The sequence below is a fragment of the Gadus morhua genome, chromosome 20, assembly GCF_902167405.1.
Source record: "Gadus morhua chromosome 20, gadMor3.0, whole genome shotgun sequence".
In the NCBI taxonomy this organism is placed as follows: domain Eukaryota; kingdom Metazoa; phylum Chordata; class Actinopteri; order Gadiformes; family Gadidae; genus Gadus; species Gadus morhua.
The window spans coordinates 8,142,965-8,215,053 of NC_044067.1; the positions used below are offsets into that span (position 1 = coordinate 8,142,965).

Genomic DNA, 72,089 nt, shown 5'->3' on the forward strand with positions numbered 1-72,089 from the left:
AGCGACACTTTGTTTCTATGGTAGAGCGGGCCATCAGCGGCTGGTAACTTCACTACACTGTCAGGTCCTCAGTCCAGCTCTCATCTTCTTTGGACTGAGTCCCAGTCTTGATTAACGCAATAATTTGGATTACGATAATCAACGGATTAGAGCGCCGGAAATATAACCCTCTGAAATGGTAGGCAACGCATAATCTGCTGTGAGAGATTTTCTGTCTACCATGAGGCCTTGGCTTCTGAAACACAGGGCTGAGATAGATTTTTATTATAAGCCGAGCAACTTTGTTTTGACGGTGCCATTTTTGTTTTCACAGTAATTGTGTTTTTATTTGTGGGTCAATGGTCAATATTTGTTGACACTGGGGGTAAAAGTGATGGATTACAGCCGTAAACAGGTGAGAATAAAGTGGGTAAAATTATAAACCCGAATCCCATTGGCTGCAATCTTCACACATGCAGTTTGTTTGTACTGGTTTGTAATGAAACCTGAAGAGCTTTTGGTCTTCAGCAGGGTTAATTTCTTATTTCTCAATACACGTCACTTCTAAAGTGGCATGTGTTATTTTTTTTTTAACAGCTCCTCTTCAGTCAACATTTTTTAAAGGGTGTTTTTAACAGTTATATCCTTGTTAGTACTTCACAACAAATCTCTATAACATGTTCTGTAAGTGGGGTGTCTAATTTAATTGACTCGGCATTCTTCATTCTCAGACTAGTTTATGCATTTCAACACTGAAGTTGTACTAGGTTATATGTAGAGCAGCCAATCATCATCATCCCTGCTCATTTAGCTCAAGCTTCATCAAAGATTAATTCCCTATTATATATTCCACAATCAGAGTGTAGGCGAGATGTACCCAGGGAAGTTCTATTTTTGCAATGCCAAGAGAGTAAATTACTTGATAAGTTGTTGTGTTTATTTCCTTTCATATGACCTGACACATCCGCACCAGATACAGACATACACAAGTGCTTCCAGGAAGGTGCATTGTATACACTTGCAGAACAAAGAGTCTCTATGTGAATGTCTCATACCGAGCAATACTTTGTGTGACCCCGGTTTGCCAACGCAAGCTACATGCTAGTCCTTTGGGAAGGACGCGCATTGCACGTATTTGAGACTCCAATGTCTTGTATTCCACATGAACTGGGTGAAAGCGGTTCAGTTAGGCGACAGTGGCGTCAGCTGGCTTGTTGACACCGCATTGTACACTACAAAGCTTAGTTTCTGATTTTGAAGTAGCTGAAATATTTACAAAGTTACCAAAGTTCAACCACTGCTTTTTCTGTTCTGTATCTAAGCAATGCGTTTTTCGATTCCAGTGCTTACAGGGACTAATTCAAAGAATAGATGGCTTTTCTCCCCCTGCATCGTGACATAGCGGTTGAATAGATTATTGTGAGATGGGATCAGTCCTGTACTGTTTTTTAAGTAATAGCTAGGTACATGTCCATTCTGACAGGGAGCCAATTACACAGCTGTCATCCGAAAATAATATGAAAAAATGTTTCTACTCAATTCTTGATAATTCTGGCAGGCAAGTAATATGCTTTTATTCAGAGACATCCAGAGTGGGAAAATTCATATTCAACATCCTATTCAAGCTGCTAGTTTATTCATGCAACTTTATACCAACTGTGTTACTTTTATACAGACATAATAACATTTGTTTACCTGTATCCACATTCCTCTTTGGTAATTGTCATTTTCACTGTGGGGGTGATTCAGGTAGAGGTAGCTGACTTGTCTACACGCAGTGTACACCACAGCGCACAATCTGGGCTGCTTTTTGTCTGATTTCAAGTAGCCAAAATATTGGCAAAAGACCAAAATAATAATATTACTTGCTTACTTTTATACAGACATAATAACATTTGTTTACCTGTATCCACATTCCTCTATGGTAATTGTCATTTTCACTATGGGGGTGATTCAGGTAGAGGTAGCTGACTTGTCTACACGTAGTGTACACCACAGCGCACACCACAGCGCACAATCTGGGCTGCTTTTTGTCTGATTTCAAGTAGCCAAAATATTGGCAAAAGACCAAAGTTAAACTGCATCTTTTGTTAACCACCTTTTCTGTCCAGTATCTATGGGATGCGTTTTCTGTTTTTGTTTTGTTTTTCCCAGTGCTTACAGGGATTGGTTCGAGGGATAGCTGGCTTTTCTCTCCCTGCATCGTGACATAGCAGTTTCAAACAAACTCATTGAAATCAAATCATTTTCAGACATCATGCTTTTATCCTCTCCTAAGTGGCTCACATCTGCAATGTTGCTCTTTAGTGTGAGAGGGAAACGGAGGAGATGGATAACGCATTACCAGCTGGCTGTGTATTTGATCTCCTCGTGGGCTTCCCCCGAGTCTATGGTATTATCATGGGTCCCTAGACCAGTGTTTCTCTTTAACCTTCCCAAAATCAGAGCACGGGAACATGTGATTCTCACGGTGCTCATCTGCTTTGCTTCCTGGTGCTATGGTTTCCTCCCACTCGTCTAAACATGCAGGTTAAAACTCCTGGCCTGCCCACTCCTGGCCTGCCCATAATCAAAGCCAGCCCACTGAATCTGGAGTTGGTTCCCGGGCACTGAGACCTCAACGCTGCTGGCTCGTAGGATGGGTTAAATGCAGGGAATGAATTTCTCCATGGGAGTAATAAAGTATATAATGTTTTGCTTGTAACCCTTTAACTGATTGGTGCTTTGAGAGTGTTCGGAAATCAACCCGGTGTGAAAGATGTCTTAATGAGATGGGCGGGGGAGGGGAGGAGGTCGGAGGCAATACACTGAAGGAGGTCAGCGGGGATAGGGCTGATGGGGAAGGGGGCTTGGTGGTGGGAGATGACCACGGATAGCACCTCATTGGGAGAACGCGGTGAGAAGGAAATGAGAGCAGCAGGAGGAGGCTGTAGGAACGGTGGTGTCAGCAGAGTGGGGGGAATGAGGAGCGTATATCATCGATCTTTTTTTTTTCCAAAATACCAATCAGCAATCCTGCTGTTAGGCGACAGGACAGAGAGGGTCCAAAGTGGAGCACAAAGTAGAGGATCTGTCTCGGTACTCACTCCACCACCTCCTCCTTAATAACCTGTCTGTGTTTTTACTGTCGAACCACCTACTCCTTAATTATCCAATCTCTGTATAAACTGTCTTACTCCTACCTGCTCCTTAATGGCCCGTCAGTCTTCCCGTCAGTGTGAGTCGTTCTGCTAATGGCATTTGAGATATGCTTAAATAAGCTGGTGTATCAGACAAAAAACAAAGCAAATTCTCTCTTGGTCATCACGTGCGTGGGCTTCTGCTTCATTAATGGCTTTTCGTGACAACAGTGCCATTTCTGAATTAATCAAAATAATTGGCAGACCTCAAGGGAGCAAATCCTCCATGTCAACACCTCCAGGCTAGAGGACTGCTTCTTAATCTACTCCAAAAGTTCATGAACCTCCCAAATGTTTGAGAGGAAGATTTGGGGAAGATTTGGGGAACTTGATGCAGGGGTGCGATGGCTTTTAAGCTTTCGTTTCTTTTTCCGATAACAACTTTGCTTGTAAACACACCGAGTGAGGACATGCTTTGACATGCATTCACAATTGATTAGCCCTCGTTATGGCTTACGCCGAGGCGAGGGCATTGTAAGCCATGAGCTAGTTGAAATGTGACACATTGACACGCAGTTAAAATATTTTGGCTATTTTTTATATAAGGAAGAGCCATAAGCAGATATTTACATAAATAAATAACTCAACAATTAGCATTTCAATCCGTAACATTTCAACTAGCTCTTAGTTTAAAATGGCATAGCTGCTGATTGAAAGCGACTGCAATATTGTTATCAATAAATCACATCCTATAACTATAGAATATAGAAAGATATATTCTACAAATAGAAACTGCTGGCTTTCCATGCCTCTTTGTTTACAAGAATCTTACTATCCACACTCCCAAAACCAACCAGCCAGCAGAAGATACATTAGTTGCGTCGAAAAGTTGGACAGCCAGATAAAGTGGACAGAACACTGTTTCTCTGAAAGTCTCCTACCTACTAACCGGGAGGAACTTGATCGTACACATATTGCATCTTTAATTGTATATTATTGCAATCTCCAAATGCACACACACACACACACACACACACACACACACACACACACACACACACACACACACACACACACACACACACACACACACACACAATCTCTTGCATTAAAATGCTAAAGCTTGATATTTCATTTCAGCAATCATCTAGTGTAACTCGTACCACCGTTAAGCCATTCTTAACAGCTTGTCTCGCAGTCAGATGCTGCTCCCAGGGAATGCTGATTTCCAGCTATGTGCCAATGCTAGTGTAGGGAAGAACAAGATTGAGCTTTCAGCGACCTGCATGGTAAACATACAGGCTGGGAGAGCATCCTCAAAATCAATCATTTTAGGGTTGCAGATCTGAGTGTGTGAAATATACAACACAATTGTTTGGCTATACGGAGCAGTATTGCTATTATAACTGTGCTCCTGCGAAGTTGCAGGGTTGGTGCCATTCACAAGGCAATAAGTTATTTACTGGAATGTATGTTAGATATACAAAAGAAATTATACAGCTTGACATGATGTTTAACAACATCACAACTTGACCACAACTTGACAACAGAGTGCTCTCGCTCTCTTTCTCACTCTCGCTTTTTCTCTCTATCTGCCATTTTCACCCCCTATAGAAATGTATCTATCCACTCTCGTTGATGCGATCACCTCTGGGTTGACAGAGGTTAAGCAGACGTGCGGGAGAGAAATGTATTCGAGGCCAAGCCTGATGCTGTTCTCCTACGAGACTTAGCACTAGTGCCTCTCAGGGGAAAATGAGTTTGCTATAGGAACCTTCTATAGGGAAGGGAATTGTCTTGAACCAGCAGTCCCTTCTGAAGGGACAAAGCCACTAATAGGGGCCGAAGAAAAATATATAAGAGAGAGAGAAGAATATAGTCCTCAGGATGGGAGGAGAATAGGCAGCGTGGGGACATTTCAATTGTATTTAGTTGCATGTGGTCGTACTTATTTCTTCAAAGCGTAAAAAAATAAAAAGGTAAATTCTAGACTTACAATTTCCGAAAATAGTTTGGTACCTTTATAAGTTATGTTCTTGACGGCCTATCGTAAACCTCATTCTGGGTTACCCGAAACGATGGGATGTCAGAATATTATTAATAAATTAAATGATAGAGACCTTTTTATTTCGTAGGCTTGTTTTTAAGCTTCCCTATCTCTATTTCGGGATATTTTGACTGCAGATTTTTCCAGCTATGTGACTGTTGGCAAGATGCTTCACAATAATAATTATGTGTCCTGAATTCATTAAATCTTTTCAGACCGTATTTCATAAAATTATCTTAATTATTTCCTGTCTTTCTATGTAATTATCAGTCTCTGAAATGGGGTTGGGCGTGAATAACATAGTGCCGGATAACAAGATGACCATTCACCTTTTTATACTGGCCAGATAACCCCTACCAGTTCACTTGTACTAGCTGATTAGCCCCAACCAGTTCCCCCCATACTGGCCCAATAACCCAGACTAGTTAACTTATACTGGCCCAATAACCAGCTGGTTCACCTTATACTGACCCACTAACCTCAACTCCTTTTTATATCGGCCAAATAACCCCAACCATTTCACCTTATACTGTCAACTATTAACCTTGTGTCTTAGGCCCAATCCAATTTATACCCCTTACCCCTTCCCCTTACCCCTCCCCCTTTGTTTTGAAGGGGTAAGGGGAAGGGGTAAGGGGTAGAAATGGGATTGGGCCTTAGTATTGTGGCTCCATCAGCCTCAAAACTAACTCTGTGGCTGCAGCAAGGCAGCCCCCACAGGGCTAACGTAGGAGTGTGGCCTGACGGGTGGTGACTAGTGGAGGGCAGCTCCAACACATTCCCTCATGTTAGCCACAGTCCTGATCGAGTGATTTGGGGACCGCGACGAAACCAGTACCTTTCGGCTGGCACTGGCTCTCAAAAAGCCCTAACGACCACACACTACTCTGCCCCACTGTTATTTATACGTCTCATAATAACATCGTACATCTCCTGCAACACATATAGAGAGCAGTTACGTTAGCAAAGACTCATTCGGACAAACATGAGCGCGGTTTGCCGCCACAAACGGGTGGCGCCAGATTCCTTCTCAGCGGCAGCGGTACCGGTAACGAAGCGTAGTGGCTTTTCCTGCCCCACCCACAGCAGGTTCTCTGGCCATCATAAGGTCGCTTGGTCCATCCCCGTTTTCCTCCTAGCTAGGTGTCGAGCTGAGCCAGACCCCTGATCCCTAATGGAGACTGATGAACTGGCTGGCGGACGGTTGCCTTGCATGGTTGACACCGCTGGTTGTGGTATGAATTTGCATACGCATTGGTGAATATGAGGCGGTAATTGTAGAGCGTGATGATTGTGCACTGGTCTGAAGTGCTGTATAAATTGAGTGAGTGCACTAACCATTTACCCTCACAGTTCAGCCACTTTGAGGTCTGCATATTAATCCTATGCTTTAAAAGGGCTCCACTTGCTGTTGAATGGGATGCCAGAGCAGCTTTGCCGTTGGGGTAGACAATTATTCTGTAATAATACACTTTTCCCTCCCCTTTGTCTCTGCAGGTGCTGGGAACAGAGTGCCGGCAACATTAAATGGATATATGAGGTCCCCATCTTGACAGCTATCGGGGTAAAATATTTGTTTGTTTGTGTGTGTGTGTGTGTGTGTGTCTGTGTGTGTGTGTGTCGGGGGGGGGGTGGGGGAGAACTGGCTACCTTCATCCAAAAGGGTGGACAATTTCTTGTGTAGGGCGATCATAACAAACTCTGGCCGCTTGTTGTTTTTGAATGGTTATTATTTCTCCTTGTTCAGGATGTGGATGGTTGTGGAGGATATGTCCTGCTTTGATCCACTGCAGATGGAGCCTGTGTGTTTTAGATCCTCTCATCATCTTCGTTAACACACCTTAACCACTGATTTTGTAGGCTGTGTGTTTGTATGTGTGTGTGTGTGTGTGTGTGTGTGTGTGTGTGTGTGTGTGTGTGTGTGTGTGTGTGTGGTTTTTTGAGAGATCATTAAAATGTAGTTGCAAGTATTATTTTTCCATGGGCGGTCACCATTGGAACCGTAAGCATCACAGGTGTTTTAAGCCTCCAAGAGAACCCATTGGACCGGTGTCATGTAACTAGCGGGTTTTGATGAAAGCCATAGAAATTGAAGAAAAACAAGACTTTCTCACAAAAGCACATTGAAAATAAGACATGATGTACTTTCTTTATCCCAGATGGGAGGGGGTGCCTTTGTAAAGCAGTCTTAGTGATCTTTGATGGGTACTCCTGCCCTGCCTTACCTTTTGATCTAGGTTGTGAACAAATTATATCTCTATCAAAGAGGAAAGGTGATTCTTCTGTGGCCCTTTTGAGAAGAATAAGACGTGTACCTTGCTAAGATGTGTGCTCTTAATATTAGTAGTTAGTAATTTTTGGACACTTTTTTCCAATTGTACTTTTATGTAATTGAATGGATGGTCAAACTCAAGGTTTTGAGCGTCTTGCTCAAGGACGCCTACATGTAGGTAGGCTGTGGACATTTGGGGATCGAAACCAGTAGCTTTGGGCAGCCTGGCCCAAACCACACCACACTTTGCTGCTCCCCTTAAGGGTGTCTTATCGAATATATTTGTTTAACTTTTCTGACATTTTGGTGGATGGATCTTTGGAGGGCAGCATATATCGATTCCTTCTCCGTGGCAGCTTTGTGGTTTGTGTGTGAGGGCACTTCCAACCATGTGGTTGATATCAATTGGACTAGACCAACTGAAACTGAAAATACATTTAAAAGGCAGTTTTCGGTTAAAGCAGCTTGTCTTAAGTTGTTAACGTTTTGCGCATAATTGTAGGGGCAGAAAAAGGAGCGAGGCAGTTTAAGTGTCCTAATCTCTATTCAATTATATGTGCAGAGCAAAAGCTCCCCACGTTGATTTAGCAGTGTTTGTGGTGGCTGGTTTCTTTGCTATGAGTACTTGAAGATGCAAAATATATAGTTGCAGTTTAATCTCAATTGGCCGGCTTTTGCATATATTAATAATTGTATTAATGAATACGATTATAATGTATTATACAATTATTATACGGTAATCAGATGACGGTCTATAGAAATAATACGATGCATGGCGTAGAGTCGGTGTGGGGAACTAGTAATTGGACCACCCCCCCTGTGAACAGGGACGTGGTTCGTCCTAGTGCTTTGGGTCGGCACCATCGGGGAACCCTTCACCCAACCGCCCTCTGTTGTCTTTCAGCTGAACTTCCTGCTGTTTGTGAACATTGTGCGCGTGCTGGCCACCAAGATCCGGGAAACCAACGCTGGAAGGTATGACACCAGGAAACAGTATAGGTAAGCAGGACTTACTCGGTCAGGTCTACTCGCATCACGCCTGTGTATCATTTGAAACTAGCCCTTTGGTTGATTTATTAGTACATAAAGAAGCTGAATTAATTTTCCCCTGAGTTGTATCTGAGCAGGAATGAGCGCCAAATCAGTTTCCACTGGTAGGTGAAGGCTGTGTGCCTCGGTGCTCGGACGCTTATAACCAAAGGTACTCATTTTTCAGAAGAAAGAGAAACAACCATGTATATTGCTGTCGGTACAGTAAGGATGTTCATAGAACAAGTGCCAAGCACTTGCTAGGTTGACCTATTCACCGTATTTAAAAAAGATGGGTACGGTAAGATGCCACACGATGCTAAGTACTATTTTAAGCGCCAGCACAAACAAACATACAATACGGAAAAAAAAAAAGAGGGAGGTTTTCCGGAGATTAAGGGAGGATGGGGGTATGAGTTTGCAGAGTCGAGGTGAACTAATATATGATAAAACCTATATATTTTCTGTCCAAAGGGAGTATAATTGAAGTCACTTTATCACTAAACACTCAAGACTTTCTGCCAATTTCCTGTTGGGTTGGATGCCAAGACAGAAAAAGATAAGGACCCTAACTGCTAACTATTAGCGGAGGCGAGCTATAATGTTTGAGTCATGTTCCGAACAAGAGAGGAAAACTATAGCCTCCCTGAGGGCAAGATAGCTTTTTGCTCCAGAGAAGAAACATTTTAGATACAAGACTCAATTTCCTGCACTGGTGAATTTTTCTGCATGTGAATCACAAACTAATGACCAAAACTCAGAGCCAACAACTGCCTATTAAAATGTGCCACTGCTTTTATTTTTACAGGGGCTGTAATGGAAATGAGTGCTGTGACTGTTTTTTGACTTCTTTGATGCTCTTTTAATGCTGCATATACATTGGTGAAGCAACCATGTAATGTTCAAATAAATAAACTAAACTAGACAAAAAAATAAACTGTATACATTACACAACTGTACTGCATTAGTGGGCATCGCTCATTATTTCTCACTGCTACTGTGGCACTAGCAATCCTGCCTCATTCACATTCAAAAAGATGGAAGCAAGAGTACACAATAGTTTTCAATACACAGTGATCCACCCTCTCCACCTATTCGAAGAATAGAGCCAGAGCACAAGACCTGATATGGTTACTGATACACTACCAATAAAAAGTTAAAAAGCCCCTAACAAACACCCACATTAAATAACATGGACTTTCAACAATATTGTGATCACAGTAGCAATAATGTGACACCTGTATCACCAAATCACAAAGAAGATTAAATTATTCATATTGTGAATGGTGAAAAACACTAGAAGTGCCTGAAAGGTTATGCCGGTAATTTACAGAGAAATAGTAAATAGAAAGTTGGACATTTCAAGCAGAGGGGGCAGTTTGTTATTTATGATTCAGTACTTAATGGTGCTGTACCTTTTCATTTGCGTTTAACCCGTTTGAACACCAAGGCAATCTCCATCTTCGGAGAATCCATCTTGGCTGTCAATCCCATTAGTGCACACGGGGCTTCGTCCCCGGCAGTATTACAGACGTTATCATGGAGAGGAGGCGGACCAAGAGCCAAGGGAGTTTTTTTTTGGTTGTTAATAGGGGTCTAACGACTTTGATTGTAATTCAGAAATCAATCAAAAATGATCAGGTGGGATCATGCCCCTAGCCAGCCAGGGTTTTTCAATCCCTGGCCAAAGCCCTGTTAGCGATATGAACTGCAGAATTCTAAAGGAGTTCTTGACTCTGCACGTCATTGATGGTGGCCAGCTGTTGCCACCTCCTCCACACCCATGCGTCTACATATCGTTTACGGTTGAATCTAGAGCATTATGTAATGCTGCTTAATTCTTCTGATGCACGATCAATACTCAAACACAAGGAAATACATGGAATTGTGCACTCACGCTCGACCTCGGGGGTACAGCAATGATTCAATCTTCCTTGGCGAACCTTTCCCAAAGGGATGTGACGTGAGCCCCCACTCCGTTCAGCATTTAACGTGGCTGTCACTCCATTCTGTGACTGATTCTTCACATTAATATAATATAATTGCCCTCTTTCTTATTTTTCTGTCGTAAAGGCAGCGTCAGCGTCTCTGCTATAGACCTCTGAAGAATAAGTCCTGCATCCGAGGCTCTGGCACTATCAGTCAAATGTCGATGGGAAATAACATGGGGTTTTTGAATGCTCGTACTTAACGAACTCTGTGGGTGGCGAAGAATTAAAAGTTCAAAATGTGAGCAGCTTTTACTTCTTCGCCTCCTACAGAGTTTGTTATGTACGATCATTCAGAAAAACCCATATTCTTTCCCATAGACATTTGACCGATGGAACCAGGAGACCTCGAAGGCCGGACTTATTCTTCAGAGGTCTATTAATGTTACATGGTCGATCCTTTGTCAATCACAGTTGTAGAAGAAACATTTAAGCTTGCCTTTTATAACATAAACAATTCGCAGACAATTTTGGCAGGGTAAATTCAAAGTATTTCTGGGTTGTTATTGTGTCTTTCTGTTTGAACCATTTGCATGCAAAAGGAATAATTGGACGATAATGGTGAATCACAGAACAAGAATAACAGTTGTTGCTGTATTGATTGACGACAGCTTGGGTTAAGGAATGAATCTTTTTAAATGTGCATGCATGTATATTTATGTTGCAACCGCGTCATTATCCTATAAAGTTAAAGGTCAAATAAACAAACTAATTTAAACAAAATAAGACCTTTGGAGCAAGGCACTGATATATTTTTTTCTTTGCCAACCTCTTCCAAAAGGAACGTGAGATTTGAATCTGTTCAGTGAGTTAACAACTCTGAACGATTCACTCTGTGAACGACTCACTCTTTGAACGACTCACTCTGTGAACGAATCTTCACATTAATCGAATCCAATCTAATGTAAGCAATCAGCTGCTTAGGCACCTCTGCTACTGATGTCACTTAGTTGAATCCCATCCTTTGTCACGCTTCAAGAAAAATACACCTACAAGCAATTAGTCTTGCTGGGCCTGAGTCCACCGAAAGCCTTTGGTGTCTTTCCACTGATGTGTTCTATGGATAGACTGTCAATTGATCTTCAGAAAGACTTTTGTTGGTGTGTGGAAGGATTTAAACTATCCAGTCTTCTGGTCTAGTCAATTGCATCCAGCCAAAAGTCAATATTAGCTTTTGGCTTTAGAACAACTCTAAAGCTTAAAATGTGATTGTTTTAAATATTGGAAATGTATTAAACAAATGTTATAGCAAGGGCCAACGGTTCTTTTATAATATTGTGTTGAATAACATATTTTATAACAGAGTGGATATTACCGGTATTTGTGATTGATTGTTTCTGTTAATGAGCTGCCCCAGCTGGTCTTTGAGAAAGTAAAAGTGAGTTTTCTGCTGTTGTTACTTTGTGTTTGCCTCTATTCTAAGTTCCCTGGCATTTTACTATTCACACACAAATATAGCCCTTAATCACAGTTACCGTCTCAAAGGGCTTCACCCACATACACACAAAAACATGCAGGCCTACACTCAAACACAGGCAGACATGCGCACGTGCATACACATACGTGGACACAGGGCCGTAGCACCAAATCCTGGGCCCCTATACTATCGGTACTGATGGACCCCCTGCGCCAGATTGTTGACGGGGGGGGGGGGGGGGGGGGGGTCCGGAACGATTGTTGACGGGGGGGGGGGGGGGGGGGGGGGGGGGGGGAAGATAATTTTTTTTTTTTTTTTGGTCATGGGCCCCCCCTCGGCCTTGGGGCCCCCCCACAACTGTCCCCTTTGTCCCCGCAGTCCGACGGCCCTGCGTGGACATACACAAACACACACGCACGCCCACAAGCACACGTGTTTCATGGTCTGTCTTTCTCCCTCGCTGTTTAATCCAAAAGAAGATGGCTGTGATCATGATGCTTTACAATGACCCGCTGCTGCTCGGAAAAACATTGGCGTTGGCACATATGACAACAGCAGGTTGGCGGTCAGTGTCTAACTCAATTTATCTTATCAACCATTTTTGTAAATTTGTTGAAATGCTCATGACGTACACACATTTGGTGTATGCGACTGTCAGATTACAGGCTGTCCGCCTGTAATAAGTCTGCCCAATCGTTCCATTTGGCCCAAAGGACATGATTGGACAGCCTACCTGCCCGGCTACCTGTGTGCACTCTGCCTCTGCCTTCGTTGCGCGTTAGTGTTTCACAGGTTAGGCTGACCCAGTGCTAAAGAGGCGGTCACTCTCTTTTGGGGCAGGGCCTATGGAGAGTGGCTTTTGGTTGGGATTTTTTCGTTTGGATACTTTCAATATCAAGCTATCCTCGGCTGGTTTCCCCAGATTACCTTCCCTACTTTAAATATGTCACCATTTCACCCCGCCGATTTGTAGACAGTATACCACTCAGGCGCTTGGTGACAGGTGGCAGCCCAGACGTAGCCGACCCATTTGGGTGTAAGGTTTGCCATTTTATTAAAAAAAAAACAGCCATTAGGTGTATTTTATTGAAGAAATGGTTGAAGGCAATTTCTGCACAACATGGTTTCAGCAATTTTGTGTGTCTGAGGCAAGCGCTCGACGCTCTTGGAGGTGAGTTTTTCTGCTCCACACATGAAAGCAGCCCCAGGGCCCCCTGAGATTGAGGAGGCAGAGGTAGAGATGAAGGCTGGTGAGCCACGGGTCATGGCAGAGCCATTGAAGAGACTATGAAACACAAAATAGCCTCCAGTTACATTTACATATTGATCGTTTATTTCACCTGCATGCATGTGGCATTAAGCTTCAATGAACAGGTGCAAGTTGGTACTCTACGCTTCAATTGATGCATTGAAATAGCCCAAGTTTGACTTTTATTTTTATTGTTTTTTTACATAAGCCCTAAGGTGCAGACATGTTTATTTAAAGAGATGGTGTCTGTGAAGTAATGGTGAATCTGTAATATTGTTTGAAGAGCAATGGCAGACATTTGTTATTGTTATGAAGGCAAATCTACAACCTGTGTGGGATGGTGAATAATGGTGTCCCGGATCCTCTGATTCTAGCAGCCTGTCTCAAAAATAGAATTGGTTTTTAGATTCCTTCAGAAATGTTGTGTCTCAATTCCTGCCCTCTCATCGATCCTACCAGAGACCTAACCTTAAGCCCTTTGTCAAGTTACCTCCTGCGGTATTTAGAAGCTACAGGCATTTTTTGTACAGTTTACTGAACATTTCCAATAGTATGGAAATCTATGGCATCTATTAGGAATAGGAAATAATAAAAAAGATTCAGCCAGAACACCTAGGAAAAAAACACTGACCATCATTGCCCCTGATCTGATGTTATGAATGTTTTTAAAAATTCATTGGGTTTTTGAAAGTGAAGTTTGAGATAAGATGAGCCAAGAGAGTGCATAGATATGAGAAATGTGTGAACCGTGAGAATGAGAAAAATATTCATTCTGAGATCATGTCAAGCCAGCACAAAGGGTTAAAGTTAATTATTCATTGTTGATATAAGAAATAATCCTGCCTGGGTGTAGTATTTGGATGCTTTGTAAATACATACAAATTACATTGGCAGTGGAAAAGTCAGTTGCAATTGGACAATGAGTCTTGAGCCCTGTGTGAGACAGAGTGTCGAAGAGGAATGTGTGCTTACATTCCTGACAGGAGCAGGAGAGTGTGTAAACCTCCCAATATTACTCTGTATTTTCATCTTTCTGTCCTGCCAATAGCTCAACGGAGATACATCACTAACCAATTCATTAGCCCACAAAAGCATCTGCTCATTATCCAGCATAATCTATTCTTGATTGATCATTTATTTATTCATGATTATGTTTCTCTGTGTGTGTGTGTGTGTGTGTGTGTGTGTGTGTGTGTGTGTGTGTGTGATTAAATAGTAAATGAACTGCATATGTATAGCGCTTTACTAACCAGTGTCCAATTAAAGCGCTTTACAATTAAGGGCTAACATTCATCCGTTCATGGTGTCAGCCCTGCAAGGCAACAGCCAGCTCGTCGGGAGCAGCTGGGTTTTGGTGTCTTGCTCAGGGACAGGACACCTCTTAACTTTTTTCCGAAGGGGCTCGAACTAGCCAGTCCACCCGCTTACCCGACCTGAGCCACTGCCGCCCTGTCTGTGTGTGGCGCACACAGTTTATTCAAATGTTTTCCGAGGTGCTCATCTAACCGTTATGTTCATGATTGGAAGACGTTCAAAAGTGAGATGAAAGCTTCTCTCATAGTGACGTGCGTTGGGACCGTGGGATATTGGAAATGCTCGACCCATGGGGAAAGGGTGATTGCCAAATACGGCCACAGCGCCTATGAAGTTATAGTTGGAAAGCAATATTAGAATAGAATCTTTATTTGTCATTGGGTTAAATACAGTGTATTTACAAAACGAAATTAAGGTGCAGATCTTGTTGAGTGCTTTTTTTTTTAAATTTAAAAGAATAAATAGAATACAGTACGAAATATTAATAAATGTATAACAACAATAACCCCAATAACCCCTCCCCCTGCCTTCCACTTAAGGCACAATTAAGTGTGCGACACCCTCCCCTCCCTCCCAGACAACAACCCTCCCGCCAACATATGTCTGAATAGCAGCACGTCCAGGAAGGTAAGCATAATGAGGAATGTCCAGAGGTAGTGCTGATCGTTCATTTAGTTATTTATGTATTGCACAGGGGTTATTGTTTGTTTAGTTTACTTATGGCCCCGGGGAAGAAGCTGTTGGTTAGTCTGGTGGTGCGTGATTTCATTGACCTGTATCGCCTGCCAGAGGGAAGCAGATCGAACAGGTGGTGAGCAGGGTGCGCAGCGTCTTTTAGAATGGATCTGGTCCTGTTTCGGCAGCGGGAGCTGGCCAGCTCTTCCAGGGAGGGCAGTGGGCAGCCTGTGATCTTCTGAGCTGTGCCTATGACCCTCTGAAGTGCCGTCCTGTTTGCCGCCGAACTCCCAGCATACCATGCAGTGATGCAGTAAGTGAGCACACTTTCAATGGTTGAGCGGTAGAAGGTCAACCACCAGCAGCTTTGTTCAAGATGGTTTTTTATGAGAATTCTCAGAAAGTGTAGTCGCTGCTGGGCCTTCTTCTTTATTGCTGTTGTGTTTGTAGACCAAGAAAGCTCCTGAGAGATGTATGTTCCCAGGAACTTGCAGGATGGAACCACGCAGTCCCCGTTGATGTGCAGGGGGGCATGGGCTGGGCTGTGTCGTCTGGAGTCTAGGATGATTTCCTTAGTTTTGGATGTGTTTAGTTGGAGGTTACGTGCTGAACCCCATGCTGACAGCTGCTGGACCTCATCTCTATATGCCATCTCGTCACCCCCAGAGATGAGTCCGACCACAGTGGTGTCGTCAGCAAATTTTATAATGAGGCGGGAGGGGGAGCAGTCAGATGTGTATAGAGTATACAGAAGTGGGCTCAGCACGCAGCCTTGGGAGGAGCCAGTGTTGAGTGTGAGGGGGGAGGAGAGATGGGGGCCGAGTCTCACTTGTTATGGTCTGTTGGAAAGGAAGTCCTTTATCCAAGCGCAGGTGGAGGCAGGGAGGTGTAGGCCCAGTAGTTTATTTATCAGGATGTCCGGGATTATTGTATTGAAGGCTGAGCTGTAATCTATGAAGAGCAGTCTTGCATAGGTGCCTGGGTGTTCGAGGCGGCTCAGCGTAGAGTGGAGGGTGATGGCGATGGCGTCCTTAGTAGAGCGGTTAGCCCTATAAGCAAACTGGTGGGGATCAAATGATGCTGGGAGGCAGGCTGGCCTTGATGTGCTTGGCAACCAGCCTCTCCAGGCATTTCATCACCACCGACGTGAGTGCAATGTGCCTGAGGTCATTTTCGCTTTTGCCAGACCGTTCTAGCATATGGCATACTTTCTGTGTCGATGACTCAAAAACTTCATTGGGGAAATGGGCTAGAACAATAATAAGGCCAAAAGAATATTTCAGATCGTATGATCTTGCCCTGCTGCAATCACACACAATAATACTTGTGCTGTCCACGGCCAAATGTTCTCTGGGGGAATGGGAGTTTGGTGGTGTTCCAGCAGATCCTTCAGCTAGAAAGTAACCTGTGTAACAATGCCAGCACCCAGTCTGCAAAGTCAAGCACAAAGCCTTTGTACCACGGAAACCACAACATTAGCATCACTTTGTATGATTTACACACTGTCGTATCGAAAAACAGTGATTGCGAGCAAGATTATCAGTTTGTTGTAAAAGCCTGATGTCGGCTGGCTATGCGTGAATAAAGAATACAAACAAAGATGTTTCTAGAAAATACGGCATTTGTCCCATAAGGCATGCCCTAGAACAGGGGTCACCAACCTTTTTTGAACCTGAGAGCTACTTCATGGGTACTGAGTCATACGAAGGGCACCCAGTTTGATACACTCTTCTGAAATAACACATTTGCTCAGTTTGCCTTTAGTTATATATTATTATTAATGACACTCATCTATGTGAAGACGCTGATCATGTTAATGATTTCTCACAATAATTATCAACAATGACTTAAAAAAGTTGGGAAAGAGTTGTTCAAGAATGAGTTGTGCTATTTTTAGAACAGGCCTGCGGGCGCCTCATATGGTCCTTGCGGGCGCACAGGTGCCCTATGTTATAGCACTGTTATAGCACTGTTATAGCACTGTTATAGCACTGTTATAGCACTGTTATAGCACACATAGCACTATGTTGGTGAACCCCTTTCCTAGAAAATAATAATTGCAGGTTAGGTTTGGTGCTAACATTATTTTATTTCGACTGCATAATCAATTTCACAGTATTTGCCTCCAATTTCTGAGCTTGGATTTACTTTTGCATTTGTTATTTTATGCATGAAGATGCAGAGAGAGTTAGACATGCAGCAAGTGCGGCAGGAATCAAACCCGCGTCACTGCAGTGCCGTAAGGACTGATCTTTAAAGCTACGACCCACTGGGGTGCCCCGAGATGGGTTTTCAAACAGACACTATTAAAGTTTATTAGGCAGGCAATTAGGGCAGGGTGAAAGGGCAGTAATTATGTAATGTTATCGCGTAGCTCTGCTGTTTTTAACCTTTTGCATGCGATCCAAAGGAATAGTCAGATGATAACACTGAATCACACAACGAGCAGAAAGTTGTTGTGACGCCTTGTGGATTAGTGGGCTCTTCAGCGACCAATCCTAATTAATTCCTTTTATGTTGGAACCCAGACAGGGTGCTGAACTAACATAATTCATAATGCATCAGTTGATCCAAGACGCTGTCAGCCGTGTCATCGTTTTGTTGAACTTCCAGTCGGGTTTTTGGTATTTGTTTTTAGCTTGACGTGGTTGGTTGTGCAAGTGCTCCTGGGAGCGATGGAATTGTTAGCCTCTCCTGTTCCACCATTTACCGGGCCCGATTGGCTAAAGTGTGAAGGTAATACCAGAAGACTATGTGTTTACTGCCTGGGAGATCCATGATACTGAACAAACCCTCTGTCAGTGATGGCTGTCAGACTATAGAGCTATTCAAAACTTGTTCAAACAAATTTAAATGTTGCTTCCAGCACCTTTTAATGATGGTGTGTGTCTTGTGTGTGTCGTTGTGTATGTGCCTTGTGTATGTATCTGGTGTGCGCATGTGTGTTTATGTCTGGGTGTTTGTCTTGTTGAAAGGGCGTCATATTGTGTTTGTGTGTGTGTCTTGTTTTTTGGTCTTGTTGGGCGTTTGTCTTGTTGGTGTGTGTGTGTGTGTGTGTGTGTGTGTGTGTGTGTGTGTGTGTGTGTGTGTGTGTGTGTGTGTGTGTGTGTGTGTGTGTGTGTGTGTGTCCACAGGAAACTGGCCAAGTCCACTCTGGTGCTGGTGTTGGTGTTCGGGGTCCACTACATCATCTTCGTGGGATTACCGCAGACGACTAAAGGGCCAAGCTGGGAGGTCCGCATGTACTTTGAGCTCTTCTTCAACTCCTTCCAGGTACACTCACACCAGGCAATAGGACAGGTCCATTAACCTATTACTTTTACCATAATGAAGGTATTCTTGCAGTTCTTAAGGCCCTTGAACACAAGTATCCCCTTAATAATGGGGCATAGTGGGCAGGGCTGTCGTGTAGTGAAGGGTGTGCGTCGTGTACTGAAGTGTGATGGGGGTGTTTTATGTACTAAAGTGCGTATGACGTGTACTAAAGTGTGTATCGTGCAGTGAAGGGGGTGTGTCATGTAGCCTGTGAGTCCTCAGATAGACCCTTGTTGAACGTTGGTTCGTACTGCGTGCAACGGTAAGGTATGTGGTGGTAACAAGTACAAAATCGAGCCACACTTGGTGTGGGACAGGGGCCTAATTCCCACCCTGGTTAGGATACCTCATTACATTCAAGCCGGACAGTATGCTCGGCTTTCCTATGCTCAAATTAAATTGTACAGGGAATAGCATACATAATGATTTTAATGTGATGGGATCAAGTCCACTTAATATACCAGACAACCTAGTACGTGCACACACACACACACACACACACACACACACACACACACACACACACACACACACACACACACACACACACATCCCCCCCCCCCCCCCCTTGATGGCAGCCATGGGTTATCTCTGAGTATAATTGTAATATCCAATTGCAGGTGCAGTGAGGAGTGCTGGGGACTGATCACGATAAATTTAGCTCTGCCTTTGTCTCCTATAGTCTAGCCCTCCAGACCGATCATTAAGGAGCTTCTTCAAAATCAATTTAGAGTGAATTTAGACTGGTGTGGTTGAAGGTTAACATTGATAATGAAAACAAACAAAGCTGGACCGCCGACCCAAGAGACTTCCCCTTTTGGGCGGGTCATGGGGGGCACGTCATTTCTAATAGGCCTCTGACAGGGGTCTTTTCCTCTAGACACACATACAGACACACACACACACACACACACAGACATACCCAGACACACAGAGAAACTCACGCAGACAGAGACACACGCACACAATGACATACACACACACACACACACACACACACACACACACACACACACACACACACACACACACACACACACACACACACACACACACACACACACACAGTTTAATACTTTTAATTGGATCATAACAAGTGGGGAGGTACAAATGATCTAAACATTAATGGAAGCATTGCTGGACTAAGCAGGTCTGATCAAACAGAGAATGCCTTATGCTCAACAACTATTTTCATCATGGATAGACAATGCATCTTCTTATCCAGGTTGCTAAACTGCCTATTGTGGCAAAGATGGAGCAGTACTGTGCAAGTCTTTTTGCATTTGTTATGGTCAGTCCACAGAATTGTAGCCCACGTAAAACAAGCTTGTGGACATGGCCTAGATTTCCAAAAATAAGAATAATTAATGTGCAATTAAAACCTAGATTTGTGATACTGTTAGCCAGTGGTTGATGTTTTAAAAGCTTTGTGTTGAAGCAAAGGTCCATATACAAATCAAAACAACATGCTAATTCCACAATAGTCACATTCTTATTGGAGACATCTACAACGGTGATGTCAGGGGTATTTGGTATATTACTTAAAGTTGTACTGTTATTTTGCGCACAATTGAACCAGTCCATTTTAACTGCAGAGTGTTTGTATATCTTTGTTGTTTGCAATTGTACTTCTTTAACGCTGTTTGATATTAGGTCCACCAGCCTATCATGCCTTGCGATGCACAGACCTTTGTAAAAGTTGCATCCATTCAGGACGTGTGCGATGGTTTCGTTGTCATGGGTGGTAGAATGGAGAATGCAGTGTGGTTCGTGGCTGGAGGGATACCAAGTGGACAAGTTAGATTTTGTCGGGAGTGAGGCGAGCTCTGATGGTAAAGATGAGAATATCCTCGCCGATCGACACGTTTGAGTAGATGGTGTGAGAGAGGGATTGATCTGCGAATGATAAGCATGCCAGTTTTCCTTGAAGTCTGAGGCCTTTCCAGTGTTGCGCGCTTTGTGCGCGCTTCATGGAGAGGATGACAGCTCTTGCCGTTGTTAATGGCAACTCGCGACGCTCGTCGCTGAGCTCATAGGTTGCACACACACACACACACACACACACACACACACACACACACACACACACACACACACACACACACACACACACACACACACACACACACACACACACACACACACACGTTTATGTGGCATCCCGCCCCATAAACCTCGGCCCGGGCGGGTCCGAGGTGAGGTGGTGGACCGCATATACCGCCGCCACCCAACGACCGGCGACGGAGAGCACCACTTCTCTCTCCTTAATCAGCGTGATTGGGGGACACCTGCTGGATGGTACCGGAGCCATGTTAAAAGGGCCATGAGGACAGACAGAAGGGACCGGGAACCATGGAGAGCTAGGAAGCCCATGCGACGACGGCGACGAAATAGAGGCTCACGGAGACCCTAAGTCGATCGTAAATGGACCCTGTAAACCCAGGGTTACTTATATAAACGCAGGGTACGGCTTGTACCCCGACTATTCGACTAATTTGTTCCTGGAACCCGGCAACAACGAGTACCGGGTTGCCACAACACACACACACACACACACACACACACACACACACACACACACACACACACACACACACACACACACACACACACACACACACACACACACACACACACACACACACACACACACACACACACACACACACACACACACACAACCACACACACACACACACACAACCACACACAAACACACAGAATGATATGGTAGCAAAATTTCTAAACTTTTTACCAGTCCACCGCTGAGATATGGGCTTTTTGATTGTTCGTTTCTATGAATAAATACTTAGAATCTCGCCACTGACAATTACCCAATATTAAAAGAAATACAAAAATGAGCACTGAAACTAATACAAACGACAATAAAACTAAGCATTTTCAAAATAAAGAAAATAACTCGACTAGTAAACCAGCTTTAAAAACAATTTACAATGAAACTGAATTAAACAAAACAAATGCTAGACCGTGAAAAACAACCATGTCTGTGTGCACGCGCATGTAATAATTATAAATGTTTTTCCCTACTGATTAATTGCATAGACTAGCTCTGTTTTCTCATTCGTCATTCCTCCGCTCAACAGATGAGCAGAGGAATGCTAAGAATGTTGTCCAGTGCGTGAGTACTGGGAGTTGGATGGTAGATTACCCCCTACTCCGTCAAATATAGCGCCACCATCTGCTGCTCAAACGGCCGGGGCCCGGCGGGGCCCCCAGCCTTCAGCCAGGGCCCCACCTGGGGGCCAGATCAAAAGCCTCAGCCAGCTCTACAGCTGGTCCAGTGGAGCAGGGGCCCGTCGGCCCATAGCCCGCATTGGAGATACGCCATTAACGAGTGCCCAGTCACAAACTGTTAACAAAAGACATTTGTGAAATTGAAACAAACAAGCTTTTTGTGGGGACCGCGTAGTGAATGTTCAAACACACTAGCATCGACAGAGGTGGACGTGGCATTGAAACATTTTGAAAATACTTACAATTCTGGAGCTTAAAAACAGGCTACTTTCACAAAACCCGGATGAAAAGAATGATCTAGCTCTTAGTTAAACTCCGAACCATCAAACCTGTAATGCCCTGATTATTATGGACTGCCTTTGGCCTGGATACACACATGGACGAGGATAACATTTATTGATGGCAGTGGAATGTCATTCGTTCGTGCTGCTTTGATTACTGAAACACAATTTTCTCCTTCTTCCTTCTTCCCTCTAGCACATACACCAACTAGAAATCCATACATTTACACCATGCACAAAATGTAAGATGCTCACGGAAAAAAAAACCTCTAACATGCAACTCGACTTTCAGGGACGTATCTGACTGGCACATGTTCTCTCCTTCTCTCTCACACTCCGGCACACTCAACCTCAGTCAACTCTCAGCCTGTGGAGAGCCATTAGCTCGCACTGCTTTCATCTTCCCATTCATTTGTGCAGATTGAAAAGTCAGAAGCGTTATCTCTTGCCCCCCCCCCCCCCCCCCCCCCCCGCTATCTATTGAGGCCAGATTGAGCAGGAGGAACGGCTTCACTTTGGGGACCTAAATGAAATATTTCCCTATATATAATAACACAATACTATCATTCATATGCTTTTTAATTGGCAAAGCTCCTTTTCACAACATATTCCTACGTGAAGGTTGTTCAGTAACGTTGGTTCTGTTTTTCTGCTGGTTTTCTCCCAGGGCTTTTTTGTATCCATAATATACTGCTACTGCAACGGAGAGGTAAGTGCAGAATCGACCAATGAAATATATACAGCGTATTTCAAGGTTAACGTTTCACATTAAACCCTACAAACCTAGGCTTGTCAATGTTCACCGCCGATCCCGCTTCTGTTCAAATGTATTCATTGGCTCGCCCTTTTTTTCATCAGTGTTCATCTGCTTTATACTTTTTATACCTTATATCAAGTATCAAACATACTTTTAAGCTAAAATCATACGACATAGCATAGAATTCCCTTCGGCAATTCCCTTGCAACGATGTGGACATCCCCCCCATACAATCCTTTTTCGACCAATCAGACGCTCCCTTACCCCCCCCCGCTCCCCCTGCCGCCAGGTGCAGACGGAGGTGCGGAAGACGTGGACGCGCTGGAACCTGGCGCTGGACTGGAAGGTGCCGGTGGCGTGCGGGCCCTGCCGCTACGGCTCGGTGCTGACGGGCCTCAACAACAACAACCACAGCACCAGCAGCCAGTCGCACCTGGCGCTGGGCCACCACGCCGCCACGCGCTCCACCACGCTGGTGTCCAGCCGCGTGTACCGCAGCTCGGCGCCGCCCGCCCCCAGCGTCGTGCACGCCGCGCTGCCCGGCTACGTGGCGAGCGGCTCGGACGCCGACAGCCCCCAGCCGTCGGTGCGCGACGACGCCGAGGCGGAGGCTGAGGCGGGAGACGGAGACAGCGGGCCCAAGCGTCTGGAGGACATCTCGCTGAAGGAGGCGCTGCCCGTGCTGGACAGCAGCGCCACTGCCGAGGACGAGGAGGAGGAGACCCTGTGAGTGAGACCGCCTGGAGGGGGGGGGGAGGGGGGGCGTGAGGGGGCTCAGGCCTCCACTCGCCACTGCATGTCAACAGGGTGCTCCGAGGGAGGTCCGCTGACCAAGCGTTTACCCGCTTTGTACATCCGAACAATGCATGGCCAAGGAGTGATTGCATCGTTTATGAGTGAGAGTGGTGAGTCGCCCCGCGGGTTGCAGCTCTGCAGGGGGGTCGTTTATTTGAAAGTTACTGGACGGAGCCACAGGCCGCGTGGCCGCAGCAGTGGGGCCCCTTCGATGGCGCACTTAAGGCGCTGTTTAGCAGCCCCGGTGCGAGAGGGACGACGACAGAGTTTTTTGTCAAACGAAACGCTTGATGGTGTAGGACTCGGGTAGGAAACTCATGAAACCCAAGGTGTTGGAGTACGGACATGTCACGTCAACGGTAATTTCAAAGGCCAGTTGGTCGCCGGATAAGAATAGAATGGTCTGGAAAAGATCCCAAGAAATGGGAACTGCCTCATCCATGTGTCCACTCATTTATTGAATCACTGTGATATAGGTGTATATTTGTATATATGTATGTAACGCATGCAAGCTCCTTGTCCTGTCTTGCTGTATGCTTGGTGATGTGTTCGGTGCTGAATGTGTGCACGTGCTGCACACATCATTCTTTTAATAATTTAAAAAAATGGATGCTTGATTGTTTTTTCAATTGTTATTTTATTGACAAATTGTGCTTTCATCCCTTTCCTCACTTGATGTATGTTGTTTACATCGGCAGTATTTGTGGCTCAAAGTGTTGAAAAAAATTGCTATTTTTGTATAATGACATGTTTACAATGCAGCAGTATAATGACATGTTTACAATGCAGCAACTGGAAACTGTGAAAAATGTACATAAATGGCGCTTCAAAACATGTACTGTGAGGTTTAAAGCACACTCAAACGCACACACACAAACACCACATCACACCACAACACACGCGCGCGCACAAACACAAACACCAAACCAGAATGGAGGAGTGTACACAAACCAACATACTTGGATGTTATCGCTTGTACCACTTTTGACAATCACTGATTGACCCGATGTCTTTAATCCACAGGGCTTAGGCCCAGTATTTTAGTTCGGGCTCTGTGGGCATGTTCATCAGAGGGTCCAGATGCACAACGCAGCTCACTGAATAAAGGGGTTAACAAGATATCCAACTATTTGTGTCACATCAGCTTTTTCTACAGGTTATCGGCTCGATCGAGAGATCGAGCCAATCATTTTGTTCCTGAATCGTCATCAATCCCCCTCTTCTTAGCTCTAAAATATCGATTCCTCTTCATCACACTTAGTGTCACTCTCTCTTTATTTATTATTGACTTGATTATACTAAATAAAGACATCTGTCACCCTCACTTTCGCTTGTTTCCCCTTTGCTCCTTTATCTGTTCCTCTCTCTCAAATAATAAGAAATTGAAACCCAAAGCCTTTAACAGTCCCTCTCTCTCTCTCTCTCTCTCTCTCGCTCTCACAACACGTTCAGGGTTTCACATTGCTGAATCTGTAATAAAACTCTTGTGTATCTACAAAATGTTCAATGCTGTACATAAAACTACCCGCCACATATGACCTTTACAGGCACTTACAAGCCTCAGCCTTTGCTCTTGCTCTGAAGAGGCTGAATATGCATCATGATCTTTGCAAGGAAAGGGACATATATATATATATATATTTATATATATATATATATATATATATATATATATATATATATATATATAATATCGATGAGTATCTGTGGGAGATATTTTTAGGAGCCTAAAGGATAGCATCATAATGTCGGAAACGGATATCTTTGTTATCAATAATTTATAGCTGAATGTATTGATGTATCGTTGCCATGGTGCGTGGCCTGGCATTGTCAACGGTAACCGGTAGGGGCGTACGTCAAGGAAGACCCCTCGTTCCACTGACTTTCTCACACTTGTTTTTCTTGTTTGCAAATAAAAAAAAACGAAACCATATTTTAGGTCCTGTATTTGTTTTTTGTGCTCAAATATTTTGAATTATGAATGATTTTAGTCAATACTCCCACATGTGGCTGAAAGCATGTAGTGACTAATGCTACTGATGTATTTTGGGTTTAATACAAAAACATTTTGCATGGTATTATCTCTACATAGGTACAAAGCATTTTAATTCACACAGCTCCATCTCAGAACTTGTGGAAGGCTAATATTTGTATCCATCCTCCCTCACGCATGCCCACCCATCCACTTATATCTCTCTCTCTCTCTCTCTCTCTCTCTCTCTCTCTCTCTCTCTCTCTCTCTCTCTCTCTCTCTCTCTCTCTCTCTCTCTCTCTCTCTCTCTCTCATGAGTGAGCGCAGGCAGAGTTGTCGTCCCTCAGCAGGAGATCGTTGAGGGACGATTTGTTATACTCAAACTACAACAAATGTTCTCCAAGAGTCGTCTCTTGGTGGGTTCTTGATATGATCACCACTCGCTCTGGATCTCTGTGGTCCGTTCGCTCCTGGTTTCCTTCTAACTACAACACAAAGCAGGCACATAAGTACAAACACTCCCTGATTGGCCTGAGTGCTGACACCTGCTCGCAATCAGGTCCAATCCCCCCAGCCAATCCGGTGCGCTCTCATCCTGCCCATACTCCCCCTGCAGGCCAGACGTCGCACGTCCCCCCACACCCTCCATCTCGTTCGTGCTCTCACCTCTCTCTCTCTCTCTCTCTCTCTCTCTCTCTCTCTCTCTCTCTCTCTCTCTCTCTCTCTCTCTCTCTCTCTCTCTCTCTCTCTCTCTCTCTCTCTCTCTCTCTCTCTCTCTCTCTCTCTCTCTCTCTCTCTCTCTCTCTCTCTCTCTCTCTCCATACAACGCCACACCAACGCTGCTGAGACTTAGCCCAGGGATCCATCTCGGCCCACTGTGTAGCATGATTATGAACCTCTTCCTCCAGAAGTCGGGGTTTTAACGGCTGGAAAGAGGCCACTTTTGGTTGTTTTGAGCTTGATTAATGAATAATGTTGGCAGAGGATAACTGGTGGCACAGTTCCCCGTCACTCTAGTCTCTACCCAGGATGTCATTAGTTAAAGCTCCACTATGTTCCTTTCAGTTTCAGCCTTTAATCAAAATGTAGGGGAATTACTAAATGTCAGGAGAATTAAAGCAACTCCCCGTCTCATCACCCTACGGGTTCAAGCTCTCTCATTGCCAACCGCTGGCGGGAAATAACAGAGAGAAGACGTGGCATCTAAAACAAATGCCTTCAAATTATTTAGTAGAGTGCAAAACAAATTTTGTTTCATTAGTAACAATGGTAACACTTTACAATTAGAATAAATTAACTTTCCTTTTATTGCCATAGAAGGCATTCACTTAAAGTTAATTAACAGCTAACTAATAGTCTAGTACTGATTTACTCATTCTTGTTTCGAAACTGTGTTTATGTGAACTAAGGTAATCATGTTCATGTGATCTAATGTATTCATTTATAGATATTATTATGTATACACTATCCCTAACCAAACCCCTATGCTAATGCTATACAATAATACTTAATACTGAATTAACCTGTGTTAATGAATGGTTATTAATGAATAGACACTGCTCCGCCCGAGGCTCTTTGAGACATAACTCAGGTAGCAGTTTGTGTTTGTATGCTTTTCCCCAGTTGGAGATGGTGCTTGAGATGTTTACTTGCTGCCAGTCTAGATTGGGTACAAATTGTGTTACTGTTGAACCTTGTTTGTGACAGGAAAGTTTGCGAATCAAAACACACATCCTAGTTGAAGATAGAATAGTGGTTAATTTTTTCTATTCACAGGCGCTACCTGTGAATAGAAATATACCACTCACACCTGGTGGTATATTATGCTACGTTTAAATAGCATTCTATTTCGAATTTCTTAGAATCACTATTTCAAATTTCAACAGAAAATGGTTCAGTTCATTTATGCAAATGAAATAATCTAAAACTGGAAAGTTTAAAAAAGTTTTTCTCAATCAATGATATTATTATTCATGTGCTATCGCCATTTCTGGATGTGCTAATGAGGCTCTATCTCCCCTCCACCTCGCAGCCTTATTTCATTGGCTTCCCTGTTCATTCTCTTCCTCTGCTATTAAAGGCACATCTTCTGCCTTACGTTTCTTCCTAATATCCTTTCCATATTCATCAGTGGTAATGAATGCGGTTTGGCAGGAAAACATTATTGAATATTAAAAAATATTTTCAGAAGATGATTCTGATTTGTTTTTAAACACACACAGCAATGCACACAAACACACGCACACGCACACTCACACACGCACACACACGCACACACACACACACACACACGCACGCACGCACGCACGCACGCACGCACGCACGCACGCACGCACGCACACACACACACACACACACACACACACACACACACACACACACACACACACACACACACAATAGTATAGTTATATGGTATCAGTTGAGAACTTCTACTTTGAGAGACAATAATTGTGGTATTTCAGCATCACTGCATGGTCAAATAACAGGCTACATTTTAGATATCTGAAAGTGGAATTCTATCCAACGGTTTAACAACATGCCGGCACGGCTTTTAATACTGCATCACGATGATCAGTAGGCTTACTTTACCTCAAGCATGGCTGGGGAAAAAAATGGCTGATAACACTGATAGAAAATTCACCCTCTCTTCACATACACGTTGGGAGATTCATGTGAAGGTTTCCATGTAAAAGTTGAGACTGTGATTCAACTAATTATTCGCCAGAGATTGCACCAGCAACTGTCAAAGCTTGATTTTGCCCTGAGGTTTGTGTTGTTAGTTCTAGTATTGTGAAGATGATGGTGTGCGTGTTAAAGGAAATCATCTTGAATTGGATTGGCTAGAAACAAATGGAACCTTGGTGGCTTTCAAATCTCAAAAAGCACGTTCAAACAACATGAGGGGAAGATAATTCCCTTCGTGTTGGACACGTCAAAGATGATGTTACAATTGTGTGCGGTTGCTGCATCTAAAGACAATAGAGTCTGTATAGATGCTGGGACTTTTTGGGTAATTGGGTATTTGTCAGCAACAGACAATTGATAGCTAAATAGATGACAATTTAACAGCGGAGGAGTTTGTAGTGGCAGGCAGAAAAACACACACACACACACACACACACACACACACACACACACACACACACACACACACACACACACACACACACACGCACGAACACATAACCCACACCGACCAGATCGTCTCTGTACACATCGCCATTAGAGGCTGAGTGCTAATGAAAATATATTGATTTTTATATTAATTCAAGACTATAAGCGAGGCTCAGGAGGAATCATGAGGAAAGCAAGTTTCTTTTAATTAACCCCCAATTTTGCAGACTAATCTTTTAACGAAAACACTTAAACACACAGGGTAGGTTAACTGCTGAAATACAAACCAGTATATTAGAATACTTAATATGGAGTCAACCGTATTTGAGGGTGTTCTCAGCAAACAACACAACTGAGAAATGAAGGAATAAAGCTGGATTCACAGCTTGTGTCATGTTTTATTTCAGAGAGCAACATCAGAAAGTGGTCATGAAATTCAATCGCAGAACACCTGACCATTCCTCATTGTTTGACCCTGTTTCACAGTTTGGCTGTGACGGCCATTCATGATTCTTCAGTTACAATCCAGACAATGAATAGGCTACCGGAGTACCGAAGATGGTACGCTACCAAAGTCAGAGATACCTAAAATAAATAAGCTATCGAAGCTAAGGCTGGCTCTGATCATTTGAATATTCCTATAGGTTATCATTATGAATAACTTAACTACACACACCTCACACTATGCTTGATGTGTGAGTTACGTTACTAAAATAAATAAAACATTGAACAATTTATATTTTTTATTCATTCTTTCATTGCTTCATGTTTTTACTTTGTCATACTCACTCTTGTTTCAGATATGTCACTTCCTGTCCTCTTTTCCAACCTGTCCACCCTTGCCCTGATTGGGTTCACCTGTCCCTCTTCATGATCCCCTTCCCAGTGTATTTCGTAGACATCCTCACAGACGGAGCATCGAACGCTACTGCCCCCTGGCGCTGATGAGACGCGGGCCGCCATCTTGGATTTGTTATCCGCTCCACTCAGTGTAATCCAATGAACTGTCAGTGCATTTGATTAATCATACCTCACTGACTACCACTGATTTTCACGCGTTTTTTTTGTCATACGTGTAGCTATGATAAAGGACACATGGTTGGGCGTGTTTTATTATTCATAGTTGGCTTGACAGTAGGCCTAATAGAACATTATTATATGCTATAAGTGACCAGACGTCCGAGATCAAAACTGGGAACATAATCCACGGGAAGAGGAAAAAAAACGGTCTGCTATTTTTAAGTTGAAGATTCAATACATGATTAGGCTATACATATATATCCTACATAAACAATGTATGAATACATTAGATATCTATATATCTTACCTTAGCTGTATCTCTGACTGTTGCTGCAGCAGCAGTTTATTCAGTCTTGACACTTTGTAGGTTGATATTTTGTTTTTACTTTTATTAACAACATTCTTTCCTTAAATAATTATGTTTACAGTGATTGTTTTATATGTATTTTTCATGTATGTCGCTTTGGAATAAAGCGTCTGCCAAATACTTAAACAACATATATAAACACCTATACTTCCTTCGTCAGCTGAGGAAATTTGGGATTAGTCAGGCAGGCATGACCCATTTTTATCGTGCAGCCATCGAAAGCGTGCTCACCTTCTCCATCCTGGTCTGGGTAGTGCCACCAGCCAGGACAAACAACAGCTTGAGAGGGTACGCAGGGCCTCTAAAATCATTGGCTGTAGTCTGCCTACCATATACTCGCACTATGACACCAGAATTTCCAGGAAAGCTAGAAAGATCTTCTCTGACCCCTCTCATCCAGCACACCACTTATTCACACTCTTACCATAAGGGAAGAGGTACAGAAGCATCACAAGTAAAACATCACGCTTTAGGGATAGTATATCTACAAGCTATACGCCACTTGAACATGCACTAAGCACTTTACAGTCTTTATGGTCCACCTCTCTTTGCACTTTTTTCACTACTGTACTGTACTTTATTGCTGCAATTCTTTGCGAACCATGCATTGTGTGTTTTTTATGTGTGGTAAATGTTCTACTCCTTGTTATTTATGCACCTTTTTTTTTTTTTTGTCTTGTTATGTTTGGTTGTTATTGTTGCTGTGTGATACATGTGACCATACCAAAAGACTAAAGGATTCAGAATAAAACGAAATTCTGTCCTACCGAACAATGTTAGTATTTGAATATTGTTACTGGAATGACTCCATTTATATCATGGTTACAATTATACTGTTAAGAAAGTATTGTCTTACACTTTGCCTAAAATGAGAAGGCGTCATGATACAAATCTGCTGATGGAATGTTTATTTGTGGATGGATGGATAGAATGGACTGGAGTTTGCAGGTGGGAATTGATACAGGAAAATGATCAGACCAGAACGAGTGAAATTCAAAATACAATAAAAAGCAGCCAGGGTAAATGCAGACTGACCATTTACAGTGTTTCAAAAATAAGAGAATAAAATACAAAAGAATTACCATGGAAAATAAATCTATCGCATTAGGCCTGATTATCATGAATTAGGAGTGAAATTCAAAATACAAATCTGTGTGGGATTAAAACCCTGAAAGAGGACTGTTTGGCATAGCTTATTTTTCCTGCTTCCTTTCTGAAGTTCAAATGAGGCGAGTTTGGCAATGTGGTGCAGCCTTATCTTATGAAACACAGACACAACCAATGATAACAAGTCCGAATGGTGGTTGTCGATGCCAATCTCCAATTTTTCCCCATCCTCACTTTCCAAGCTGTAGAATATATTTTGGTTACAGTTGGGAACCAACTTCTGGCTCCGAACCAAACATTTGATTGAAACGCACCGTGCCGTTGAAAATAAGGTGAGCAAACTGGGGAGAAACCAGTTACGTTTTGGTGGACGAGGGCTATGAGCAGAATCTTCCCTGTATAACGTTTGGCTGGACATTTGTTTAAGCTTTAAGCAACAAAACAAATCAATCCACACAACAAAATACATTAAGCTACACTTTGTAGCTTTCTGGAGCCGTACATCTCATTAAAACATATCTGAACCAGCAAGTTTCTCTCAAGGATGTGTGGTCGATGGCCAGTCCAATCAGTCAGGTGAGGCTGATGAGCCGTCAATCAAACACACCTGCCCAATAATGAGGCAATCTATCCCAGGAAGGCTTCCCTATGAATTATTTTATTCATCTCCGCTTTAGAGATTCTCTGAGGACCGGGGAGGGCTGGGGTTTCACCATGGGGTCCAAAAGGGTCTTCTTCCATGCAATCAGAACTGATGATGGGCTGAGGGAGGGGGAAAGATTAAGAAAAAAGCAAAGATGATGAAAAAAGATGAAGGAATAATTCAAAAAGCTTTTTGTACGAGAGCACACAGTTCTATATGCAACCTTGTGTTACTAGGATTTAAAAGCATTGGCCGGCTTCTTCTGCCTTCTCTGGTTGATCGCAGCTCAGCCAGAACTGTCCTTGTTCTTGTAATCATGTCCCACACACACACACACACACACACACACACACACACACACACACACACACACACACACACACACACACACACACACACACACACACACACACACTCTGTGTCTCTCTCTGTCGGTCTGTCTCGCCCACTCATGGTGTGCGTGTTTGTATGTGTTTGTGTGTGTGTCTCTCTCTCTTTGTGTCTCTCTTTTTCACATGTCTCTTTCTCTCGTTCTACCTTTATCTTGTCACTCAAAGGTACTTTGCACTTCTCTCGCTTCTCCATTCAATTCAAAGGTCTTCATGTGTATTTACAATGCCAAAGCACTTTCCCTCTGACTCTCCTACACACACAGGTTCAATTTGTATGTTTTTAAAAGTTACAACAAATCATACGCAGAACAGCTGGTTCAGGGATGATCAGTGAGCTATGTTTGTAGTCCATAGGATATAGGATATATGTTTTCTTTGTTCTCATTCATATTAAAATCATGTAGGCCTTGTCCTCATGAACACTGTTGTGTGTTCATGGAGAAATAAATCGTCACTGTAGTGCATGATAGGATGTCGGCACTCGGCAGTGCCCAACAGCCCCTGATTGAAAGGCCAAATGCAGCGCGAGAATTGATTAAATACCCAAAAATTGACAATAGTCTTGTGAGCACCCTTGGGGTCAGAACCAGATAGAGCTGATGCAACTCTGAATAAGCTTCTCCGCAGCTCTTCCAAATGAATCCTTATTCTTCTTCTGAAAGCAACTTACTTACTGCTGCGAAGGGCTGCTGATAAAGTGAACCTTGCAGCAGGCAGTAACAAAGAGTGTGAGAGGGATTTGAGATTGTGAAATAAGATCCTGTTATTGGCTCACTCAGAGGAAGTTGACAGTGTGCAAGGTGGGAGAATTGGGGGTCATCTGAACAGCAACCCTGAGAACAGGCATGGGAATGCAATCCGAAAAACTATTCATGCACAGTTGCTGGAGAGAAACATAAGAAAGCAAAAGAACCAGCATCATTTGGTGCATTGGTTCAAGAGACCTTCATATAATCGAGGATAGGGTGTTTCCCCCAGCCTAAAGGTTCTTGGTTCAATACCTGACAAAAAGGTGCAACCCACTTACCGCCCCGCCCTCTCATTGGTTGAACATCAACTGATACCTGGGTGAGAAAGGCACTCAGACCTGTCCATCTGAGGTGTGTCTATCGTTTATCTGGAACCAACCCCTAAATTGCTTCCAGAGATGACTGTGTGTGTCCAGTTGATTCCTAGAGCTACTGTGTGTGTGTGTGTGTGTGTGTGTGTGTGTGTGTGTGTGTGTGTGTGTGTGTGTGTGTGTGTGTGTGTGTGTGTGTGTGTGTGTGTGTGTGTGTGTGTGTGTGTGTGTGTGTGTGTGTGTGTGTGTGTGTGTTCCCTTAAGTGTTCAGAATAACTTTTCTGCTGTTTTGCTGCACAGCCAACCATGGTATGACCATTGATCTAAACCAATTTTGAATTTGCTCAGGGCTATTATAAGTATTGTAATGGCATAAAGTATAGTATATTTGCAACGTTATATGTTAATGGTTTGCCCTAAGTATATTATATAGTGTTCCCTGCTGTGTCCATTGTTGAATCTGTTCACACAATCACACTCGCTTGTTCTTGTCACACTAATTGTTTAATAAAAAAAATAAACTATTTCATTCATCCAAGCGTAATGAGTTATTCTTTAATATTATTTTATTACTTATTCTTTTTTTATATTTGATACTTTGTGTGGCTCATATCTTAAAATGATCATGGTTAAACATCTTGATTACTTTGATTTCAATACAGATGTAGGGTAAAAGTTAAGGTTAAGCCAGTATGCTAACACGAACGTGAAGCTTTCCCTCAAACTTAAAAACGTATCTAAGTAATACTCAAGAGATAGCTTTCAGTTGTCCCCCAACCACTGAATGTAAAACTGACATTTACAAATATGCAATAATGCCATAACAGTCAGACAAATACTTGTATGTGTTTTTTTCATTCATATTTACCATTCAATATTGAAATCTCTGCTGTCGTCCCATAGAATAACATTGACTGCGCGGCGTGTTTGGAACTATTGAGGCTTACATGAACCACGTGACAACCACGTGACCACCCTGTCGGCGAGATCATAGCGTGTCGCAACTCTCTCTATAGCTCTGGGCAGGGGTGCTTGGGCTTAAGAGGGCGACAAACGGTCGTGAAAGAAAAGGAAGTCAAGGGGAGCAGGCTACCACAAGCCTGAGTTACGCCCCGTGCCCGCTACATGCGTCCGTCGCCTGATCCCCATTGACTTTGAATGGGGACGGACGCGCAATGCATTGTGGATCCGTCCGTTCCGTTGGAGCCGTCGGCTCAGTCATGGCTCAGTCAAAAAGTTGAAAAATTTTCAACTTTTTTTGCAGCGACGGATCCGTCATCCAATCAGATCGCGTATGCAAATTTAAGCACTGTGACGCGACTCGGGCTCTGACGATACTGGAAAGCGGGAAAGCGGGTCATCTTGCATCGCAACAAGCAGGAAGTAGCGGGAAGAACCCGGCGAAGTGATTTGATTGGCTGACGGATGCATCTGCAAAGACTACTCCCCCATCAGTCAGCCACGCCTTCCCACATCAGTCGACGGACGCATGTAGTGGGCATGTAGGGTTAGGCTAGGGCTAGGAGAGCAGGCAGGATACGGCCAAGAGGGTAACCCTACATGCCCACTACCTCCGTCAGTCAACGGACGCGGGAAGGCGTGGCTGACTGATGGGGGAGTAGTCTTTGCAGAGGCATCCGTCAGCCAATCAAATCGCTTCGCCGGGTTCTTCCCGCTTCTTCCTGCTTGTTGCGAGGCAAGATTACCCGATTTCCCGCTTTCCAGTATCGTCAGAGCCCGAGTCGCAGTGCTTAAATTTGCATACGTGATCTGATTGGATGACAGATCCGTTGCTGCCGAAAAAGTTGAACATTTTTCAACTTCTTGACGGAGCTGAAGGCTCCAACGGAACGGACGGATCCACAATGCATTGCGCGTCCGTCCCCATTCAAAGTCAATGGGGATCAGTCAACGGACGGAGATAGTGGGCACGGGGCGTAAGAGTGGAACTTTGGCGATTGCTTGTGTACCGACCGGTTTGTATGAGGACCCTCCCGGCGACGAGTACTTTGGATTACCCTTTGTTTCACTCTGGTGATAATTAGTTTCCCTGTAAATAAACCCTCCATTTGAACTGCTCTCTTGTGTGTTGTGTCGGTTTGTCTACTCAACTTGGTAGCGTGGAAACCCCACACCCACTGGCCCGCTACAACATGTTACGGTATTTCAAGCTTAAACATCAATTGTTTTGTTGCTTGTTATTGTCAAGCCTCCCACGTGGTCGTCAGACAAACAAGAGTCTTGTTTAATTGCTATAGTTGAAACACTGCGTTTAATGTACTTAACTCAAAAAAAAAAAAATGCCATGCAAAAAATTATATATTTTGTTCACTACCTATTATGTTAATATTTTTTAGAACAAACCAGTCACTTCAAAATATTGCCTCATTGCTGTTTAATCTAGAAGTGAAGCAAAACGCTATTAAAATAACATTGTATTCCCGTAGGTCCAACCAAATATTTTTGGGCTAAAGTAGGAAAAAAATCCATAGAAGGATTTATGGGATAATTTGTCACACTTTATTTCTCATTAATATTAGTAAAATGAATATATGAATATAAATTAATACATTTCTATCTCTGTCTTGGATGAGCTAACTGAGGCACTGGTCTTTGGCGGTGTTTGTCACTTGTGGGGTTGAGAGTCGGGGGCTTTGTTGGCCCCACTGGGTGGTCCTGTGGTGGCCCCACTGGGTGGTCCTGTGTAGGCCCCACTGGGGGGTCCTGAAGATCTGATACCCAGCAGACTGAATAGCTTTAGCACCATCAGGTCCACAATCTCCTCCTCCTCGGATGGCTGGAGAGAGAGAGCGAGAGTGAGGGTGAGAGGGCGAGAGAGTTGTTAGAGATTACTCGCTCAATATGGAAAGACATGTTCATTAAACATATATTTGGCTTATTGATGATACATTTTAATTTCCTTTCCGATGCTGATATAAAAGGTAAATGGTATAGTATTCACTACCACTATCGAGGCAAGTAGTATAATTCCTCTAATCGAGTTTTTCTCGATTGTATACAAACAAAAAATGGAACTATGCACACAATTCTGAAAACTTGAAGCTCATGTTTCAAATACAAGACTCCAGACTGCTAAACTCTAAGCACAATTCCACTGTTTTCACATTTTTGCTAAACTCTAAGCACAAATCTATTTAGCACACTTAGTTTACCTGGATCACACTGGCCTTCAAAAACAACTAATTACCAATAAGTCAGGTGAAGGTGAGAAGTGAGTTAGTGAGAAGACTTCTCACCTGTTCAAACTCAACTGGCAAAACACTTCAATTATGTGTCAGAGCATAAAAGAGGACTCGGTGAGCTCTGCTGTGTTGTAGATATGGTCATTTGGCCTGATCAGGATTGGAGGTGGGATACATACTGATTTACATGTAGATCTGTTTCACCTCATTTATATTCTTTTTTTTATTTTTTGTTGACCTACGAAAAGCTTTTTATGCAGTCAGTTCAGTACTGTATTACATAAATATATATAATTGTTTATTACCTTTATGTACTTGTAATTGCACTGATTTCATCATTACATCCCCGAAAGACAGTCTTAACATTTTCTTACTGTAGTGTTTTTCATTTTACTTATCAGTGCAATTACTGTACTGTAATCTACCAAAATAGGTAACAGTGGTGTTGCAGCACCAACTATAGGTGTACAGTATGACTCTGGGAAAGTGAGTTTAGCCCATAGGAGCTCATTGGATAGACAAATATGCATTGTATCGTATTCTGATACAATTGTGTCAATGCAATATTTATGATATATTCACAGTATTGTATTACAATATGGCAAAAGTTTTTATACTATATGTACCACCTAATTGCAACTTTAAAAAAATAAGGCTATTTCTAAACAATTTTATACATTGGAATATGTATCATGGCCTCATAAAGCCAAAACATATGTAATTAGTATTTTGATGTTTTTTTAATTTTTTGGAATTGATCACACCAGTGTTTAATTTATGCTCTCTAAGAGATTCATTTGATAGCTGTGTTTACTGTTTGGTGGAAAAAAAATCAGTTTTGGGAAGAATTTCTGTCGTTTTGACAAAACGATTAACTCTTCTCAGGTTTGTGTTTAGAGTTTTGAGAAATTGAGCTATAGTTTCAGAAAACGTGTTTAAAAAATTGAGAAAAACTGTAATCTTGTTTTTATGCATCTTCCGACTTAGTAATTAGTATGATTTATATTCTACGAAGAGCTCCTGAGGGTCTGAGTAGGCCACCTTGTGATGCTCTCTCTCATAGCTGAAGGCCATCAGGATGACTGAGATGAAGAGGTTCAGGACCATGTAGGTCATGAACACGGTAGAGGTCCCGATGAACAGAGAGCCCAGACAGGGACTGTGGTCCAACACCTTGGAGAAAAGTGCAGCACACAGTTACACCAAAAACATCTACAATCCATTATATTAATAACACGCTTGTTGACAAATGCGTTTGTATTTTGTGTTAATAATAAATTATGAACAATCAAGCTTACTCAACATTAGATATAAAATTATACTAGCAGTAGTACTAATGTAGGAAAATATGAATAAGATGTAAACAAACCAACCTCTTTGTAGTTAAAGATGCCCAGCTGCAAACTGATCAAGGTTGACACGCTGTCCCACAGAGTCATATAAGAGGAAAGCTGCCAGCCAAACAACAGGTTGCCCTGGAAACCACATCAAGACAAATTAGAGAGAGCGACAGCGACAGCGCGAGAGAGAGAGAGAGAGAAAAACAAATGTCTGTGAGGTTAGGTAGTGGTAGCAGTTCTAATTTAGTGCTAAGGACAGTAAGGTATTCTTAATGACTGTAAGTAAGTGCTAATGTCTGTAAGAAAGTGTAGATTACTGTTAGGTAGAGTTACTGACTGTAAAGCAGTGGTAGTGTCTGTAAGGTAGCGTTAAAGACTGAAAGGTAGCGGTGAAGACTGTAACGTAGCGGTAATGACTCACGCAGACGGAGTAGGCGACGATCATGATGGTCATGACGATCAGGAAGCCGGAGATGTCGCCCCAGGCGCGGTGCAGCGTGGCCGCGATCATGTGCAGCTTGGGGTTGAGACGCAGCAGGTGCCACAGCTTGATGGTGGCCAGCAGCACCACGAAGGCTATCAGGTAGCCCAGGGCTGCGTCCGCCGTGGCTGTCTCGCGGAAGTTGGCGAAGCTATTCACACAGTGATTACGCCGCAGTGGTGACCCCACGGCATAGGAGAACATGGGATGTGGGTTAACAATATGATGGATGCTTCTCGTTCACTTCTCTACTCATTTTCTCTATAGCGCCTGACAGTAAGTTCGGATACATGTGATTAAGGAGCAGGGAGGGGCTAGGTGTATTGCTACAGGAGGCCTACAGATATTCAACGGACATTGGGGGTTTGAAACAAGCTTTTTGGCTGAGAGTAAAATACCCTAACCTAGATTGTGCTTTAACAAGCTGTTAAAGAACAAATACGTCAGATTCGAAAGAATGTATGGAAAAACGGAATTGAACACGATGTTCCATGATTTCTTATATTTTTTACGGTGCTTTGCTCCGTTGCTGAGTCATTTTCCAACTCAGTAAGGCTGAGGATAATTGGTAACTCAAGCACAGACAGTCTAAATGAACGATTATGCAATTTGCACAGAGACTTGGAAGCTAAGGTCCACCTCATTGCAGTGGAGAGATCTTTAAAAAAAAGAAAAAAAAAGAAACTTAATTCCTAATCACCAGTGAGCTAATTGTCAGTTAGGTCTCTATGATGTGTGACTTCTGTCACACTGTTCCGGCGCTGTCCCTCTGAATTAAAAGTCCAATTGTCGACCCTTGAAACACCCCCACATCATGGGCCCCGCAAAGTGCCTTGGTCCCTGTCAGACCCTAGCCACCTGGCTTACTGTCTTCCGTTTAGTAAGGTCCTCCTTTGCTATCCCATCCTATCTTATAATAAATGAGTCATTGCATGATTTTTGGTCTGTATCGATGCTAGCTCAGCTAGACTAGCATCGTCCACACAGTCCACTTAAGAAACACAATCTCAAACTTCCTTAGAGAACTCTGGTGACATTAGAAGCAAAATGCTGTGAAAGGCCAAACGGCAGCTTAGATATCAGATAGTGTAGTTACGGACACTATACCATGTATACAGTTTATGTAGAACAAGGCATGAATCTTGTAGCAGCAATAAAACCCCCAATAAAACCTTCAAAGGGAAGAAATAACGCATGTTTTTCATTCCTTGACGCTTCATATCCGCAAAGGTAGGTCTCTTTGTTCTGTGCTCTTGCTTAAGCCACACAAGGTACGCTGTCAGGAGCCAAACAATTTGGCGTCTGATTTGTTTGGAGGTGTCAGCAACAATAACTCAATATATTCAATCTCATATCCCAAGCGTTTTCTTTCACGGTTCGAATAGGGAGGAACAATGGGACGAAAAGTCGACTTGACCTTGGCATCGCAGTTGATAAACAGGACCATTACATGACTGTTTTCCTTTTGCCTTTGTCAGCACTTTTTTGTGCTCAGGTTAATAAAAAGGCTCTTAGGGTGATTTCGCTTCCCCGCAGCTATAAAAATCGTAAACTACCCTATTTTGTGAGAAATATTAGGTTGCTACAATAACCCTAATCATTTCCACTCTGTTAAGTTGAACCGTGAACCAAACTGACACAGAACATTCTGTGGGGCAAACTTTTTACTTTTAAACTTTATCCTTATCCCCTAGTTTGTTAAACTACATGTTTGTGGTCTTTTCGGATTACAAAGCTCGAGCCATCTCCAGCTTTCACACTACACAGTTAGTACAATGCAGAGTGCACAGAAGCAGAAGTGAGCCTCACAGCTGCTTGTGGTGGTGGTAGTAGTCCATGTCGCGGTTCCCCACCAGCGTCCTGAAGATGAACATGGAGAGGGCGGCCCAGCTCAGCAGGATGATACAGAGCTCCAGCAGGTTCCACTTGCACAGGAAGTACGCTCCTCTCTGCGCCTTCATCCTCTTACCCTGCCAGGGGTGCCAGGAAGGAGAGAGGGAGTAGAGGTTGAAGGGAAATGAGGACCACAGGAGAGAGGGGGGGGGGGGGTGAGGGGAGAGGAGGAGGAGATGAAGGGGAGGAGGAGGAGATGAAGGGAAGAAGAGGATGAGGAGGAGGAGAAAATGACAGGAGAGGGGGAAGAGATGAGGGGAGAGGAGGAGAAGAAGGGAAAGGAGGAGGAGATGAAGGTAAGACGACGATGAGGAGGAGTAGGAGATGGAAGCAGAAGTTGTTAAAATTGTTATCGTGGCTACTTATCCTTTTGAGACCATCCAGATTATAAAGTGGCCTTTAGCAGTGAATATGAGTCTGGCCTTGGTTGAACATCACTTTATCTCTAATGTGTCCAGACTTTATAAAACTCAAATAAAAAGCTAAAGAAAACCGACAATTAGAGGGACGCCCTTGCTTGCTACGTTCTTGAAGAATCTTTCTGGAAGTAAGGCAAAAGCACATTCTCCGGAGGCCCTTTGATGTCATGACGAAGGTACGCCGACGCTGTGAAGGAACGCTAATGCCACGGAGTGTGTGGATGTAAGGAGCTCTGTCAGGGAAGCGAGTTTTGTTGCTGGCTGCGTCAGAGATTGGGTGCAGCTTCTTGGACACTGGGAATAATGCAACAAAGTTTGTCGCACTTCAAATTCATGTCACTCATCACACATCATACTCAAATATGGACTTGTTACATTTTCAATGTTGTTGTGAGAATTTGAGGGGATCAGGGGGTTCACATAAACATCAAGATGGCAGGAAGGAAGGAAGTAGAGGACTACTCTAGCTTACCTGTAGGTACATGTAGTAGAAGATGAACAGGAAGTAGAAGACTTCAATGGTCATGATGAAGAACTGAAGGCCCCCGGGGGATTGGTACAGGCGGAGGTTCTGCAGATCACTGCGGAACTCAAACACCCCTAGAGGAAGAAAACAACAGCTGGTCACAGGCTTATTTAAATGAGAACCAAACCTTTTGTTCCTGACAAACCCAGTCAACAGATGTCAAGCGTTTGCTCTGGTGTTTAGTTAAAGAAGTCTATTATGCATAGAACTCAAAAAAAACAACCCGAGGCCTGACTCTCTGGTCTCACCTATCGCTGCGGTCTCCAGGATTAGAGTGACGATGCAGAAGAGGTTCACATTGGCGTTGTACACGGTAAACTCCACGAACACCGCCCTTGTGTACGTGTCCATCCAGGTGTTGCTGTACAGGTACTCAAGAACCCTGTTGACAAACACCAAAAGTGAAGTACATTTTATTTATTCATCACGGCTAAAGTCTCAAGGGGCTTCAAAGCCACATCTCGCAACCTCTTCATAACCCTAATGATGAAATGAAGGGAAATACCAATTCGTGGTTGCTGTTTTTGCTTCCAGTTTCCGGCTAATTAATGAGCAACTACTTTGGCCCCGCACATCATTTAATTTTGAAACATGGAAAGAAACACGTGTCAGAAGCAACCTTCAGTTATTTTTCAAAGGACCCTGTAGAGAGAAAGCTTTGAGTTTGTTGAAACAGAACATCACTACGCATTCCTTTCCTTTCCTTTCCCCCCCACCTATAAGCAGTGTTCTATCTTCGTGAGCAGGCAGGGAGCCTTCTTCATGCGACACCCCGTTAAATCTTCTAGTCTACGGTAGTTAGGATCTTATCCCACTGGCCAGTGTACCTGCTGGCATTGATTCGGTCTGGTCCAAGGTCCGCCGCGAAGCCCCCTGCCCGATAAAAGGCAGATTTTCCCCAGATAGTGTTGCTCCGGAGTTGCTCCTGGTTCTGGTATGTCCAGGCAGTGGCCTGGGTGTAAGGGGAAATGACCCACCAGTTAGATAGACCTGCTACACAAAGGGCTGGCAGGCAGTTGGTGTGTGAGTGTGCGTGCAGAACAAGATTGGAGGGCATGATAATGCAGTGGTGATGATGTTTGACTCCCAACCTGGAAGTTACTTGGTTCAATCTCCATTGCCCTCATCACAAACCAACTAGATAATGCAGAACGTGTGATCTTGCTCCTTGTTCTCTTATCTCATTCAGGGGTTTGTTGGCAAATGTGCATTCAGTGAGCCCCCCCCCCCCCCCCCCACACCTGGCCGTCAGTCACGTTGTCCCCCGCCGCCCTCTCCCTCCAGCCGGGGTGGTAGGAGCCCATGGCCTCCGCGTCCCAGGAGTACGGAGCGTGGCAGTCCCTCACCAGCCGGTCCATGGGCCGCGCCGCGTGGCAGGCGCTCTGGCTGACACGCACCTGCCGGATCCGAGCGGAGCCCACCAGCTTGGAGTTGCCGTCGGTGATGAAGCCTGGGACACGAGGAGCGCGGAGACAATGCATTCAAAGAAGATTAGTCACAATAGCGGTGGAGTCGAGAGTCCAGCCCCGCTGCTCCGCCAAGTTTTTTCTCGTCTTATTCTTCGTTTATAATGATGATCGCTTTCCAATATATGCATATCTTTTTTAACATGGTTAGTTATAGTTTTTTTTTTCTATTAACCTCGTATTACTCTACTTGTGGCTCACTGGTACTCGTTTGTACTGTTTAGGAAGCCTGAAATTCAAGCATTTCATTGGTCGCTGTTTGATTCATGCAGTTATGAATACATTTTACTAACATACTATCCAAAGTTTTTTTGTGACTTTTTACCAGAGTGGCGTCCGAAGAGGTTGTTGAGGAGGGTTCCACTGGCCCAGGAGAAGACCTTGCTGTAGTTCATGCTGCTAGAGGTGTCTTTGCTGAAGCTCCTGCGGATGTGCTTACTGAGGTAGAACGCGTTGGGGTCTCTCTGACTGTACACCACCAGCAGCAACATCCACATGAAGCCCACGTAGGCTGGGGGATCAAAAACACTAACAGTACTGCACCTAGCTAGTAATTATGCCATTGCATACACACATGGCTTGTCAAAACCCCCCATGCTTCACATATTGTGTGTGTGTATGTGTGGGTCTCGGTGTGTGTGTGTGTGTGTGTGTGTGTGTGTGTGTGTGTGTGTGTGTGTGTGTGTGTGTGTGTGTGTGTGTGTGTGTGTGTGTGTGTGTGTGTGTGTCTGGGCGTGTGTGTGCGTGTGTGTGTGAGTCACATATCTAATGAGGCAGCGTTACAAGGAGCAATTCATCTAGCAGGCCCAGTTCCTGCTTTCATAAATACAAAAGAATCCAAGAAAATATTGATGGAACTTTACCATAGGACCAAGGGCTTTTCCTTTCATCAATACCTTTCAATACTATTCCTATTCCGGCCACCATAGATCCCGCTGTGCATTGTGAAACAGATGAAGGACCCACGCATAAATGTTTTACGATCCACATACTGAGGATCTCCTTGATGAGAGCGAAAGCCTTCTGCTCCTTGACTCGGTTCCTCCTCATCTGCTCCATGTCCACCGGGGGAGGGGGCCGGTAGAGCCGGCTGTCCCTGCAGACGGGCTGCCCGAGCTGGGCTTCTACCGACCGAGAGACCCCGGGGTGTCCGGAACGTGGGTGTTTGTTGGTTCATTATGATGTAGATGTTAAGAGAAGGGGAGATGGGAAGAGGGGAAATGAAAGGGATGGAGAGAGAATGATATTGAATTGTGAGCAAGAGGGAGCGATAATAACAATGCATATATGTTTACTCTTCATGCAAACAGAGAGAGAGAGCGAGAGAGCGAGAGCGAGAGAGAGAGAGAGAGGAGAAATAATTTGATATATTGTCTATCATGAAAAACGTGATTATTCACACCAATGAGAAACAAGACTACCCACATTCAAACTAAATGGAAATACTTACTTTGGTTTGACCATTCATTCAATCAGAAGAAGCTTTTAACCAAAGTGTTGTGGGCCTGAATCCCCCTTGAAATCCTTAACAACTTTATGAAGTCCTTGTCATCAATGGGACCCATGCGTTTCGCTCGCTGCTTTTGCATTGCTGAGTGATAAATATAATTGCCCACTTGCCTCTGAGGCTTAGAGCTACAGATTGTATGGTTTCTTTGCAACCACTTTAGGTTGCAACGCACTGCCTACTGCTAGGTCTCAATAAAAGGGCAGTGCAGTGCTTCTCCCATTTGACATCCTGCTGAAGAACTCTTTGTGATCTACACCATGCATAATAATAATAATAAATAAAATGTATATAGCGCTTAATATGGTACTCTAAGACGCTTCAACATTTTAAGATGCATAGTGGTCAACAGTAGTCAGTAATGAGCAGGGAGCTGTGTGTGTGTGTGTGTGTGTGTGTGTGTGTGTGTGTGTGTGTGTGTGTGTGTGTGTGTGTGTGTGTGTGTGTGTGTGTGTGTGTGTGTGTGTGTGTGTGTGGGTGTTTGCATGCAAGCTTGTGCATCGGTCAACATTTATGATAATCACTTCTTTCATAAACTAATTTATTATTCCACTATGTATTGATGGAAATGTACCTGAATTGGTTGGTTTGTGAAACTGCACGTTTTTGTGGTCTTCCTCGTCCAACTTCTTAAATACGAGTGCAAAGAAGATGGCAAGCCCCAGCACCTGTCATCAGACACACAACATATATGAGAGAGAGAGAGAGAGAGAGAGAGAGAGAGAGAGAGAGAGAGAGAGAGAGAGAGAGAGAGAGAGAGGGTGTCTTGTTAGAGATCTATCTGTAAAGAGAGACAGGGGTCCATGGAGGGAAAGAGCGTGGGATAACAATAGGATATCTGCCTTTCGTTGCCTGAAGGGAAACTTTTCTTATTTACACACATCCTCTCAACCCTATGTGTGGATGTACTGTGAGGTAGACAATCCTTTGGAACACAGCCCCTATTTTCTGCATAATGAAAGGCTTTATGAAACATAATTGTACCAAATTGTACAAAACCTCATGAATCGTGCATCCATCCATATATCGATCCATACAGCCATACAAACAAAAACAAGCAAGGATGTGCATGTGCTTCTGAGATAGAATAACTGGATGTTGTTTTTCTATAGGGACATGTTTACTTTACTTATTGTTTCTTTTTCACGTCCTTTGTGTATGGTGTCCTTGAGTGCAGAGAAAGGCGCCTTCGAAATAAATGTATTATCATTGTTTCTATTATTATTCCCCCCCCCCCCTCCCCCGCATCACCTTGAGCGGCTGGATGACGAGGAGGCTCTCGAAGAAGGACACGGCCATGGAGATGAGCCAGCTGATGGACAGCTGCTTGCCGAACTTCAGGCCGTACAGCATGGTGAAGAAGCCCGCCACCACGCTGGTGGCCAGCACCAGGAGCCAGCCCAGGAACACAAACCACCACGGGAGACCACCTCCTCGGCCACCGCCGCAGCAGCTCCTCTTCCCCTTCCCCTCCCCCACCTCGGGGCGGAGGGGGTCGGGCCTGCGAGGTGGTAAGAGTGGATCACTTTAGGCTTCTTTCCTCTGGTGGGGGTCCACAGAGGGACAGTCAGACTGGAGGACGTTGGACACTTTTCAATGGCATTCCCATATCTACATTTAAAGTGAGAGTAGGCGATTTGGAGGAGCCGGCAAGTGTAAGCACAGTTTTGAGGGTGTCCACCTGTAAAACGCCTACCCCTTCCTTTAGGCCACCCTCCGAAGCCCCTCCCCCAAAACACGTGACGGTTGCCGATTGGACGACCTTGGTAGACAGGTTGTCCAATCAATTCATTAGGGCCGAATGAAATGATTGGACGACTTATTACAGGTCTGCGACAGCCCCAGATAACTCTTAACTCTTAAACATAACTCTTAAACAAATGTTGAAGTGGTCTGCTTTAAACGGGGCTGTCCACGTGAGCCAACGGTCCCCACCTCTGGGTCAACTTGTCCAGGTTTCCGTCCTGGACCTTGGCCATCTGGTCTCGTAGGAGTTCTTTAATGGTGTGGATGTGCTCTAGGGCCCGACGGTGGGCGTTCTGCTCGGGGTAGTGGGACGGGGCCAGCTGCCCCAGCCTCTGCTCCATGTAGCCTATCTGTCTGTGCAGGTGCAGGGTCTTAGCCCGGTGGATCTGCGCGCTCTCGTTGGTAATGGTCTGTGGTGGTACGCCATCGCCGCTGCCGCTCGCTGGGGAAGAATTTATTTTTCACTTATTTTTTTTTACTTCATTGATATTTGTGTGTCAGTATATATATTTATATATATGTATTTCTATCCATCGACCCATCTATCTCTATAGGTCCCTTCATTCCGCCATCCGTTCTTCAGTCTATCCAACCATATCTTTCTATCCATCCATACCCATCTATCTATCCATCCATCCATCTCTCTATCTATTTACCCTTCTCTATCTATCTACCCATTTCTATCTATCGATGTATCTATCGATGTATCTATCGATGTATCTATCTATCTATCTATCTATCTATCTGTCTGTCTGTCTGTCTGTCTGTCTGTCTGTCTGTCTGTCTGTCTGTCTGTCTGTCTGTCTGTCTGTCTGTCTGTCTGTCTGTCTGTCTGTCTGTCTACCCATCTCTATCTATCCATCGATCTACCCATCTCTAGCTATCTATCCATATATCTATCCATATCTATTCGTCCATCCATCTATCTATCCACATCTATCTAGCTATCTAGACGTATCATTATATCTCCCTGTTTATATATATCTATCGGACATCTCTATGCTACCAGGCAAGGCCGGTTGGTGGATTGTGTTCAGGCAACAAAGGGACGCCCCACCTTGTATGGGCGGATCTATTTCAAGGTGCTGAGAGTCTTTGGTGCCATTCCTGTCTGCACCCTTTTCCAAATGCTCTCGGACGATGGCCTCCACCACAGAGAGTACGGCATTGACATCCTCTCTCCCTGCCGACTCGAGCTCCTTCTCTGACACAGGGGAACTGCTCTTCAGGGTCTTGGATAACGAACATGCTGTCTTTTTGATGTCCTGTGGAGGCAGATGGGTGTTATCACACTATGTGTAAAGATATAAGATACGAACACACTTTAAGGTTCCCACAAGGGAAATCAAGGTGCCACATTTTTAGGGAGAACGGACAGAAGTGAATTAAAAAAGGATAGTGAATTTGAAAATAATAGAGAAATACAATGAGCTTTCATAGATAGATTCTGAGATTCATCCTTGGATTCTTTCTGGAGATGCTTTCAGTAATAGAAACATAATTGCCTTTCATTGTCGGAAATCGGACATCATCCTCTACGATCACTCACCAGGAAGTGAAACACTTTCAAACTCTAATAAGGCCAACCCCAAAAGGGTTTGTAAAGTATGCAGCCACCCTGAGGCGGAGCTCTAACTCTACCTTGACAGCAGCCTCCAATTTGCGATCACAGGCTTCAGCCGGTTGAGGCCGTGAGGTGTAGTGGTCCTGTGTCAGCGTTGACTTGGGGCCCCGGGCGTCGGGTTTGGCCTTAGGCTGTTTGAGGCTCATCTTTCTCTCCCTGGGGCGAGTGTAGCGGAAGATGCTGACGATGACAATGTTGACAGGAAACACCATGAGGGAACTCTGCATCCCAATCATGAACTGCTGCCAGGTGAACTCAATGGTACCTAGAGGGAGGGAGGGGGGGGGGGGGGGGGGAAGAGAGAGAGAGAGAGAGAGAGAGAGAGAGAGAGAGAGAGAGAGAGAGAGAGAGAGAGAGAGAGAGAGAGTGAGTTCATGTTAGTGTGGGTGGTAAGTTGAGTGGTAATAATTGTCCAAACATTTGTCTTTGGCTTCAACGATGTTGGTTAAAACACTTCCCAAAAAATCACAATGTGTACGATGGTTCCAGTGTGAACAGCGTGTACGATGGTTCCAGTGTGTACGATGGTTCCGGTGTGAACAGAGGGTACGATGGTTCCAGTGTGAATAGTGTGTACGATGGTTCCAGTGTGAACAGTGTACGATGGTTCCAGTGTGAAAAGTGGGTACGATGGTTCCAGTGTGAACAGTGTGTACGATGGTTCCAGTGTGAACAGTGGGTACGATGGTTCCAGTGTGAACAGTGGGTAGGATGGTTCCAGTGTGAACAGTGTGTACGATGGTTCCAGTGTGTACGATGGTTCCAATGTGAACAGTGTACGATGGTTCCAGTGTGAACAGTGGGTACGATGGTTCCAATATGAACAGTGGGTACGATGGTTCCAGTGTGAACAGTGTGTACGATGGTTCTAGTGTGAACAATGTGGACAATGGTTTCAGTGTGACAACTCACACCTCCGGCGGAGCTTTTCTGGCATTCCTGTGGAGGTTGGGGGCATTGAGCCGGAGTGGGCGGTGTTCAAAGCCTCCATTGCTGAAGCTGCGGTGGCTAGCTGTGGCCTCAGGGTCTTAGGCTCCTCAAGGGGCGGTAACCCTCGGACACCGTGGTGGACACCGGTGGTCAGGGAAGCCGTCCGACTGAAGAAGGAGGCCTTCCGGTATATGATATCCTGGAGGACTCCTGACTCGGTTGCAAGGTACCGACAGGCTCGAAGGGCTGCAGCGGCTGCCGTGTCGGAGGCTAAGCAGCGGGTGTGGGAGAAGTTCGGAGAGGCCATGGAGAAGGACTTTCGGTCGGCACCAAAGTGTTTCTGGAAGACTATCCGGCACCTCAGGAGGGGGAAACGGGGAACCATCCAAGCTGTGTACAGTAAGGATGGGACTCTGTTGACCTCAACTGAGGAGGTCGTCGGACGTTGGAAGGAACACTTTGAGGAACTCCTGAATCCGAATAACACGCCCTTTATGTTGGAGGCAGAGCTCGAGGTTGATGGTGTTTCGTCGTCAATTTCCCTGGTGGAGGTCACTGAGGTAGTCAAACATCTCCGCAGTGGCAAAGCCCCAGGGATTGATGAGATCCAGCCAGAAATGCTAAAGGCTCTGGGTGTTGAGGGGCTGTCATGGTTGACACGCCTATTCAACATCGCGTGGGAGTCGGGTACAGTGCCAAAGGAGTGGCAAACCGGGGTGGTGGTTCCCCTGTTCAAAAAGGGGGACCAGAGAGTGTGTGCCAATTACCGAATTACGAAAAGAGAGCTGAGCCGCACGGCAAAGCTCTCGATCTACCGGTCGATCTTCGTTCCTATCCTCACCTATGGTCATGAGGGCTGGGTGATGACCGAAAGGACGAGATCGCGGGTACAAGCGGCCGAGATGAGTTTTCTCAGAAGGGTGGCTGGCGTCTCCCTTAGGGATAGGGTGAGAAGCTCAGCCATCCGTGAGGAACTCGGATTAGAGCCGCTGCTCCTTTACTTAGAAAGGAGTCAGTTGAGGTGGTTCGGGCATCTGGTAAGGATGCCCACTGGGCGCCTTCCTTGGGAGGTGTTTCAGGCCCGTCCAGTGGGGAGGAGACCTCGGGGAAGACCCAGGACTAGGTGGAGAGATTATATCTGAACACTGGCCTGGGAACGCCTCGGGATCCCCCCGTCAGAGCTGGTCAATGTGGCCCGGGAAAGGGAAGTCTGGGGCCCCCTGCTTGAGCTGCTCCCCCCGCGACCCGACCCCGGATAAGCGGATGACGATGAGGATGATGAGGTTTCAGTCTGTACAATGTGTGTGTCTGTGTGTGGGTTATGTCCTTGCGCGGCATGATATAAGTGTGTGTTTATGTGCGTGCTTGCGTGCGTGGTTGTGTGTCTTGTGTGCGAGACCAAACATAGCCTGAGGTGAGCTTGTGTGTGCTGGTCCGTGCGGCCCACCTATATCCATGACCTGCTCCGAGGGGTCCTGGGGTACCCCGTAGAACAAGATGCTGGTGAGCATGGTGCACATCAGCAGGGAGAAGCAGCAGGAGACCCTCTGCACGCGGGTGAACGGGCTGCTGGCGGGCCGGCTCAACACCGAGAACCAGAGGTGGCCGTCGCTGAAGCCTGAGAACGTCTTGCTGTAGAACAGATTACTGGAGGGGGGGGGGGAATAGCATTTATATAACGGAATAGAAATACCAAGTCAGTCAAGTGGCAATCTCAAAGATTTCCAAGGATTTTCCGGCAAATCGTCAATGATCAGTTACGCAACCCTCTGTAGCGCACAAGGGAACACGAGGGTGATTGGGCCATATGGCTAACTGATGAAAGCCCTGACATTAAGTAAGGATGTTTTCAACATGAGTGTTAAGAAGTGTCATGTTCTTGACATGAGTGTTAAGTATAGGATGTTGATTGCAAATCCCCCCCCCCCCCCCCCCCTCCCTTGCATTAGACCCCAAGTGGCGCATTTCTAGTGACGTGTTTTCCACAACCCAGCTAACCGCTAACCCCTCACCTACATTTGGTTTTCTTTCTAATTCGTTACTGTAACCTTTTGGCTCGACACTTCCCGTTCTCGCTGTAACCATTTCATCTGATATATTTCTGTCCATTATGAAAGTCTATCTATATTGACGCATCAATTATATGTAAAGATAAGTGATTTCACACTTTTTTTTTATAAAAGTGCATCCAAGATCTTTTAAAAAGAGTGGTTTTGAGTGCCTCCGTCCCAACCATGAGAGAATCACAGTCTCTGATTGACAGAAGCAATTGGGGGCCAGTGTGCTCGTTTATCCAGCAGAAATGATTGGCTTGCTGATCTAATCACCCATGTTCACAAGGCAGCGACAGGGCAGAACTTAAAATAGAAAAAGATTGGAGACTGTAACGCATAACATATAAAGGGTTTCCAATGCGCTTTCATACATATCAAGGGGAACTTGACTGATTCATTTTTCTTTCATGTTCAAATACTTGTTGTGTGTTTTAATGATTGATCAGAGCCCTGGTTATTGTCAGTCCCTGGTCTCTGGTCACCACCAATAACTGTCTCAGTATAAAAATTGCTTTTATCTTCAATTGCAGTTCAAAATTAGTGCATTTGAAGTATCGCCTTTCAATTACTGCCATTGTCTCCTTTATCTGGCAGGATAAATTCTGGTGTGTATATGTGTGTGTGTGCGCAACCACACACATTTGGTTTCTGACCTCAGGAGTCTATCCGCTATCTCTCATACCTGAATCCCTTTAAGTCCATCTCCGTGGCAACAGGGAACGCCATATCTAGGATGCAATCTCCCACATCTTCAGCGAGCCAGCAGTTACAAAGGAAATACCACTTCCGTTCTGTCTGCAGGTCCTTCACCACCGCCTTGTTCACGTACCTGAGAGAGAAACACGCCCCGCATTAGTGGCAATCAGCAGGAGGCAGAATAGATCTTAATTAACACTTTTTAACCCTAAATTACATGTTTTCATTGCTTGAGTCGTTTTTTGAGTCGATTTATTTGAATGTGTTTTATCGGATGATTTTCATTTGTAGCTGTTAATTATTTAGCTTTTTAGATTTTTAAGGTAATTTAAAGCTGCACAAATTCCTGCATAAAATCAATGTTAAAACATATTAATGCTCATTAAGACAGAAACCTTCTGTTTTAAAGGTTCATAATCAATCCTCATATTTTTCATCATTTTTACCGTAAATCATCTTTATGCAGCAGTATATAAACCAAACCATCAGTTTGGCCATCAGTGGCTTTCGAAGAGAAGATAAGATGGTAGTAAAAAGATGAAAATATGAAACATGTAAACAAGAGTGGAAGGCTCATTAATCACACAGATAGTTTTTTGCTGACCTCGCCAACATGGCTACTCTGCAAATTCATAACACATTTCATTTGCATTAATGTGTGCTAATTAGAAGTAAAAAGTCTAACTTAATCTCATGCGGGAATCAAAGTCTAAGATCTCGAAGATCTCCAAAGAGTGTCAGTTAAGTCCATATCTAATGCTGAATGAGGTTAACCAATTGGGATTGAGCCTATGGCCCACTGATGAAAGCCCTTGCATTTGCATCTAAATGGCCGGCAGCACTCCGCCAACGCCAGAGAGGGGATATGCATTAACTCCATTCCATTCACTTATGTGAGTCACAGTGTTTTTTTTGCCAAAGAGATCGAAACAGAGATCTTCTAAATTGCCACTTTAAAAGACACACTGGGATCAGAGACACAAGTCATGCCTTTTAGTCGGCCAAAAAAAAAAAAAAAAAATGTGTGCTACTACCGCACACCTAACCCATGACATAAAATACTGGACCAGGCCTTAACAGACCAGGGAGTTTCCTACCAGCCCGGGTCCGAGCCAGAGTTGTCGTGCCACAGCCTGATACTCTGCAGGTGGCCCAGGGAGAAGGGTGTGGTCAGCAAGAACAGATCCACCCCACCGCGTTCAAACACCGGCTTCCCTCTGGCGCTAAGGTGGTGGGGCTCGCTGTCTCCGTCCGAGCCCTCCATAGTTATGGTCACCTGGGACACAACACAAGAATAGAATCATAGATGGATTTATTGGAGATAGTACAGGTGCAAATATGCAATATTATACAATTTGATATGCAGAATTAAACAAGGTGTGGAGGATGGTTATTATTAGATTAATCTGTGTTCGGAATTGCTTTTGAAATCTTTATTGTGCAGTGTTTTTGTTGTTTTACATGTAGAGCAAACTATATAACGGAAAAGTAATACATAGGATGTATATCTTAAAGGCCAATTATTAGCATAATATTGGCCTGCTACATGCGTAATATTCTGTTATATCCTAAATATCAACAAATGTAGTGTAGTGGTGAAAGTTGGTGCATTGGTGTGATTGAGATGGCTTTATAAAGTAGAAGTTCTGCAGTGGAGTGCTCAATGTAGAATATGTCAGACGTTTTCCTCTCTAATAAAAGAGAAGAGAGTTGCTGTTTACATTATAAAAGACATAAAAAATATATGTTGCATTTCCAATTGAACCATTCCAGCATTGCAGCATTTCCACTTGTTTAAATGGAGGAAAGGTCGGACATGGATGAGTAGAATTGATCCTACACGGTTTGATTTATGGGAGCTGGAGACCTCGGGAAGATGCCGGAATGATGCAATCAATCTCTGTAGAGATCCAGAACCGTAACCCATGATCCTACCCACTAACATTATGCTCCCTTTCACGAAAACAGATTTCTCGGAAATGAGTATGACTCGTCATGGATTTTTAAAAACCAGCCAATCTCTCCGTGACCAAACGATGTTCAAAGGGTGATGACTGGCATTCCCTGGAGGATTCATTTGTGTCCATTGTCAGTGATCCACCGGAAAGAATATTGCATAATCAAGAGGATACTCCTTCAGCCCGATCGTTTTTGACTAATCATCTCCCAATCGTTATATAACTGTTGCTATTTTATAGCTGGAACAATCTTTGAAACACAAAATAACACAGTGCCTGTCCCAGCTCTCAACTTTAGTTTTTGATAGCATAGGACTTAATGGCATCTAGCCCAGTTTTGTTGTGGTTCTGCGTCGCAACATGTAGTTATATTTTAGATACATGTAGTTATATTTTAGATACATGTAGTTATATTTTAGATACATGTCGTTATATTTTAGATACATGTCGTTATATTTTAGATACATGTAGTTATATTTTAGATACATGTCGTTATATTTTAGATACATGTCGTTATATTTTAGATGCATGTCGTTATATTTTAGATACATGTCGTTATATTTTAGATACATGTCGTTATATTTTAGATACATGTCGTTATAATTTAGATAGAGGTGCAGGTGAGCTGTTGCTTCTGTCACTTCTCACTACACTGGTGACGTAGAGACCCACTGCGGTGACGTAGAGACCCACCGCGGTGACGTAGAGACCCACCGCGGTGACGTAGAGACCCACCGCGGTGACGTAGAGACCCACTGCGGTGACGTAGGGACCCACGGTGGTCGTTACCTGAGAGGAGGTAGAGGCGCCTCGCCGGTGTCCCGTGCTGACGCTCAGGAGGTAGCGGTAGTCCTCCAGGGGGTCGTTGTCCTCGAGAACCGTCACCTTCAGCTGAGGCCCATCCCCAAGCACAACCACAGGTTACACTTTGTGTGTGTGTGTGTGTGTGCGTGCGTTCGTTCGTTTGTGCTTGCGTGCGTGTGCGTGAAGTGTTTGTTTGTGTGTAAAGTGTGTGCTATAGTTAAGGTTAAAGTTTATTCATCATATGTACATTAGTCAACATTATTAATGGCCATGAAAGGCTTGGATTTGAGACACCCCTGACCGGTAACAAATAACAGTGTAGAGATAAAATACAGATGAGAGATAACAACGCAAGATAAGAATGCAAAACAAAGAAATGTGTGTGGGCGCGTGATTGCATTTCTGTGTGTGTGTGTGTGTGTGTGTGTGTGTGTGTGTTTGTATTTGTGTGTGTGTTTGTATTTGTGTGTCTGTGTGTTCGTGTTTCTGTGTGTGTGTGTGTGTGTGTGTGTGTGTATTTGTGTGTGTGTGTGTGTTCGTTTGTTTGTGTGTGTGCGCGTGTGTGTGTGTCTGTGTGTTTTGTGTGTATAAAAATGGAAAACCCCCTTCTCCTTTCTACTTTGCAATCTACAGCCCAGAATCTTCCCCTGCTGCTCATGTTTCTACAGGTCACTTTCTGGTCCTGGTTCTTACTGTGATGGTTTGAAAGATAAGAAGAACCTGTGCCGGTCAGACTCAGATTAGTTCATAGAGGCTATTCTTTCTCTGAGATAGTTTCACAAAGATAGTGTATATCAGCAGCACAAACTTTATTCGTACAACACTCTGTTCATACAAGTTATTCTTTGATACAAACTATTCTTTGATTGGTATGGGTTTTTTGGTATTTAATAATTTAACCCTTATTTTTAGATATCACTAAGGAGCAGGTAGAGGTACCAAAGACATGGCCCCATGTTTAGGTTATGCTTCTCCAGACATTGTTTGAGCCCTATTAACATTGACCCACACCTAATACTGAGGGATTGGTAGATGTTTTCAAGTGGCTAGATTTCCTATTAACAGGCCATTATCAGACCGTTGAAACCTTTTACTGTTTATTTTCCTCACAAATGCAAATATATATTGCGTATTAGCCCGCACTCCTCCACAACCCCATATGCATTTCAGGTGAGCCAGAGTGGGACCCTCGAAGACCACCCAGGTTTGGCAACCACAGCCCTAACCTCTAGTATCACACACACACACACACACACACAGACACGGACACAGACACAGACACAGACACAGACACAGACACAGACACACACACACACACACACACACACACACACACACACACACACACACACACACACACACACACACACACACACCTTCATCGTATCCTGGAGGTCCTTCCGGCGTGCCCAGGTGACCACCAGCAGGTAGCCCAGGAACAGAGACCCCACGAAGCAGACCACCACGGGGTTCTGGGCGAAGGAGCTGAAGAGCTCAGCCACACGCGACATGTCGATGGTGTTGGGCATGACGAAGAACGAGCTGGCGAAGTCCGTCGTGTGGTTGCAGAAACATTGCGTCTGCGAGAACGTGGAGCCGGCTCCAAGCTGGGGAAAAGGGATTCGGTTTGAGGGGCGGAATGAGTTCATTCACATCAAATGAATCAGATGACAGCTGTGTTTGAGTTGTGTCAGAGAGTATGATCTGCTGCTTTGCCTTGGACTGGACCTGGTTCATCATAAATCCTTTCTCTCAAATGCTTTATTAACTGCTCTATTTTGCCGTTTAGACACTGAGCGGATAGTTGTAGCCTAGGCGACTGACCATGAATAAAGGTACCATTTAGGAGCAGTTATTCTGCCCGCAATACATCAAACTTTATCTAGGCAGCATGCAAAACTGCAACACCAGGTGATAAACAAGTGGAAAAACACAGCGAGTAACCGAGAAACAAAAAGAGATAAATAACGTCTTCAGAGAATCACAGAGGTACATTCGTCAGCTACATTGAAACAGAAAAACAAACTACTCGATCAACTAAAGTGGAGCGTTTTAAGTTGTTGTGTTTAAAGATACCGTCACAGTGTGATGCACGCATTGCCGCCGGCTTTTCCTGAGGCGAGGTCCTTGGCAGCACTCACCCGGCAACCGCGGGTACTCCATTCCAACTTTGTCTTGTTCCAGAACTTGCAGCTGCTGGTGAAGACAGATATGTCTACGGTGGCGTCGATGGACTTGATCCCTGGGCCGACGACAGGCCTCAGGACCAGGAAGTACTCGCCATCGTTCCCCCCCAGCTCCTCTGGGTTCACCAACCACGTGTATCTCTCCTCTGTATAAACACACACACACACACACACACACACACACACACACACACACACACACACACACACACACACACACACACACACACACACACACACACACACACACACAAGTTTATGTAAACAAACACACAGACACATATGGATGCTTACATATTATGCACATTATGCATTCACACATGCAAACATATACACATACCCACATACACGCCATACCCAGCAATATTCATAAATTAATCTCTTTCTACATGCAATACAGACGTTCATATATCTGGTCAGCAGCGATGTGTACCTTGTGTGGTTCCCTCGTGGGGCATCTTGGTCATGAGAGAGTAGTTTGATGTGGTGGGGAAGACACCGTGGCCCAGGTATACATTGACCGGCAGCGGATCCACCGAGGGTAAAATCTATGAATGAACCGTCGCTCTACTTTAGGGAAATTGTGAATGAGCAATCACTTCATTGTGGGGAAACTATGATTGAGCCATCATTTCACTTTGTAGAAACTATGAAACCATGAATAAATCATCACATCACTGTGGGGAATCTTTACAGCAACAATACACATCACAAGATACAGTGGAAAATCTAACTACCACTTGTCAGACCCAGAAAATAAGTACTTTGTTAATCACACACAGGATATTTGGTTTGTGGTCATGACTACATTCATGTTATAATTTTTCATCATTATCATTATCATCCCCACTACCATCATCCCTATCATCAGCATTCATCTTCGTCATCTAGTTTTACCAGAGAACACATGAGAGACGCCCACAGACCACACACACAGCACAACACCGGAGACAAACCCGTCATTACAACCAGACCTTGATCAGCAGTGTTTCCTCAGTTGCGGGGACGGAAAGGACTACAGTGCTCTGATTAGCCAGGTCCAAAACGAACGAGCTTTCCTGCTGCGGCCCGACCGGTCTTGGCATGACAATCTGCGGGCCGACAGCAGACAATGCTATAGCCAGAGGGTATGGACAATAGGCCTGTCACCGGCCAACCCTGGGCTCATGTTTAATACGGTGTGTGCCCGGCTGCTTCAGTAGCGCCTTGGTTGGATGGGGGTCGACGCCAGAGGTACTGACCTCCAGGTAGTCTGGCATGTCGCCCAGCAGTAGGGCGGAGCCGTCGGGCTCGCTTAAGGACATGGCGGAGACCATGCCGCTGATGTCGCCTTGTTTCTTCCAAGAAAACGGGTTTGACCACGTGTATCTCATCTGTGGTGAGAGAGAGAGAGAGAGAGAGAGAGAGAGAGAGAGAGAGAGAGAGAGAGAGAGAGAGGGAGAGGGAGAGGGAGAGAGAGAGAGGGAGAGAGGGAGAGAGGGAGAGGGAGAGAGGGAGAGGGAGTGGGAGAGGGAGAGAAACAAATCAAAACCAATCACGAAACCTCCATGTAACACTGTCGTAGAATGTACAGAGAAAGGTTTCACTAATTAGTGAATGTCTAGACACTCTTAGCCAAAACAACTACAATTACAGTGAGTTAAGATGCATCTCATTAAAGCTGCGCTAGGGATGATCCAAGAGTCAATAAAAGAGAGGACAGAAAAGATCGGAAAATAATTTATCTGCCGTTAAGATTTATTTAATTTGATCCACCAGTGTTTGACAGGCAAGATGGATTCCCCATACCAATCATTGAAAAGATGCCCCGATAGTGCAGGGAGGGGATTCAAATGGATCGTTGGCTTACTCGCACGTCTACCACGGCCGAGGCTGAGAGGAGCTCAGTGATGACGGGTGGGAACGTAAACCGAGGAGAGTTTGGGTCTGGAGCAACTATAGGATCTGTGAGTCCTTTGCCTGGACTGACCCTGAGAAATGAAGAGAAATAATTAGATGGCTAGTTAGATATTTAGATATCTTTGTAATTTATTCTTTGATTGTTTTGCATGCGCAAATAATAAATCAACTTGTGGCGTTCCTTGCGGAATTGGTTAACAATAGCAACTTGATGGCGTTGCGCAAAGCATGTTGAGTGGAGCCCTGGGCTTACCTATTGACAAGCAGGCCAACGCCCGCTGCATGGACACTTACAGGCCCGGAATCAACCTGTTTGTCCCTCAGCAGGGCATTCTGTACCGTGTCAAGTGTGTCAAGAAGAACATCCAAAACCTCTTTCTGCAAAGAAAAGAACATTGAGTACTGGTTATAGCCAACAGCAGAGTGCAACGTCTTCAGGTCATGTGTCACATTCGTAGATTGGAAAAAGTGTGTGTATCTCATTTGATCTTGATTTGTATTTCATAGGATGAAATGAAAGTTCAACGTGTGTTTAATCAGTAGAAGGTAGGGGCACTTGCCTCAGAGGCGGAGTCAAGTATGTAGCTGATGATGTTCACAATTGAACCAGCTAATGACAGTGTCTCCACGTCATTGCCTTTGTCCCCAGAGAGTATGGATGAGCTCAGGCCCTGCGCCATTGAGGCCAGTTTTCTCTTGAATAGGGAAAATAAACAGAAAAGCCACAAGTCCTTTTAGCTCTGCTTTTGAGTTCGAAAGGGAAAATCCTTCTTAATGAGCTACTTGTTGTTTATAGCCTCTGACGAAACCCATCGAAACTCGTGCTTTGAATGAACTAAACCACATACTGTTGTTCTGAGAAACCCACATCTATTTATATAAGGAAGGTAAACATTGTCTGGTTTATTTGCCCGGCTCAAGGCCATTGCTATCATTCTAATTGTGTTGAATTGCCTGGGTATTATTCTGCTCAGGGGTGAAGAATAAATTGAAAGGGTCTGCTCTATTGAATCCTCGAACCAGTGTCCATTCTATTTACTAATTCAGCAGATGCTTTAACGACAGCGACCCAGAGTGAAACATTGACTTTTTTACATTGTCATTCGGCAGCAGGTAAAGAACCTCCCTTAGGAGAGCCTGATCCTGATCCTATGGACATCCGGGATCAATTCCCGTACCTTTTGGGGTTCAGACGGCCTTAACTATAGGCTACCCAGCGCCTATTCACCTTAAAGAACACTGTTGTGGAGGTTTTTGCTGGTATATTAACAAGGCCTTAACGAAGGGGTTGCTGCGAGTCTTTAAGGCAGTGTATCACCTTTGTCATTTATGCTGTGTGTGCTTGGAAGGAACATTCCTAGTTATGCTGCTCTCATTCTAATGAATTTTGGGGTATTTTATCCCCTGTCGACTTAACAGCAGCTTCTGAATGGGACAACAGTTTCTACACTGTTTTGATGTTTTTAAAAAATTTAAAAATACGATGGTAGCAACTAAAATATTGAGCGTAATTAGTATAACCTTGCGCATAATCTTGCGTACCAACAGAAAAAAGATTCCTGCCTGTGGATTAGCATAAACAAAAGGCACCTGCTGGGCAAGGTTGAACTCTTCGCCCAGCGGTGTGATGGACCCCAGGACCTCAGCATTCAGCTTGTTCTTGTTCGTGGTGGCACATAGGGCTCTCGTGTTCGTCTGCTTTAGTAGCTGCAACATCTTCTCCCAAAGCTGCAGAGCCAAACCACAACTGTGAACCAAACGCTCAACTCATACCCGAACAGGTAGCTTCAAGGGTGTCAAACAAGCACAGCATTACACAGAAAAACTATACATTTCTTCACATAGAAACATCGTAAGCACTTGTTTCCCACCTTGTTTGGGTCTGCATCTTTGTTTGATTAAACAGGAGCTTTATGAGACCTTTCTAACTTTTAAAATGATGTTCATCAGCATTCTCCCGCAACTAATTTGTATATTAGCTGAATGTTGGGAAACACTGTGCTAAAATATATTTAGGTCATCAGGTTCATCATTTAGAACTGACTTAGTACATCACGCATGGCTTTGTGCGTGTGTTCACGGGATCACCTTCATCCTGGGGCTCGCTTGGGATTTGTCCGTCTGTCGGAGGAGCTGTTTGCCCACGGACTGGATGAGCTGGGCCAGGGTCTCGATGGCCAGCAGACCCTGCTCCTCCAGGTCAGCCACGGCCCCGTCCCACACGGCCTGCAGGTCCCCCCCACTGGGAATGTCGGTTGGCTCTATAACCTGCTCACAGACACACGTCCCAGACAGCGCCAGGGGTTAGCCCTGCTGCCTCACAGCTGGAAGGGGGGGCGACTCGAGACTCTAGGGATGGAGGTTCCTGCGTCTGAGGCCCTTTGTCTCCCACCTCTCTGCGTTTACCAATGCAGTGTGTATCGCGTCGCCACAGAGCAGCGCTACAATAACCCATCAATGATGCAATGAAATGACCAACCGGTTCACAGCATCTCCTTTGGTGCTTCTGTGAAAACGCATGGCTGCTCTGACGATGTTTAATCTAGCATTTTAGTCAAAGCCACTTACAATGAATTCAATGCGTCAAATGTCCCACTAGGATTCAGCTTTTATTTATTTCAATTTCATACTTGTATTCAACGTCCACATGGAAATTCATGCGTGTTCTGCATCTCTGTATTCAGTCGGGTCAGATTTATATTATGAACAAAATTTGTTCTGGAAAGGGAAACAAATATAACTATAAATAATATAAAACTTGGGAGAGGGAGATGGATTGAACGTTGAAGCAATGAATGATGGGAGCTCCCACTGAATAGAATGTGAAGCCTTGTAGGCAGTGGGGTCAGAGCCCTGCTCCATAATGTAACATGTATCTGTAGAAGATAGTGACGCATTGAAAAATATCAGGAATTCACATACATATCAGTTGAATCAATGGTTTGACCGACCTCTGCTATCATGCTGATGCTACTTCCTTGTATGGTGGCGTCGATGGTCACCTTGTTCTCTGAATCTCTCAGTCCAGCCGGAAGGAACAGAGATTTGACTTCACTCTTGTCACCACAGTACAGATGGACACCTGCGAAGGGACAACGGTAAAACACACTACAGACAACATAACCGACAGTAGAACATGAGACTAAACAGGCACCCCCCAGCCAAGTAAAAACTTTCTTTAACCCAATGCCTAAACAAAAACTTCCCTTAACTTAGTACCTAAACTTAACCATCTCTAACCTAAAACCTAAACTTAACCATCTCTAGTCTAATACCCAAAGTTAACTATCTGCAGCCCAATACCTCAACTTAACCCTCTCTAACTCAAGTGAACCATCTCTGACCCAAGTATCTAAAAATTCTCGGCTTCATTATTTCAATAATGTTGTTTAGTTCCTCCCCACTAGAACATCAAGTGTAGGGCAATTCATGAGCAAACTTGGCTGGCTTATGGTTCCACAACCAAGAGATCTTAGAAATGATTGGGGTCTTGTGGCGCAGCTAAACTTGGTACTTTAAACAACTTGGCTAAAGGTCATGGTTAGGGGTTCGATCCCCACAGGAGCCATCATAGGCTGAGAATGTATGCACTCGTTTGATATTATTACACGGTTTGGATGGTACATCCAATTGAATATAGATGTAGTTATTCTTATTAATACGATTTTTTATGTTATCCACAAACACTGTAATTTTAAACGACTTACCCGTTGAGGTCTTAAATTGGTATTTGCAGTTTGGGCATTCTCTTTCACTTTTGCAGCTAATCTTGAAACCCGTAAGAACAGTTCCTTTTGAAGGTGAGATTTCACATGATGGAGGTTTTGGAGTATCGTCCTTATCCTCATCATCATTTTCATCCGTAGGGTCATTATCATCATTTTGATCATTATCATCCTTATCATCCTCATCCTGATCATCCCCATTATCCTGATCATCCTTATCCTTATCATCCTCATAATCCTGATCATCCTTATCCTTATCATCCTCATTATCCTGATCATCCTCATTATCCCCATTATCCTGATCATCCTTATCCTTATCATCCCCATTATCCTGATCATTCTTATCCTTATCATCCCCATTATCCTGATCATTCTTATCCTTATCATCCCCATTATCCTGATCATTCTTATCCTTATCATCCCCATTATCCTGATCATTCTTATCCTTATCAGCCTCATTATCCTGATCATCCTCATCATTCTTATCCTTATCATCCTTATCCTTATCTTCCTTTTCCTTCTTATCCTTATCTTCCTTTTCATCCTTATCCTTATCATCCTTTTCCTTCTTATCCTTATCACCCTTATCCTTATCATCCTTATCCTTATCTTCCTTTTCCTTCTTATCCTTATCATCCTTATCCTTGTCATCCTTTTCCTTCTTATCCTTATCATCCTTATCCTTATCATCCTTATCCTTATCATCCTTTTCCTTCTTATCCTTATCATCCTTTTCCTTCTTATCCTTATCTTCCTTTTCCTTCTTATCCTTATCATCCTTATCATCCTTTTCCTTCTTATCCTTATCCTCCTTTTCCTTCTTATCCTTATCTTCCTTTTCCTTCTTATCATCCTCATCATCATCATCATCATCATCATCATCATCATCATCATCATCATCATCATCATCCTTTTTCCTAAGGTTTGGAGCCCCCCTGGTTTTTCTAGATTTAGTAGTGGAAGTGCCGACAAGATCGATAGTGTATGTTGCATATCCATCAACGTTTGTTCCTATAGTGTAAGAGAAAAACCGCATGTCATTTACAGTTGCAATAAATTAACAATAAATGAATATTTGAATTGGCTTGAATAACATTTAAAAAAAAGTATGGTGTAAAACCAAAACAATAGATATAGTCAACTTTGTACTACGATGAATATACATGTACCATAAATAGTAAACACTAATCATTTGTGATAAGATGTGTAGACGATCCGGCAACAAGAATAATAGGTTATTTCACTCTCTAAAGACGTAAATGGAGTTGGATGCATTCACACTGGTATATGTGTATTTATCAGTAAGCCCGATGCAGTTCCTGAGAAAATGAGTCGCTGCCTGATAGGCGGATCTATCCATCATACATTCTTGACTCTCACTCGACATCATGGGTAGAGTAAAGCTAAATTCATAGTTGCCCTGATGAGGGGAGGATTGGAGACGCTGACGGGAGCTTTGTTGAAAGTCTCCTGTTGACAGTTACTGATACTGTTTGGTGCACCTCCACAACATTGTTTTTTTGGCTAACCATCGTTATCATGATCCATCCATTTGTACCTGGCTGTGTGTCAACATGCGCATCAGAAAGTCTGCAGAGAGTGGGTTAGTAAAATGTGCCTTAACTAAATACAATCCAACTGAAACTCAGGAATCCCTATGCAGCATTGTTTTATATTGAAGATTGACACAATCTGCATCCATCTGTCTCTATATATGGCTATCAGCATAGATGTAGCATGCATACTCACCGTAGGCGACAACAGTGAGATTCCGACCACTAGCCAAGGCCTCTGCCAGTCTTTCCTTGCCCACAGTGTAATCTTTCCCACCCATCTTTGGGTCTTTCAGGGGCCTCTTGCCTGATGACTGGTAGCAACTCATTGACCCAACCTTTGAAAAGAGTAACTAGCTTCAACCAGGTGCTTTTATGGGCGATACAATGCTTTTTACGATACGACATACATCTTTTAAGGATATTTTTTATCAACTTGCCAAGCTGTCTTCGCTGTTGGGATCCTCGATGTTCCAGACCACAGTGGGGCAGTCTTCCCGACACTGCAGTGTGACCCTTACATCAGTGTCCACTTTGACTGTGTCACAACCACTATCACACCTGAGAGAGATCGTAAGGAACATCAAACCAAACAAAAAACAACAAAAATATCATGTTTTGTGGCTCTCGCATCGGGTTTGATCTACTTATAGTGATGCATGATACAACAGTAAAAAACATCCATATCATGCTACTTATCGCTTACATCTAATATTGAATAGTTGAATAGCCGCTGTAAGTAACAGATGGCCTACAACACGCAACAGATGGCCGATCTGTTGCGTGTTGATTCGCAATAGATTGGTTCTCCAGTATCTGCAGTTCTCCTGTTATAGTCATTTGAACGACACATCAACCTCACTTCATGCAGATCCTCAGTCGTTCTCTTTAGTAGAGAATCGTGTACCTACCTAATGGAAAACTTCTTATGTTTAAACTTGAACCTGCGTTTAGAGTACATGGAACGTACCCTATTGTCGTGGAGGGGAATTTAGGTGGTGAAACAGTGATACACGTCGATCCAAAGTCCTTTGGGTTGCCTTCGTTGTCGTACACAAAAAGGTTGTATTCGTAATATTCAAACGGATTCGGGAGGCAGTCCTTAGTCACCTCATGGATCATGGTCGGCCACACATCTTGGCATCTACAGTGATCTGTGGAAAGAGGTCCAAGGTCTTAGATCATCCTGGCACTAGAACACCACTCAACACAACCAGCTATATTTGGACAGAGGGCAGAGGGCAAAATGACACAAGATGTGAACGTCATTTATTCATCACAGATGGGTAATTTGGAGGCAAGAGAGGGACAGGACACTAATAAGAGGCATTATGAAGAGATCACATTTTAAAATATGAATAAACTACAATATGACAAATAAAATTGCTTTTTACATAACATGAGATTTTGCCTCCCACTAATACTCTTTTTAAATAGGGGCCTAGGGTTGGAGGGTTTCTGCTCTGACCTGAGAAGTCTGAGAGAGTCTGAGATTCTGTGGCTGTGTTTAAGTGTTTATAATCGGGTTCTCACCGCATTTCCACTCGTATTTGAGGATGTCGATGCTGGCCTCAGGGTAGCCATCCGTGCCGCTCAGTATGACACTGTTGTGGCGGTTGGTCATTGTGCTGTCGGGCGTGGCTGTGATCCTTAAACCCACCGATCGGACCACTCTAACACGGGCCTCTTTCTGGAAGTGAACCTTCAATATTAATACCGTATGCTCTTTTCATTAAGTCATTAAGGCCCTATGTATGACATGGTGCCAATTTTAAACAGTACACTTTAGTAACCGTGATATTGAAAATATATAGTAATGTATAGCATATGTTTCGTTTAAAATGCACGATAACCATGATAAGACAGATTATTTGTTATTTGTGTGAGAAAGGCATTTACCTTCCAAAAAGAAAAATGCATTATTAAAAATGATAATTTAATCATATTAGATATGAATGCAATTAAGATTGTCCATAACATCATCGTATATAATATCATATAGCATACAATATTCATACATGTATGAATATTAATATAAAATAATATAACACTCCTAAAAAGTATGAATAAACAGAGAAAAAAGGCAACAACCTTCCAGAAGCTTGAAATGCTGGTTTTCAACAGGGTGTTCATCTGATAGGCCATTAGGGAGGGTTGACCAATGGCATCACAGCCACAACAAACCACAAGCATTTCCACAGAGGACAGTCTGTTAGAAGCTCTCAGTCTGATATGGAAAGGGCCTGCAATGAAAAAATGATACTAACAATTCAACAGTGGTGAAAAGGAATAATAACAGGTTTGAATTAGTCCTATGGGGAAAGGCTAGGGTATTTAACTCCAAGAAGAAAAGTTTGGGGCTTCAACCCAAAATGTCCTCGGTCTAAACTTTATCTAGAGCTACAACGATTCATCTTTTACCAACAATGTTAATAATGTAGTTTTAACTTAGTTAAGTTTGAGTCTACTGTGCGTGTACATGTATATATTTCTATTGAATCAATATAATGAAAAGTGGTTGCTTCATTATGTAGTTTAACTACTACTTTTGGATAATTTGTTTGCGTACCTTGGAAAGGGTTTCTGATGCTATACAAGGCTGTTTTTCCGAGCATTTCCCTGCTTTGGGAGAAGGATCCGTTTAGTCCAGAGAGGAGAAAAACAAGCCTCACAAGACTTCCTTTTTGCAGTGAAACCCTGATGGAAACATCTGAGGACTGCAGACAGCTGCCATCTTCTGACACCACCGATGCAGATAGACCTGCTATGCTTTCCAACACGCACATCTGAACCAAAGATCACAGAAAAATAATAAGAAAAGTTACTTTCTGAAGCCCAAAGCAAATAGAGCTGAATTTCGCCTTATAGCTCAACACAAAAATTCAAAAAATATGTCACAGCGGTGATCTTGGGCTTAAACGTGTTGCTCCTTAAAATTAATCCTGGAGAAAGTAAAAGGTGATACTTTGCTCGCTCTCTGAGATTCCCAACCTGTTGCCATGGAAATAGCTTCAAAGTACGATAGAAAAAGCCTACATATGCGACGCAACACATCACAGCAAACAGTGAACCCCAACGTGTAATTAGATCAGGCGTTAATTGGCGCATCGAAACCCCCTCTCTCTCTCACTCTGCAGAACATGGAAATGGCTGTTGATTCTCAGGTCTGGCTGTTTTGCCAGCTGCCATTCGCTTGAGATGCAAGTTAATTCTTCCACATACACACACTCACACACACAAACACACACACACAATCAGACACACACACACACACACACACACACGCACACACACGCGCACACACACGCGCACACACACGCGCACACACACGCGCACACACACGCAAACACACACACGTGTTGCAAAGTGCTTTGGTTGTTTTGAATGGAGCTAGATAAATGCAATAAATTACTGGTGGTTATATCATACAATGGCAGAAGCACAGCTGAACATTTGAATAATATCTTGAATTATATCCATCTGGTGTGGGTGGAGGAGGGAGGGCGTGGATATCCCAGTCTGCTTATTGATAACAATGACTTTGTTGACTGTCAAGGCCCTACCTGTTCCTTAATGAGCTCTTCCTTAATTATACAGTTTATCTTCTAATATGATCATTATAGGCTGCAGAATTCAAACAAAGAGACATCTAGCCCCAGGCCAAACCACCTCATTAACGGCAAGATCCTGAATTCACGGTAAGAAGCTTTGAATATAAACATCTATATATATCTGGTTGAAGAAAGTCCTAAATAAAAAAAGCTACTTCACCACAACCGTTGACCAAGTCATAACCCACAGGGCGATAGTGCGATAAGTATTTGCGTTGTATTAGTGCAGCATAACAATGGTATAGTAGTGCGTCACCTGCAGGTCCTGTGTCTGAGGGAGGCCGGGGCTGTTGCCAGAGGCGTGCAGGCTGAGGGGATGGCAGCCCAGCCCCAGAAGATCCAGGGCGGCTGAGCCCACCGCGAGGCTGGGGCGGACGTCCCCGACGGCAGCCATGGAGCTGGCCAGCACACCCCCCCCAGGCCGGAGGAGGGTGTAGGTGATACCAGGGGTCCCTACACAAACACACATGAAAGAATGATGAAGTAAGTTCTGCAATAAAGTTAGACAGACAACGTGGTGTGTAGTCGCTGTAGTGAACCCAGACAAAAGCAGTATGTCCTGTATCATGTATACCTTAACCCCAGCTGCTCTCTAATCTGTACTTCAAAAATATACCATTAATCCGTACATTTGCCGATGTTTCTATGTGAAGCACTTTGAGTATGCCCTGTGTATGAAAAGTGCTACATAAATAAAGTTACCTTGCCTTGCCTACTTTAGGGTTAGGGTTAGGGTTAGGGTTAGGGGTTAGGGTTCGTGTTAGTGTTAGGTTAGAGTTAGGGATTAGGGTTACGGTCCGGGTTTTCAAATTTGACAATCGAATAATTAATAACGGAAAAATTCGCAGAGAGAATAATAGATAATAGGTTGAATGGGTGAATGGAGGACACAACCCGTGTCTGCTCTTCGGCTTTCTTGCCTGATGCCCCGTTCATCCGGACCTCCAGGGGTCTCCCCAGTAGGGCCGTGCAGCCGTCTTCAGCCGATAACAAGTCACCCGAGTGACAGGTGAGGTCGCGGAGCTCCGTCCTGTGTCCTCCGATCACGACCACCGTCTGAGCGCTGACGTCATCCATCTCACCGCCACCGTTGCCGCCGGAACATTCCACCCTCAGCGTATATACCCCAGGCCGGACATATCGGTGCACAACATTGCTCTCCGACCTGTAGGGAAAGATCCCCCCCAACGGGTTGGTAACGGTCACTCCATTCATCCATCAACCGCAGGCTCTAACCTTCTAGGGGCTCACTCATAGTAGTCAAAGTTGCCCTGTACCGTACTCAAGTACGATTGCCCCCGCCCCCCATTGTGCCGCTGGCCTGTGCTCACACTAAGCAATCTCAACTGGGCTTGAGTACGGTTGTCTCTTGTACATACGTATGCGTTTGCACGTGTGGGCTCATTAGCATCTGTACCGTGGCCTGAGCACACCTCTCCGAAGTGTAATGAGGCCACAGAATTGAACTGTACTTGAGTACGGATGGTGTGCTCACACTAGACAAACGATCTAGACTTTAGGGGGAAAAACGTTCTTGGGCACGGTAAAGACGGCCTAGTGTGAGTGCGCCCTAAGGTGAGAAGTTCAATGTAATGGCAAGGAAATGCTTGGGTTTTTCACGGTGCAAGCAAGTCAATATAAATTAGTAATGGGCAAAAAAAAATCATAAATTTAATTGTGTGAAAGGGAGCATCATATGCAGAATAAATATGTATATAGATGAAGTACAATGTCTATACTGCATATTGTGAGAGGCACAGAGAAGGAGGCAGAGATCAAAGTCTTTCTAGGGTTTCAACCCTGCTACTTAAACTGAACTATAAAAAAAGAACTAAGTAAAGAACTAAGAGACAAACGACAGAATGGCATAGAGTGTGTGTGTGTGTGTGTGTGTGTGTGTGTGTGTGTGTGTGTGTGTGTGTGTGTGTGTGTGTGTGTGTGTGTGTGTGTGTGTGTGTGTGTGTGTGTGTGTTTGTATGTGTGTATGTGTTTGTGTGAGTGGGAGGATGTCTACCCGCTGTGTGTGTGTGCTAACTGCATCTCTTCTCTCACTTGGTCCTCTTCCCTGATGGGTAAACAAACAGCGGTCTAGTGGTTGTCCACAGTGGACCGCTTGTTTGTGCTTTGGTTCTTCAACAAAGAAACTGCTTCAGTTGTGTACCTCGTGTTCTATAGCTTTAATGTTGATCGTGCACATGAAGCAGGAGCCTACATTGCCTGACGACAATAACGCCGATGTAGACCGATAATACAAATGAACATTATTTAAATCAGACGTATATAGTTAGTTAGTTAGGCCTTTGTATTCATTCTCCTGTGTAAGCCATCTCCTGTGCTCCTTCTCCAGGTGTTTTTGGGCCTCCCTCTGCTCCGTTTGCCTTGTGGGTTCCATGTTAGTGCCTGTTTGGTTATTGCTGTTTTGCCTTTTCTTAGTGTGTGACCTATCCAGCTCCACTTTCTCTTTATCAGCTGTATCTCTATTGGCTCTTGATTGGTGCGTTCCCACAGGTTGGTGTTACTGATACGGTTTCGCCAGAAGATCCTGAGGATGCGTCTAAGGCAGTGGTTGATGAAAGTCTGCAGTTTATTGGTGATGGTATTGGTGGTCTTCCAGGTTTCTGATCCATACAGCAGTAAAGATTTGACGTTGAAGATTTTGAGCTTAGTATTGAGTGAGATGTTTTTAGTTTTCCAGATATTATTTAATATGTTGAATGTTGTTCTTGCTTTCTCTATTCTTGACTTCACATCTTCCTCTGTCCCACCGTCCACAGCTATCACACTTCCCAGATATGTAAATTTGATGACCTCTTCCAGTGTTTGGTCCCCGATGTTTATAGGACTCATGCTTTTGTTGTTTATCCGCATTGTTTTGGTTTTTGCTCCGTTTATTTTAAGCCCCAGTCCTTCTGCTGCTGCTGTTTCTAGCAGTTGGGATTTCTCTCGCATCTGCTGGTGGCTATGTGAGAGTAGTGCAATGCCATCTGCAAAGTCGAGGTCCTCTAGCTGTTCTGTCAGACTCCATTGGATGCCAGTATTTTTATTGTGGGTAGTTTGCTCATGGTCCAGTCAATGCACAAGAGGAAAAAGGAAAGGGGAAAGCTGGCAGCCCTGTTTCACGGTGAGCACTGTGAATGTTTCTTGTGCCTGTCCCTGGTGGAGCACTTGGCATTGCATGTCCTGGTATGTGTTCTTGATGATGTTTATGTATTTGGGGGGGATTCCTTAGTGTGCCATTAAATTCCATAGCCGCTTTCGTTCTACACTGTCAAATGCTTTTTCCAAGTAAATGAAATTGACGTAAACAGGTGTGTTCCATTCTCTCGATGATCCTGAGGGTAGCAATTTGGTCACTGCATGATTTTCCATTTCTGAAACCAGCTTGGTTCTCTCTCAGCTCATCGTCAACCCCCTTTCGCAGTCTCTCTAAAATGATGCGGTTGAGCACTTTGCCTGGCGTCGATAGCAACATGATTCCTCGGTAGTTATTGCAATCCCTGAGGTCTCCTTTCTTAGGAATGATTGCAATAAGCCCACCCTTCCAGTCTGCTGGTATATTTTCCTCATCCTCCCATATTTCCTTGATCAGCTGGTATAGCATGGTGGTTGAGGTTTCAACAGCATGTAGGGCCTCGGCTGGGATGTCATCTGGCCATGCTGCTTTGCCACGTCGTAGTGCCTTAATTGCCTTCCTTACCTCAGATCTTGTTGGGGGGGCAGAGTTGATGTTAAGCATGTGTGCTGCTGGTGGAAACTCTATTTCTTGGACAGGGGGTGGTCTATTGAGCAGCTCCCTGAAATGCTCTGTCCATCTTTGGTGTTGTTCTTCCTTGGTGGTAACGAGTCGTCCCTGTTTATCACGGATTTGTGTGTTCGTCTGTCTGAACTTTCCGGCCAGTTTCTTGGTGGTCATGTATAGGTCCTTGAGGTTGTTTTTTCCAGCTGCTTCCTGTGCTTCTTGTGCCAAGGCCTCGATGTAATTCTGTTTATCACATTTAGCGCTTTTCTTCACCTCCTTCTTTGCTAACTCGTAGTCTTTGTGGGCTGCTGCCTTTCTTGCTGGGGTTTTGCATTTGTTTAGTGTTTCCTTTTTTGCCCTCCTCTCTTCTATTCTTTTCAGTGTTTCTGTTGACAACCAGGGTTTGTGTTTTGTTGGTTTCCCCACCACTTCTAGGCATGTTTCCTTCCATATGTTTTTCAGGCTGTTCCAGTACTCTTCCACTGATTGTTGGAGATCTTGCAGGGCTTGAAACCTGTTCTGTAGGGTGGTTTGGTACAGTTCAGTTGTTCCAATGTCTTGGAAGAGCTGTAGGTTGAATTTTGTTCTGCTGTCAGAGGGCTTGTTGCAGCGCTTTAGCTTAAGTTGGAGTTTTGCAGCCAGTAAGTGGTTGTCTGTCCCGACGTCTGCCCCCCTCTTCACTCGTACATCCAGGAGAGAGTGCCTAAACTTCCTGTTTATACATATGTGGTCGATTTGGTTTTCGGTAGTGTGGTCAGGTGATATCCAGGTGGCTTTGTGGATGGGTTTATGGGGGAAAAGAGTACCTCCTATAACCAGATTGTTGTCAGCACATACATCTGCAAATCTCTCCCCATTTTCGTTCATGGTGCCAAGTCCATGCTTTCCCATAGCCAGTTAGTATCCATTGTTGTTATTTCCCACCTTGGCATTCATGTCGCCCATGAGTAAGAGAAGGTCTCTTTCTTTTCTAGTCTGGAGTAGATGTTGTAGCTGGTTGTAGAAATTGTCCTTTAGTTCCTCATCTGTCACGGTCTGTCCGTCACGCCCCTTTCACCCTCGCAGCTCGGCTGCGTCAGGTGATTAGTGGAGCCTTTAAGTTGGCTGAACACTGTTCACCTGTTGCCAGATTGTCTTCGCTGTTAGGTTCATGCAAGTCTCTCCAGCAATTCGCCTGTCTCCTGTCCCGGCTTCCCGACCCTGCCTGTCCCTGACTACGTTCCCCGTCTCGTCCCTCTGGATCCTCGTTCGCCTGTCTTCTGTCCCGGTTTCCCGATCCTGTCTGTCCCCGACTCGATCTCCGCCCCGTCCCCGTTGATTTGCTTGACGAAGTAAAGATCGGAATATCATTGTATTTGCTTGTCTCTGAGTCGTGCTTTTGGTTTCTAATCTGCCAGTCTCCTCAGTAGAGCGTGACACTCATCAGTATTGTTGGTGGGTGCATAGCACTGTATGATTTGAAGGTTGATTATTTTATGGGTGGTTTGGAATCTTGCAGTGATGATTCTTGAATGTATGGGCTCCCAGCTGACGAGGGCCCTCTGTGCTTCTTTGGAGAG

At 44.1% G+C, this 72,089-nt stretch overlaps 2 protein-coding genes across 2 annotated transcripts in view; one reads left to right on the forward strand and one right to left on the reverse strand.

The window, feature by feature from the left end:
- Positions 1–25,119, forward strand: part of LOC115533555 (parathyroid hormone 2 receptor-like) — a 53,424-nt gene extending 28,305 nt beyond the window's left edge. Inside the window, 5 exon segments of the mRNA XM_030344102.1 lie at positions 6,643–6,709; positions 8,322–8,416; positions 18,224–18,362; positions 22,608–22,649; positions 22,987–25,119. Coding sequence (XP_030199962.1) covers positions 6,643–6,709; positions 8,322–8,416; positions 18,224–18,362; positions 22,608–22,649; positions 22,987–23,427 — 784 coding nt within the window. The 3' untranslated portion in view covers positions 23,428–25,119.
- Positions 25,120–35,423: 10,304 nt separating this feature from the next.
- On the reverse strand, positions 35,424–57,319 carry LOC115533503 (polycystic kidney disease protein 1-like 2). Its single transcript, XM_030344049.1, has 25 exons — positions 57,245–57,319; positions 56,978–57,094; positions 56,437–56,551; positions 55,959–56,119; positions 55,194–55,424; positions 53,803–53,904; positions 52,153–52,331; positions 51,042–51,188; positions 49,753–49,952; positions 47,393–47,640; positions 46,809–47,016; positions 45,941–46,193; positions 45,257–45,506; positions 44,580–44,673; positions 43,491–43,622; positions 42,824–43,009; positions 42,274–42,482; positions 41,860–41,984; positions 41,281–41,414; positions 40,979–41,106; positions 40,004–40,164; positions 38,135–38,345; positions 37,747–37,848; positions 37,415–37,546; positions 35,424–35,967 (listed from the first exon to the last, which is right to left on the reverse strand). Exons 1-25 carry the CDS (start codon positions 57,317–57,319, stop codon positions 35,797–35,799), a joined length of 4,071 nt encoding a protein of 1,356 aa, XP_030199909.1. The 3' UTR covers positions 35,424–35,796.
- Between the last annotated feature and the right edge of the window lie 14,770 nt (positions 57,320–72,089).

Bases quoted from the DNA above. Each gene is read 5' to 3' on its own strand.
- LOC115533503 (XM_030344049.1), bottom strand. From the start codon at position 57,319: ATGGTCTCCGCCATGTCCTTAAGCGAGCCCGACGGCTCCGCCCTACTG. The intron at 47,641-49,752 runs GTGGGCCGCACG...CCCTCCCTCTAG, and splicing joins GGAGCAGGTCATGGATATAG to GTACCATTGAGTTCACCTGG. The intron at 41,107-41,280 runs GTGAGACCAGAG...TTCTTCCTCTAG, and splicing joins CCTGGAGACCGCAGCGATAG to GGGTGTTTGAGTTCCGCAGT.